We start from the raw sequence: 69486 nt of genomic DNA on the forward strand, positions 1-69486 counted from the left end.
AACCCTGGAAAGAGCCCTGGCGGGAGGGGAGTGTTTCTCAAGGCATGCTCTGTGGTGAGGGCAGTTTACTTGAAGGTATAAAGTGGCTTAGACGTTCCCCCAGGGTCTGGTTTCCTCACCTGTAAACAAGGGTGGTAGATTAGGCTCATGGAACTATTTTTAAAGCATCAACCCTGCACCAGGCTTTGTAGATAATCTCCAGGGTCTGTTCCAGCCCTGATACACTCACATTTATTTTTAGGATCTCCTTGTTGGCAGGCACTTAAAGTGGTGCCAACAGCACGGGCCGGGGGCAGAAGTTCTGGGCTCAGACTTGGGCGCGCCACGCACCAGCCCCTCGACTCCGAGGCTCGCTCGTCAGCTCGAAGAGGCAACACTACCAAAGTCCACGCCTCACAGGAGCATGGCGGAGGGTAAGATAACTCGTGTCTCGACTCCTTTTTTGAGAACCATGACATCCACACAATGGCTATTACGAGAAAATCACTCAGGAAAGCATACACAAGCAGGAGGCGGAAGAACATTTACTTATGTCCTCTGCAGCCAGTACAGTGCCAAACAGGTGCTCAAAAACACCTACTGCATAAATGATCGCTACGGTTTTCAGGTAAGGTGACTGTAGCAATCTGTCATCGCTGCCTGCCTGGGGGCCAGACCCTGCACTCACAGCCTGACATGCTGGGTCTCGCTGTCCCCCCCGCCCCGGGAGGGAGATACATTACCCTCAACTCACAGACAGGAAAACTGAGGTTCAGAAAGGCTGCCCCCCACAGCCACCCAGGCGGACATCCAGGGGCAGACCTAGCGTGTCTTATCTCCAATCCTAAACACCAACCTCTGTTTAAAATTAGCCAGGCAGATGGGCTATTGAGCCTCAGCCAGCACTGACAGCTGGAAAAATTACAGGGGTCTTCAGACTTTTACTTCCTCTGAGTGTTTGGCTGGAACAGGACGTTCCCTGGGCGAGAGGCCTGCCTTAGCTTCTCCATCTCCCCACAGTGCCCACACTCGGGTTCCAAACGCTGCTGGATGCGACTCCTGTAAGTTGAGCTGAGCTCATCCCTCACTTCCCCCCCGGGCCTCCCCTGGCAGCATTCTTCCCTGGAGCGGGATGGGAGGCCCAGCAAGAGTACAAGAATGGAATTCCTAGAACTGCTGTTCCCATTCCAGGGAAAGGGAGATCGTTTCACAACAGGGTCAGGGGGAGGCTTGAATGCCTACACTCACCAGATGCAGGCCAGCAGCCTGGGGACGAAATAATCCAGACGATTTTAAATTCAGCTCTCACCAGCTCTGTGTCAACCCGGAGGCGCGTGCACGGGAGGGCCAGGGTCCAGCACGGATCTCCCCACCACCACTACCACCAGGCAGCAACCGCAAGTGTCTGGGCAGCGTTTCTGGCTGAGCTGTTTAGCAAGCAGGCCTGACTTGTCGGGGAAAGTCTTGGTGAGAGAAGCAGAGATTTTTCTTCACCTCGGCCCCCACCACCTTTGCAAAGAGAGCCAAGATCCCTACGTGTCTCATGCCAGGAATCTTATGAAGCTCCTCGAATACCAACTAGGGGTGATCAGCAAATGGCCAAGGGCCTTTCTGGCTAGTCCCTCTTTTCAAAGGAATTCCCTTGAAGGAAATAAGGCCAGTGCATTCAAAACAAACAGGAGGAACAAGGCTTTGACAGACACTTGCAAAACAAAAAGGCTAAAATAATTATTCTAAGGGCTGGCCAACCTCCTTCCTCTTCTCTCATTCCCCCAAATACTTCAAAATGTACCTGTGCAGACCAGGGTGGGGGGGACTCCTGGAGTTCACTACCAATAGGGAGGGCCCTTCTGAAATGCCTCCTGTTATACAGAAATACATGCTGTCCTCGGAAAGGGTAGGGGCACTGTGTTTTGTGTAAACTGTGCCCCCCTAAATTCACATGTTGAAGTCCCAACCCCCAGTACACCTCAATGTATTCAATATTTGGAGATAAGGTCTTTAAAGAGGCCATTAAGTTAAAATGAAGCCACTGGGGCCCTGGCCAGGTGGCTGAGTTGGTTGGTGCGTCATCCCATACACCAAAAGGTTGTGGGTTCAATTCCAGGTCAGGGCATATACCTAGGTTGTGGGTTCGACCCTCAGTCAGGGTGTGTATAGGAGGCAACTGATTGATGTTTCCCTCTCACTTTGATATTCTTTCCTCTCACCCCCCCCACTTTCCTCTGTCTCTGAAATTAATGAACATATCCTCAGGTAATTTTGAACATATCCTTCAAAAAAAATTTTTTTAAATGAAGCCATTGATGGGGGGACCTTAATCCAATATGCTGGTGTCCTTGTAAGACAGAGAGATACGACGGAGGAACGGACCGTGGCCATGTGAAGAGGCAGTCCGAGACAGCTGTCTGCAAGCCAAGTGCAGAGGCCTCAGGAGGAACCAACCTTGCCTGCACTTCGATCTTGGACTTCAAGCCTCCAAAACCGTGAGAAAAGAAGTTTCTATTGTTTAAACCACCCAGGCCGTGGTATTTTGCTACAGCAGCCCTACGAAGTAATCTAGGGCCACTTTACCCTTTCATTCCAAAGCGCTGATGGTGGAAACCTGTTTTCCCACACATACCCTCTCTAAGGCAAGAGACCTAATTGTTGCCCTCCATGCTATATGCATCACCAGGAAACCAAAGCGAGTTCTCAACCTGTTCTGAACCTCCTGGTATTCTCCCTTCTGCCCACTTTTGGGTGCTGGGCTCAAAAACTCAACTCCAGCCTATTGTCAGTACTCCAGAAATATCAAGGATGTGCCAATGGCTAGGCAGAGCAAGAGTGGGCTCCTCCGGAGCGTTCCCAGAGCCCGCCCCCTTGAAGGGGAAGAGAAGGTAGGCCGGTTGGCGGCAAGCAAGGAGAGGCATGACAGAAAGTGAAATGTATTTACTGCCCAGGGGTCTGGCTCCATGGCCATCTGTGCGGTTTGCTTGGTGGAGCTGGACCGAAGCCCTTGGAAATGCGGCATGGGATCTATGTTATGACTCAGTGTTTCCCAGAAGGTGTCCTCTGCTCTCAAACCCGGAGTGGATGCACAGGCTGGTGGTTCTGGTGTGCTTCCGCACTTGGCCTTGGCTCTGCCAGCCGGTCAAGCTCCCTCAAAGGACCACTTTTGGAGCCTTGGCCCCAGTGGAAAATGGTCTGAAAATGTGCCACAACTCCTCCCGTCCCTGTTCACACAAGTGGCTTCCCTCTTTCAAAGGCCACTATCCCCCCAACCCCGCCCTTCCAACCCTGCCCTGTGTCTTGCTTTGACTAACAGAATACAATGTTTAAGTGATGTCATGTGACTCCTGAGCCTGGGCCGTAAGAGGCCTTGCAAACTGCCAACTAAAGAAGCTCAGGTTAAGACTCCTGAATAGAGTGAGACCAAGAGGACAGAGAGCTCCCAGCCTCCCTAGTGTCCCCAGCAATGGCCAGGTTCATGGGTGAGGCTGTCTTGGACCCTCTCTAGCCAAGGGCAAGCCAGCTGCCCAGTATAAGCGATCACAGGCCAGATCACCAAGGGCTGCCCAGGTAGCCCCAAGAATGGACAGAAACAACAGCCTGTTGGTGTTGCTGAAGTTCCTAGTTTTGTGAGGGCATGTTAGACGGCAACAACTGTCACAACCCCTGTCATCAACACAAACACCCCTGGGCAGCTGGTGAGCCCTGGCACTCAGGGCCTGGTCTCTGAGCCCTCCCAGTGAACTTTCCTGGGTACAGACATTGGATTGCAAGGCCCCTTTTGTTGCCCATGTTCTTGCTGCCCAAATGCCATGGGCAGATGTCATCTACTCCTGCCTGGTCGGTGATACTGGGTACACGCATGTATGTAAGGAGCATCAGTCCCTGGTCTGAGACCCTGGCCCCCAAACTGACTTGTTCAGTAGAAAAGAGCCACTTCTTTCTGCTCAGTAACAATAGAGAAAAGTAGTATCAGTAATACTATTATCTGCAATACTGGACTGAGTGGGAAAGTTCAGAGAAAGTAAGTTTCTGCCCGGGCCATCCCAAGATAAACAATGAGCCCCTGCAAATGTTATCACTAAGACAGCTCAGACCAGGGCCTGGTAGGAAAGAAAGTAGGTTACCCTGAAAATGCTTTCATTCCAGGATTCTTCTCAACCTCTCCCATTCTAGACACCAGACCTGGCCCTCAGCCGCGGAGATGCAAAGATGAGTAAGGCTGCTCTGAAAGAACTCTGAGCCAAGCGAGTGAACACACACACCAAACACACACACGTGAGCCGCTTGTTATGAATCATAACAGAGGAAGAACCCTGGCACGGATTAGGTAAGACCAGAACGTAACAGGTTTTCCATTTGTTCAAACATGACAGAGTCTGTGTGTACAAATGAGTAATTTTCACTAAAAACTTTCACCTTGGGACGCCATCCTGTTTTCAGCACTGCTGCCCCTTCCTAACTTCTCTTCTGGAAAGACATCAAATAAAGGCCCATACAAGAGAATGCCTCACTCCCAACAGACAAAGATGGGACCACCCTGCCTGCCTTTCCAACAAACTTGGTAGTAAGGACCTGTTTGCTCTTTCAAGAAAAAAAAAAAATCAAACCCCTCTTTCAATTAATAAAGGCCCCGCTGCCTTTGAGGATATTGAAAAACATTTGTAAGCCTTTGAATGCAATTAAATTCTAACCCTTCTGTCCGCATTGTTAGAATGTGAGTCCTACCAGGGTGATTTCTCTGAGTGGGCAATTCTCACTTGAGTTTCATACAAGTTCTACTGGTTCTACTGGTTCAGGGGTTAGGGGCTGTCTGTGTAATTGCTTCATGCTACGGATACAATGTTGATGCTTGTAGTTCATTTTCCTCAACTTCAGAAATCCAAGCCCCTGAGATCAAACGGCCTTCCAGTTCTGGATGTGGTGAATGCCCTAGAAGCAGGGAGGCTCGTGGGCGTCGCAGGGAGTTTGGAGTGCCCTACACCACGGTCCCCATCAGAGTCTCTATGAGGGACAGCGTGTGGAAGGTTCGGGTAGCGGAGTCAACTTTTTGGTGTCTCTGGGCCACACTGGAAGAAGAAGAGCTACCTAGTGCCATCCATTAACTATATTGTGACACAAAAATCACCAAAAAAACTCATGTTTTAAGTAAATTTACAATTTTGTGTTGGGCCGCATTCATAGCCATCCTGGGCTGCACGCGGCCCGCGGGCCACAGGTTGGACACCCCCGTGAAATGCTTTAAAAGGAAGCTTAGGTCAACGTGAAGAGAGGTCCATATTTCCCTCGCTGCTTTAATGTCCAAGTGCTTTCAACCTGTCCTTAATAGTGAGAAATACTCTCTGTGACCTACGTCTCGGGAGCTGGCTGCGCTCTGGCTTCAGCACCCAGTAACACCCCCCGCCCCCCCACCTTTTCCCGCATGGTCTGTTCCACAGCCAAACGCTTGGGAGCTGCTCCAAGGTAAGCTTCCTGGGCACAAACTGTGTGTGTCTAACAAAACAAGGTGTCACTAACACCTGCAGCTCTACCTGCTTACCTCTGATTAACCTTATCCAGGTACAGGGCTTTAGTATGCCTTAAGAGAACCCGAAGAACCCAAAGAACCCTTGTAGGCTCTGGGGTCAAACATGCAACACGGAACCAGGAACTTGGAGGCTGGTGGGGGTGGGATGGATCCAAGGAAAGTTTCTGACCCGTACAAACATTCTGCTGGTTTATGGAGCCACTGCAGATTTCCAAGGCTCCACGGGCTCAAATATTCATCAACGACACTCACTCCAGCAAATTCCTTTTGTGGTCCACAGACATTTAACTTCAGATCCGTGGCTCAGCCCATGTGTGCGCGCGCATGTGTCCGGTGGCGGTGGTGGCGCAGGCAAATGACCACAGCAAGTGAGCTGGAGTCATCGGGGTGGAGATGATTCAAATTGATTGCGATCCTTTTCCTCCAGGGGCGAGCATTGCAGTGCCATGTCCAGCAAGAGTGACCCCTGGACACCTACTTCTGCAGCTCCTGACACCTCCAGTGAACGAGTGCGGGCACCCATGCTGCCTCTATCCCCAGACCCCCATTTAAAGATGGACACCAAACCCAAACTCAAGAGAAGTATGCCTGAATAGAAGCATCACTTTTTTTTTTGCCAGATCCCAAGGTCTAAAAAGGTGAGGAAGTCACGTTCTACTAATTCAAAGTACAGTAGTGCCCCCTTATCCACGGGGGACACATTCCAAGACCCTAGTGGAGAATGAAACATGACAGTACCGAACCCTGCGTGACTAACAGGTGGAGAGCATATTCAGCGTGCATCTGCTGGACAAAGGGATGACTCACTCCCCAGGTGGGACAGAGAAGGATGTCATACGATTTCACCATGGTCAGAATAATGTGCAATTGAAAACTTATGAATTATTTATTTCTGGAACTTTCCACTAAATCTTTTTGGACCATGGATAACTGAAATGGAGGAAAGGGAAACCATGGGTAAGCAGGGACCTACCATGTTCAAGTGTGATATTTAAACCAATCACTGGGAGCTAGTTGGAAATGCAGAATCTCAGGCCCCACCCCAGAGCCTACAGAATCAGCATCTGCATTTAAAGGAGGTCCCCAGGTAGTTCACAGGCACACTGAAGACTGAGAAACAGCACTTTGGACCGGAGAAAATGGGCACCAGCATGACCTTTCCTCATTAGGTCAAGCTTTTCTGCCCTGGCAAGGGGGCAGGATCAGGTGTGTCTGGGAGGAAGATTTCACACCTTGGCTGACTGAGGCAGAGGCAAGCCAGGGCTCCCTGGTTATAGACCAGGAGCTGTGCCTGCCGCACTGGACACCCCTGACAAGAAAGACCTGGCTTCAGGCTCCTGGCGCTGCTAGCTTTCTCCCAGTTGGCCTCAGAAACTAAGTTGCACTCGGATGCAGAAGCCCCTCTCTCCCACCTAAAGGCCCTCAAAGAGGGTTTGCTGTGGTCTGACAGAAAACACCCACTTCCCAGTCCAGAGTGAGAAGTGGAGAGGTCGCTACATAAACGGTGCCGCTGGGTGTTGCTTCCAATCTGATCTGTCCCCATCCAGCAACAAAAAGGGCATCTGGAACCTTCGGGACTGCCCCAGTGCCCTCCCTGAAGAGGCCAGCAGATTCACTCCCTTGCTTGAAGAAACTCCCCCCAACTGTTGAGAAAGATCCACAAAGACACATCAGGACACAGAAAAAGCAGGGCAGCGTGGACGACATAAAGGTCGGCCAGGAAAGAGAATTGGAGTCAAAAGCGGCAGGAAGCCTCCCTGGCAACTTTTCCTTGGTAATTTTTAACAGGAGAGACAACAGTTGCCCCCTCTATGCTTGGTTGCTGCTTCTTGCCCCACTCGAGACATTAGACGACGGACACCAATGTTTAAGCTTTGGGGCCTCAGAGCCATATTCCGTAGGGGAAGGCAGCACGGCTGGACGAGGATCCCCTCGCAAGTCCAACGTTGTATGTTTTGGATCAAACAGCCCAAGACCTCGGATCTGGCTGTGCTCGCTGGTGGTGGGACAGCTGCCTGAGAAAACAAGTATGTGGCCCGGGACGTTGGCAAGAGATGAGGCTGCACTGCGCCCGCCCCGCCCGCGTCTGCCCGCACCCTCGTCTCAGCGCAGCGCCAGGATCCGTGGCCGTTTTTTGAGTAGTTTGAGCAGGAGCAGTAGAGGAGGGTGTAGGGGAGGGAAGAAGGGCAAAAAGGGGTGAGGTCAGGGCGAGGATGGGAGGGCCGTGGTGAGCCACGAGGAGGATTTCATTATGCAAACAGGCGGGCAGGTTTCATCAGCGCTCGTGCGCGGGGGATCCGGGGCTGGGAGGTAATGCCTGGCTCCCGAGGGCAGCCCAAGTCTGGCCCCAGCCCGTGCCAGCTCAGCTTCCTCTTCCTCATCCACTCCTAGGGAGGTCACACGGGGGGCCCCCTCCCTCCCGGACAGAGGAGCGTGTTTTTCTGCACGGCCCTTCCCGAAGCCCCAGGTCCCTGCTCGGAGTTTCCACACCGTCAAACGGCAATCTGCCACAGGTGCCGGCGACGCGCTGCCGGAGCAGGCGAGCACCCTCAGCCCAAAGCTTCCGTCAGAGGGTGCTTGCAGGAGGCAAAACTGGGGGTATCTCCGGAAGGAAAAAAGCGCTCCGCAAGAGTCATTTATCCCAACGGAGGACGCCCGTCCCATCCCAACAAAACCCCAGGCCAGTCCTCTCCTTGATCGGTGGGCACCTTGCCCCCACTGTATTCCGCCTCATGAGTGCCCCCAACACTCACAAGGGGCAGCACGCCTCGGCGAGTGGCAGTCCTGGAAGCGTGCCTTTCTGTTTGCGTGGGGGACACTCGGCTGTCGCTCCCAGAAGCAGGAAACTAATGGGACAGTTTGCAACCCCAGCTCTGGAGGACGCACCCAGAAGGCAGGCAACGGGACGTGGCCACTCGCTCGTTCCCTGTGGCCACCTCCGCTGCCTCCCTGATGCCCCTTTCCGGTTCTTCCCAGTCACCGCGACCCTGGGTCTGGTCGCCCCGTCCATGGGACGGTTCCCAATCCCGCCTGCTCTGCCCATTCCGTCCTCTCCACCGCCCGCACCCGGACCCCGCGAGCCCGTGCCTACCTCCCGGCGTAGTGCTGAAGAGCGTGCCGCCGGGGGTGGTGCTGTAGTCCCCGGGGGGCAGCTGCACACCGTCGCTGAGGACCACCCGATGAGTGGCGGGGATGGCCCGGCTTGGGGTCTGGCTGCAGCTGCTGCCCCCGGACATGGTCTCCCGCGCACTGTGCCAGCAGCCAGAGCGTGGCCCTCCTACGGCTCCAGCCTCGCCCCGCCTACTTCGGTCCAGCCCCGCCCAAGGCAGTCCCTTCCGCCTGGTTCACTCAAGTCCCCTGGGATTTGTAGTTCCAGCCCTCCCGCAGCCCCACCAGCTGCCCAGCTGCTCCCTGCACTTGGGTTCCTCCTTACCCCATGATGGGAGGCCCCCTACCGACCGTCGCCTGCCCGCGGGTGCTGCGTCGACCCCTTTTTTCCTTCCACTTTCGCTCCTGGGTCCCTCCCAACTTCGCCAGCAGGGATGGGGTGGGCGTGGGGGGTTCGGGAGGCTGGCCTAGGTTAGTGCATTCCTGGGTCAGGGTTGTGTCTCCCCGCTCTGCGGGGATCCTAGCCGACCCGGGTCACTCTGGGAGGCCTGCATGACATCAGGCAGCTCAGCCCGTCCTGTTCTGTTCGTTAGTTCCTCGCATTAGAAAGTGGGGATTCACTAGGCATTCACCCCTCCTTGGTTTACTGAGCATTCACCATGTGGCAGGCTTTGAAGAAATGGCTGAGATGCTCCCTCCAGGGCTTTGGAGAGGGTGTGGGAGAAGCGCGTGTAAACGAACTACCCAGCTGTGTGATAAGGCTAAACCTAGAGGGAGGTGGAGGTTGGGGTAGGGGGAGGGGTAAGAGTTGATCAAAGAAGCTTCTTTGTAGCCCTTTGAGTTGGGTCCAAGGCCCCGCAGGCTGCCTGACATGCCTGACATTTCGTAGGCAGTCCTTGAATGGATGGAGGCATGCATCTTCAAGGAGATCCCTAAGTGGAGAGAGAAAAATGCAAGGACAACGGAAAAGCCTGTTGGGTGAGAGAACAGTTGCTGTCATTGTGGCCACAACTTGCAAAGAGAGAGGAGAGAACAGTGTAAAAGGGTAATTGGGCCCAGATCGTGAAGGATCTTTCAAATTATGCTGAGGCGTCCAGCCTTTGTCCCACAAGGGCAGGAGATAACGGAGGCCTTCTCAGCTGGGGAATGACGTGATTTAATGTTGTTTAGAAAGATAACTGGTGGCTCTGGAGTTAGAATGGACCGCAGGAGGGTGAGGCCTGAGGGAGGTCACTCCTGAGTTCAACTCTAGGCCTACACTGTCTCGTAAGGTAGCCACTGGGCACGTGTGCTTGCGAAGCGCTTGACGTATTAGGGTAGTCCACACTCACAATGTAAAATGCACACTGCACTTCAAAGAACTAGTGTAAAAAATGGTGTAAAAGACCTCAGTATGTTTTTATATCGATGACATGTTGAAATAAATATTTGGAACATGTTGGGTTAAGTGAAATCCATTGTTTGAATTAATTTCACCTGTTTCTTTTTACTCTTTTTAGTGGGACTATAAGTATTTTTTTATATATACACATATACATAGGGCTTATAATATATTTCTATTGGATAGTGCTGCTCTAGAATGAGGCAATATGAAAGCAAGCCCAAGGTTCTCAGAACTTTTCTCCAAGAAAACTATGGACTCATCAAAGGTTAGCTCTGTCCAGGTACCTTATTGCTCATTCAGGACAATATTCACCTCCATTTTATTAAACAATGAACAAAAACCAAAACCCAAGGCCCAAGAGGAGCAGGGGTGTGTCCAGGAATGTCCAGCTGTGAAAAGCTGGTGCAGGACTAGAACCCAGTGCCACTGGCCGGCCAGGCCGGTCCTTTTCCTCACCACACTGGAAAGCAAAGCGGCCCATTCCCCTCTCCTGGGAGGAACTGTTCTGAAAGGGGGTTTGCTCTGGTGCCACCTTGGACGTGCATATCTGGTTAGTGCAGACTATAGGGAGAGGGCTGCTTTGAAAGCTGACAGTAGGAATGGCAGGGGTGATGGGTGTGGGTTCTAGCCGAAACGCTGCTGCTAAATAGCTGTTGCCCTCGGACAAGTCCCTTTCCGGCCTCAGTGTCACCATCCGCCAGATGAGGGATGAGAAGGGCAGATTCGAAGGTATCCGAGAACCCTCGGCAATGACATTTTATTTTATTTTTCTTTCAGAGTTGAACATTTTATTGGTTGCCTTGAAATGGGGACGCTTTATGTCTTTGACAAACTCATTCTGAATTCTGTTTCCTGCCCAGCCAGGTTGCCTGTAGTGGTTTCTACCTCTTTATAGAGCAGGGACTCATTCATATCAAGTCATGTAATCATGGACCAGTTCCTATCAGGCGGGGACACCACGAGAGCTGTCTTTTAGCAAGATGAGTGGCGGCACCAACGGCAGGTGTTGACTCAAGCTCACTGGGGACAGCACTTGCCTTGCAGAGGCCACCGACACCACGTTGGGGTGCTCAGTGGCCCAAACCCAGAATTGTTCATTTCTGTCTTCCCTTCAGGCTCTTTTTAAACCCATTAGCTTCTGACCGTTGTAACACTTCTCGCTGGAGGTCAAAAGAACAAAAGCAGAATGTTTTCTAGAAGAAAGATAAGGAGGGGGACGCAGAGGGAACAGTTTCCATCCTATCTTGCTCTACTGGAGCAAGACAGGCTGGGACAAGGGGCTGATTTTTATCATTTCAAGTGGAGTTTATCTGGGTAGCCACCAGGCATACAGGCCCAGTCCCGGCATCTAACGCTTTGTGAGGTAAAAATACATACATACATACATAAATATATATATATAAAACCAACAGAAACTGAGAGCAGCCGTGAGCAGGCACTGGTCCTCCCTGGTGTTCAGCTGAGCTGGAAGGGTCGGGTGCGGGGAAGGAGTGCCGGGAGAGGGTCCCCGGGAGCGGCTGCCCGGGAAGGCAGGAGCAGGAACCACAGGAGGCAGAAGTGCTTCCAGCTTCACTGAGTCAGACTACAGCGGAGGCTGACTTCCGAAACCCCTCCGGCTAGGGAGGGGCTGGGTGGCGAGGCAGCGGGAGAGAAGTGACCTTTTGTGTGTGTGTGTGTCTTAATCCTTCCTGACGTTATTGGGTGCTAACCCTGCAGCACCGGGAGTCCTTCACCGGAGCTAGCACTGCTGCTGTCGAGCGCCCCGGCCCTTGGAGGCTCCTGTACTTTCTTATACGACAAGGGCTCTTCTACGCCTCCTGCCCCAAATGTAGATTCAGCCTTTCTCTGCAGCTCTGGTTTCCATTCCAGATGGATTCGCAGTATCGCTTCACCCGCAGGCACGCAAGCCTGGTCTTTCTGGTAGGAAATGCTTTGCGAGGTTAATGGATATGATTGGAATGAAGACTGCCCTGAGCAGGCCTGGAGGGGCCTGCTGGGCGTGGTGGTCCTCGTCCATCCTGATCCTGGTTAATGTGTGTGTCTCCACGTGCTCTCCCTGTGGTATTCGGTCTACTTAGATAGCCCCGCTGGCAAACCCGAGGTGTGGGCTGAAGAATATCTCCTCTCTGTACCTTCAGGCGTCTCAACATTCAGCCCCTTGGTGCTCACCAGCAGCGACACCATGCTTCTCAGCTCTGCTTTGCCTACTCTGAACTCAAGGGGAAGGCTATTTTCTCACAGCAAGAGCTATTCCTTTTCAACCCTAATTTGTTATTCTCTAGTCAGTGGAGAATGTGCTTGTTTTCCTTACATGCCTTTTTTAAATGACTGAATCTTGGTCTGAGGCAGAAAGTATAGGAAGCTCTTATGGTACAAAAAAAAAGCACAGGAGGAAACAAAAAAAGCACAGGAGCCTCTAAAGGTCATGCAGCTGTGACAACAGGGTGTATGAGTGAGTGTGAAGGATTCCCAATGGCGGATTCAACGTTTTACTATGGCTCCTGGGCTCAAGGGTTTATAAAGCATTTTAATGACTCAGAGTTGGGTCTGCAGTCTTTCCCTGGACCTCCAGAGCAGGTTCTTAGGCCAAATTTCTTGTGAATCATCTTCTTCACATTGCAGGAATAACACAATGACGCTGGAGAGTAGAGGGAGAGCCCATGATACGTTCATCTGGAGTTGCCCTTCTGCGGACGGCCCTGGGTGTGTCTACCTGAGATGTCTTAGATGGTATTGTGTGCTGGCCAGGAGAGTGAAACAGCAAAGGGATCCTTCGGTGGCAACAAACAACAGTAGCACTGTAGTCACCAGGAACCAGCAGGAGGCCAGCTTCTTGGACCTAACCAGCCTTCATGGATGGTTAGTCAGTGTCACTCAAACTGGGACATTTGAGGAGGTTTCATAAAGGGACGATTTATAAAGGTATGAACTAGATAGGGGTAGGGAAACCTTGGTACTTGGGGAAGCAGCAAGGGAAAGCATAATTACTGGAGTGGGAGTGGGGAGGAGAGAGGGGGTGAGAGTGTGTGAACAGGAGAAGTGTGTGGAGAGGCACCATATGGAGCTGCCACCTTCAGTCCTGGCTGGCACAGGGTGGGAGCAGGAAGTGGGAACTCGTGCCTTGCTGGCCTCCTGCCCTCTGCTCTCCTGCCCTGTTCCCTGGTGGTCTGATCCAGCTGGAGGACAAAGCACAAGGCAGCCCTACAGACCAACTTCCCGGGGCACAGAGCAGGGCAGAAAAGGGTAGAGAGTGAATCGAAGTGGGCAACAGAAGATTCCAGCACAGTGGAGTATAGGAGAGATCAGGAGGGGTGTATGAGAGTGTCCAGAGCAAATTGTAGTCCTGAGCCAATCCACACATGCGCAGGTAGTGTTCTGAGGCATTCTTCTTGCTTTGGGGTTAGGGCTGGGACCCGTGTCCACAATCCCCTAACACATAATGGGAGTCATCAAGGTCCTCAGTCCCCAAATGTTCTTCCCCACCCCCAAACCTCAACACTCTACCACTCACAGGTTGATCCCATTTTAACTTCTTTCTTTGAACTAAAAGGCTCTGCTAACTTTACATTGTCTTTGGCATTCATGACCCAACAAGGAAGGAAGAAAGGAAACAAACACTTCCTGAGTCCCTGCTCTGTGCCTGCACCCTGTGTAAGAGGTTTGACTGACAGAATCACTTAAATTGCACCACAGCCTTCTAAGGCAAGTATTACTATCTGCATTTCACACACAAAGAAAATGAGGTGTGGGGGTGGGGGTTAGCCTGCCCATATTCAGAGCTCCAACTTAAATATTTTTATAACTTGCTTAGTCCAAAGGCCACGCACTTCATTACCCCAGTGATTCCCAAACTTCAGAGTACTTCAAGTTGGCCCAGGAGCTTGTGAACAAGGTGGGATCTTTAACTGAGAGCAGGTTGTAATGTGGGGAGAGGAGGAAAGTCATCCCAAAGAAGAGAAGAGGGTACAGTGGAGGCGAGGATGCTGTCTTAGGCTGCGTGGACTGCTATAACAAAGCCCTGCTGACTGGGGAGCTTATGCAACAGATACTAATGTCTCAGTTCTGAAGGGGGAAGGAGTCCAAGATCAAGGTGCTGGCAGATTTGTTTCCTGGTGAGGACCCTCTTCCTGGGTTGCAGAGGACCACCTTCTTGCTGTGCCCTCACATGGTAGAGAGAGGGCTCTGATTTCTTTTGCTTATAAGGACACCAATCCTATCATGGGAGCCCACCCTCATGACCTTATATAAACCTAATTATCTCCCAGAGGCCCCACTTCTAACTACCATCCTGGTGGGGTTAACATCACGTGGGAATTTGGGGTCAGACACCAACACTAGGTCCGAGCAGATAGGAACCTTGAAGACCCTTGCCTAGGGTGGATCCACTCCTCTTCTAGGTGGTGATGTCACCCTCCCCACATCCCAGGAAGGTCTCCGATGTAACTGCCTCCTTTTTCTCTGCCCTTGACTCCAGTTGAACCCCGACATTCAGTCTTCTAGCCTCAGTGAATCTCACAGAAAGCATGAATGCTCTTCCTAGTGACATATTTGAACTAAAAGCTGATGGTATAGTGTTAATTCCATGGGTTCTGTAGACAAAATGTCCTGGGTTCGAAACTTACTGATGATCTAGGTGGCCCTTACCAGGCACTCTGACTTTCAATTTGGTTACCTGTGAAATGGAGGAACACTATTTACCTATGTAAAACTTAAATGCAATGTTAGGGACCAGTGAGTATAAAGAACTGTCTGGAAGCTTGCCCCCTGATTCCCAGGCCTGGGCTTCTGCCTGGGACACTGTATCTCCTTTTCTGAGGCACAAAATGGGACACGTGTTAAGTGTAGCGGCGCGCAGGGGTCCTGACACTGCGCGTAGATGGCCTGCAATCCTAACCTGTGGGTCAGAGGGTTGGCTCTGACGCATGAGAAAACAAACAGGAAAAAGGAAAGCAAGACATGGGGGTGTGATGTGAAGGAAATGGCTAGGATTTACTCTTCTAAAGCCACCCCACAACACGGGAAGTGGTAGGGGAACCGAAGATTCTTCCGTTGGGGGAGAGTGATTTACCCGAAGCTGTTTTCCAGCCTGTTAGCTACTGGGCTGGAGCTCCCTCTAGCGATCCACTCGCTGACCCTGTAGGATTTGCTTTGCAAATTTTCCTTCTTTTTAATAAGATCAGTTCTTTTGTCAGTCTGTCCCTCAAAGTTTTACTGAGAGTATTTCTTGCCAGGGAATATTCTAAGCACTGGGGATATAGCGGTGTTGAACATTCCTGCATCCCTGACTGGTGTGGCGCAGTGGGTCAGGGCATCGTCCTGCAATCCTAAAGGTCTCCAGTTTGATTCCCGTCAGGGTGCATACCTGGGTTGCAGGCCACGTCCCTGGTTGGGGATCTGGGAGAGGCAACCGATCCGTGTTTCTCTGTCACTCTTTCTCTAAAACAAACAAACAAACAAACAAACAAACAAACAAACAAACAAATATTTTTAAAAATAGAAAATTCCTGTAATGTTCTTTCTTTAAACTGATTCAGTATCTCTTTAGTAACTTACATTTGCAACCCCTGAAGCATATAATTTGCTCCATTTCATGTATTGCAAAAAGTGAATTTTTAAAAACTAGCAGGCATAGAACCCAAATAAAATGAAACCAGAGCACCATGCAATATTGCTGTAAATTTGAAGAATACACCTTTTTTTGCTCAATTTTATGTGACTTGTTGTTGTATCTTAGTACTTCTTTCCTTTATTATAGAGTATACTTCTGAGTTTCATATGATGTTTAGGTTTGTCTATGAATGTATTTACCTCTTTCAGGGTTTCCTCTAGTTCTTTTTTAAAGATAATATGTGATGTATTTTATGTCAACTTCCTTAAGTCTCTTTCCCTCTCCCTCTCCCTCTCTCTCTCTCTTTCTCTCATTAACTTATTGATTTTAAAGAGTGGGAGGGAGAGAGAGAAAGAGAGAAGAAAACATCAGTTTTGTGTCCTGACTGGGGATAGAACCCACAACCTTGTGGTAATAGGACGCTGCTCTAATCAACTGAGCTACCCAGCCAGGGCAGGGTTCCTTTAGTTCTGCACTGTCCAATACAGTAGCCAATAGTCACATATGACTGTTTAAATTAATTAAAATTAAATAAGATTTAAAATTTAGTTCTTTAGTTGCACTACTAACATCTCCAGTGGTCAATACCCACATGTCACTGGTGGCTATCCTGGTGGGCAGTACAGACATATAATTGAATCAGAGAAGGTTCTAATGAACGACAATGTTGTGATAGGGAATCCAGCTCTGGGGATGTTGCATTATGTTAGCGTGAAGGTGTGATTCATTCACTCCTTTCTTCTGCCCTCTAACCTGCAGTTTAGAAAGTAGCCTCCAGCTGACACCACGAGGACAACAGAGGGTGTGTGAGCTGAAAGACCTAACTTCCGACTGTTTGCTGACTCCATTGGGAGAGGCGTCCACCTTCTTTGTTCCCCTTTGGCCCAGCTGATCATCCAAACGTGCATCAGACCAACAAAGGGAGCTGGTTCCCAGGCCGCTGAGAACTGTGGTTGCTTCTTCCTTGGGAGATTTTGATTGCCAAAGCTTTGCCTCTCTACCCCCTTTGCCCTGGGTTGGTGGGCTCTACTCTTGCCCTCTGCCCTTTCTAGTTCTAACTTTGGGCTAGAAGAGACTTGAGGGTATGGTCTGCTTATCAATAACTTATACACAGGGAAGTGTGTATAAATATATACTTCCTCCTATGGGAGAGTAAGTAGGCAATGAATGTGAGGGGGTCTGAAGTTGAAAGTCTTTACTTTTTTGAGCCATTACCATTTTCTTTGCTTCAGCAGGAAAAAAAAAAAAGCTGGCCTGAGCATACTGAACCACAGGCTCTTCCCATTTCTGCTGCTCGCTGCCTCTGTGACTTTGGGCAAGTCATTGCGCTCACCCCTAGGCCTCGTGTTATTCACATGTGGTGAGGGATGTGGGACTTGAGGATTTCCAAGGTCATCTGCTGTTCTAGATTCTACAACTTAGCCAAAGTCTTTAAAGCTTTTGTGACTCCAGTGGACAAAGAGGTTGTGATCAAAACAGAGTCTCTCCCCAAAGATAAATCTTCGGCTCAGATGGTTTCACTGGAGAATTCTTTCAAACACCTAAAGAAGAATAAACATTGATTTTATATAACCTCCTCCAGAAAACTGAGGAGGGAACACTTCCCAACTCATTTTATGAGGCCAGATTGTCTTGATACCCAAACCAGACAAAGACAGTACTAAAAAAAGAAAACTATAAACCAGCATCTCTCATGAACTTAGATGCACAATTTTCAATAAAATATTAGCAAATTGAATCCATCATCATTATAAAACAATTAATGTAATAAATAAATATGATATAATAAAACAATAAATATAATATAAAAAAATTACATACCATGACCAAGTAGAATTTATTCCAGATATGTCATCTGTTTAAATATTTAAAAGTGCACCATATCAAGTGGTCAATAAAGTTTAGATATTTTTAAAAAGTCCACCATATCAGCCCTGGCTGGCGTAGCTCAGTGGATTGAGTGTGGGCTTCGAACCAAAGTGTTGCAGGTTTGATTCCCAGCCAGGGTACATGCCTGGGTTGCAGGCCATAACCCCCCAGCAACTGCACATTGATGCTTCTCTCTCTCTTTCTCTCTCTCTCTCCCTCCCTCCCTTCCCTCTCTAAAAAATAAATAAATAAAATTAAAAAAAAAGTCCACCATATTAACAGGCTACCAGATAAAAACCACATAATCTCATCTATTGGTACAGAAAAACCATTTGATGAAATCCAACACCATTTATGATGAAAACATTCAGCAAGAACATTTTCGAGAAAAATTGAGAGGAACTAACTCAACTTAATAAAGAGTACCTACAAACCCCCACAGCTAACACTATGGTTGGTGCTGAAAGACTGATGTTTCCTCCCTAAGACTGGGGACAAGGCTAGGATGCTTTCTCTCACCACTCTTACTCAGCAAAGTCCTGAAAGTTCTAGCCACTGCAATAAGGAAAGAAAAATAAATTAAAAGCATACAGAATGGAAAGAACCTACAAAAAATTAATAAAAACCATGACTGCTATATGAGTTCTGTAAGGTCACAGGATACAAAATCAACATACTAAAATAATTACTTTTTTTTTTAAATTGGTTCACTCTTCCTGGCAAAAACTTTTATTTTTTTTAAAGATTATTTATTTATTTATTTATTTATTTTAGAGAGGGGAGGGAGGGAGAAAGAGAGAGAGAAACATCAATGTGCCATTGCTGGGGGCCATGGCCTGCAACCCAGGCATGTGCCCTGACTGGGAATCGAACCTGTGACACTTTGGTTCGAAACCCACGCTCAATCCACTGAGCTACACCAGCCAGGGCAATTAATTACATTTTTATATGCTAAGAACAAACAGGTAGGAACTGTAATTTAAAATGCTATACCATTCATAACTGTTACAATGAAAATGAAATACTTAAGTGAAAACTTAAAACATGCACAAGATTTGGCCCTGGCTGGTGTGACTCAGTGGACTGAGCACTGGCCTGCAAACCAAAGGGTTGCTAGTTCGATTCCTAGTCAGGGCACATGTCTGGGTTGCAGGCCAGGTCCCCAGTAGGGGGTGCACAAGAGGCAACCACACATTGATGTTTCTCTTCCCCTCTCCCACCTTTCCCCTCTCTCTAAAAATAAACAAGTCAAACATTTTTTTAAAAAGATACTTAGGTGTAAACTTAAAACACGCACAAGATTTGGCCCTGGCTGATGTGGCTCAGTGGATTGAGCACTTGCCTGCAAACCTAAAAGCTGTGAGTTTGACTCCCAGTCAGGGCACGTGTCTGGGTTGTGGTCCAGGTCCTCAGTTAGGGGTGTGTGAGAGGCAGCCAGTCGACGTATCTCTCATACATTGATGTTTCTCTCCTTCTCTTTCTCCCTCTCTTCCCCTCTCTAAAGTAAATGAATAAAATCTTTTAAAAAAACATGCAGAAGATTTGTATACTGAAAATAACAAAATACTGCTGAAACAAATTTAAAAAAGACCTAAATAAATGGGAGATATACTGTGGGCATGGGTTGGAAGATTCTACATAACTGAGATCTCAATTCTTCCTAAATTTATCTATAGGTTTAATATAACTTATATCAAAATCCCAGCAAGGTATTTTTGTAGACATAGGCAAGTTTATTCTAAGATTCAGATGGAAAAGCACAGGGTCTAGAATAATTACAACAATCTTGAAGGGAAAAAAAGAATAAACTGGGAAGAATTTCTCCATCTCATATTAACACCTCCTAAAACAGGAGACCAGGATGAAAGAAAAGAGGGGTCAAACCCTGGTCAGCCCTTTCCTGAGAGAGCAGAGAAGGAGCCTCAGGAGGCTTCTCTTCATCTGATAGCTGAAGCAGTGACAGTCATGGGGACACAGGAAGTCCTGTTTCCCAGAGAAAATCCCCCATCCTCTTTGAACTCCTTCATGAATGGCAGGGACTTTAGTGAGAGGAACCACGAGGTGCTTGGGAGGGAGAATCTGAAACGCTGCTGGTTTCTTGGGGTGTCTCACGGGAAAAGTCACATGTTCTAATTCATTCCACAGGTGCGCCCACAATTCAATGGCAGACTGATATCTTCGAGTTCCTGGTTAATGGTTGTGTGCCAGACCTGATCCTGAACATAACGTTTGCCCATTTGCCTTCTGGGAATTCTCATTGTCACAGGAGAAAGAAGAGATGTAGAGTCTGCTGCGAGTTTAGGTGAAGAGGCAGGACTGAAATGGGGGCTACCTAGAGCAAAGGTGAAATCAGGAGTTTCAGTGACGGTTAGTTTCTAGATATTCCGTTAGGCTCTTTTCCACATCTGTCTGGCCTTTTCTACAAATTTCCTATTTTTTTCGTTACAGGCTCTATTCTGTTACCTTTAGTAACTTTGAACTTGCTTGTTTTGTATTGCCTTTCAGATTGCTCCATCATTTCTAATTCTTGGGATGCCAATTCTCTGACTACCTGTGTCTATGCAGGTGGCTCATTTCTTCTTGTGCTTTCTAAGTTTTTATTATGTCCTTGTCTTCAGCTCAGACTGTTTCATTTTCTATGAGAGTGCTCTAGAAGGAAAGGCGTTTTGCCTTTGCTTCTGCTGGGGCCCCAGGGTTGAAGAGAGCCGAGACAAACTTTTATGTCAATTTCTTGGCCTGGAATTCTCATTATCAGAGGGCAGGTAGTAAAAATTTGGACCCACACAGCATAAACTTGGTTTGGTAGTCTCTTATAGGAGAATTCCCCTTCCCCCTCCCACTGCCACCCCCCTGCCCCACCGTCCCCCACCTCCCTGTCTCAAGCTCTGAGACACAACAGTCTTGCTTTCTGTTTCTCTGGACTGCTGGGAAGAGTTCTGCCAGTCACTTTTGGGCAGCTTTACACAAGGGTCTCAGTTCCAGCCTGAACCCAGGCCTGGTCCCCACCCCTCCCTGACTGCCACATCAGGCTCATGTGACAGCTCTCTCTGGCCGCCAGTTCCCCTTTTGATTCTGAAACATGTTGATTCCCCTTCCTTTTTGTTTTTTACCTTGGTTATATATATCCATATCTATCCATATCTATCAATCAATCTATCTATCTATCAATCATTTATCTATCTATCGTGTCTATCTATCTGTCTGGAGAGAAGGATGTGGTTTACCCACATTCATATGTCTGTAGGGTCAGGAGACCTGTTCCCATTAGCCCAGTCCTACATGATGTAGGGGCCTCCTGTCCTCTGAGGAATTTGTTTAACAAAATAACTTCCAGAATATCCACAATATGTCTTGGGCTAAACATAAAATCATCCCAGGCCCTGGCTGGTGTAGCTCAGTGGATTGAGCGTGGGCTTTGAACCAAAGGGCTGCCAGTTCAACTCCCGGTCAGGGCACATGCCTGGGTTGTGGGCCAGGTCCCTGGTGGGGGCCATGTGAGAGACAACCACACATGATGTTTCTCTTCCTCTCTTTTTCCTTCCCTTTCCCTCTCTCTAAAAATAAATAAAATAAAAAAGTTTAAAAAAGAATAAAATAAAATACTCAGCACACCAAAATTTTCTTTAAAAAATCATCCCAGGACTCTTAATAAGCCTGAATTTGTACTTATTTGAATAATTAAGAGTTTTTGGCTTTTGATTAACTAGAACATTGTATTATACCAATGTGCCAATTAATTCTGGTGAGAGTTTCATCACCTTATACTTGACATTTCTTGTTGCAAAGGGGTAGGGATATCTTTGGTTTGAAAAGTTTTCATTTGTGTTCTTCCTTTTCCAGGTAACATCTTTTTTCTCTGCAGGGGTATGACTTATATCTCTAATCATAAGCTTCATATATACACATATTTGCCCATCAGGAGACAGTTAAAAACTCAAAGCTCACGTCCTCCCAAAAGTCTTTCTGGATTAGTTCCTGTACTTACCTTACCCCTGCATTTATTCTACGTTAATCACATCAAATTCTTTTGCCTTCATTAACATAAGAGTTGGTGGGTATTCCTGTGCTTTAGACATGTACTCAATAATCTATAGTAACAAGGAACTTGGTGAGGGCATTATGGTGCCTTCTATTTTTATGTGTATCTCACTAGGCACAGGAAGGTGCTTTGTACCCAGGGAATATTTGGTTATTTTGCAGATTACCTGAATGTTCTTGTCCTATTCTTTTATTTCCCCCTTTTATTGTATTGACTGGGGTGACACTGGTTAACACAACTCTCCAGATTACAACACATCATCTGTACACTGTGTTGTGCGTTCACCACCCCAAGTCAAGCCTCCGTCCTTGTCCTACTTGTCTCAGGCCCTCCTGGTTCCCTCCAGCCATTTTGTCCCCAGAGGGCATCAGCAAAGCAGGATCCCAGTTTGAGAACTCAGCAGCTTCCTCTCTTCCCAGTACCAGGTGCTGAGCCCATTACCCAGAGCTAGGCAGGAAGAGCTCAGGCTCTTGAATAGCGATGACATCAAGATAGCCCTCCTTCCCCCAGCCAAGCTCTGCTTTGGAGCCAGGGAGGTGACCAGGCCCCCAGTCCTGCTGGCATTTCCTCCTCTGGTACTCAGTGGCTCATGAGGGGTGGAGGGCAATGGGGAGGGGCCAGGAGAAATGGGAACAGCTACTGGAATGAAAGGCAGGCACCAGTGACTCTTTGGTTTCCAGGCTGGAGGCATATCTAGAGAGGCAACATTTCATTTGCATATTGGGATTACATTGGAGGGATTTCCTTCCTGCAGCCTATGGCGAGGACGGAAGTGGCTAAAAAGACAACCCCCCTTCTGTGGGATATGAGGTTGCCCCCCATTCCATGGGTTCTATTATATTTCCCCAGTGATCCCAGATGATGTCTGAGTACTCTCACTGCTCCCTGCAAGGCTAGGAATTCCTTACGTCCACCACACCATCCTGGAATGCCTTCCTGGCTACTGGAACTGTCTTTGATCTTAAGTGGTATCATGACATTGGAATTACTTTCTAATCTGGGGGTAGATGTGAGTCCAGGTGTGTGAGTGGAAAGTAAGGTAAGTCAAACCAAGCAAAGAAGCACAACGAAGAAATGAACATAAATGATGCTTAATTGCTCAAGCAAGACTAGGGTGGACAGGGCGGCTGCCACGGTCCAGGACGGCACAGGGCTGAGTGGGTCAGCTCCGCACAGATCTTCCCCCTGCCTGTTTTCCACAGCTCTCACTGCCCCACCCCCCGCTGTCCTGCAAGGTCCCTGGTCCTTGTCTCCATAGTACTCACACCCCCCACAGGTGGGGCGGCTTAGCCAGAGGCGCCTAGAGAAGACTCCCTCCCCACCATGACTGAGCAGTTGCTGGTATTGAAGGTGGCTTCCCTTCCACCCTTCTGCTTCTCAGCTCTCTCACATCCTTCACACAGGGCTCCAGAAAGCAGGGGCTGAAGAGGAGGTGCAGCTCACACCTTGATATACCCCTTCCTTTCTCCTGTCAAGCCTCCTCCTGTGCCCTGGAGTAAGTAGCTGAGAGAATCGAGAGGAGGGACAGTCCCTGGAGAAGACCTCCCAGTGGGACAAAGGTTGGGCACAGTTGTCTGATGACTGGAAATTTGGGAACTGGTGGGGACAGGCAGTGGGGCTGTCAGGAGCGAAGTTTCTGTTTCTCGTCCTTTTTTTATTTAATGGACTTAGGACACTGGGAAAAGTAGGGGGAAGGGTGCAGACAGGAAGGGGGGATTGGAAGCAAGCCAGAAAACAACAACTGTCATTTGACTTGCTGCATTCCTAACGTTGAACTCATTCTAGTCTGCTCCCAATATGAAAGGAAAGGGGCAGGGCATCACGGACCGCCTCAAAGACCCCAGACAGACTGTTCAGACCTGGGCCTCTGGGGAGGCCTTGGGGGTCTTCGTTGCAGTGGCCCTAAGGAACCTGCAATGCACTAAGGAACCTACTCATTACACAGAACCCACAGACTCTTTAAGAGGTTCCTGAGTGACCTGCATTTTCCTGGCAGGGCTGGTCAACCCCAGACAGATCCCTTCCTGATCAACAATGAGTTTGGCATATATACAAACACAATGCAGTTGTAAAAGGTTTAGCATTCTGTAACAACCCTGGGTGAAGGAGCTGATTAGTCTCACGGGGTCAGGTCAGTCTTGGGATGCTCCAAGCCTTAGCAGGATGTTTGGGAGCGAGCCCTGCCTTTGCCTCACCTGCTGTGGCATGAAAGCAGCCATAAGTCTCAGTGTGTCTATGTTCCAATCAAACTTCATGAAGGAACACTTAAATTTGAGTTTCATATGGTTTTCATGTATCATGAAATACTAACCACCTTTCTTTTTAAAATTTATTTACTTTTTTAAATTAAGGGAGTTAATATATATACATATATATATATATTTAAGATTTTGTTTTATTTATTTTTTAGAGAGGGAAGGGAGTGAGAAAGAAAGAGAGAAAGAAACATCAATGTGTGGTTGCTGGGGGCCATGGCCAGCAACCCAGGCATGTGCCCTGACTGGGAATCGAACCTACGACACTTTGGTTTGCAGCCCGAGCTCAATCCACCGAGCTATGCCAGCCAGGGTTTAAATTTATTTTTTAATCCACACCCAAGGACATATTTTTTTTCATTGCTTTTAGAGAGAGAGGGAAAGAGGAACATCAGAGTGAGAGAGCAACATTGATTAATTGCCTCCTCTACACGTGCCCGGATGAGGGATTGAACTAGGGATAATATGCACCCAGACTGGGATGGAACTTGCAACTCAGGAATGTTCCATGACTGGGAATTGGACTCGCAGCCTTTCGGTTTACGGATGACGTCCCAACCCACTGAGCCACATGGGCCAGGGCTAACCACTCTCCTTTTGATTTTTTTTATTGTGGTAAGAACACATCATGAAGTTTATTCTCTTAACAAATTTTAAGTGTACAATACATTATTGTCAATTGCAGGTCTTTTACTTGGTTTTTAATGCTTTAAAAATGTAAAAGCTCTTAGTTCTCAGGTCACACAAATACGGAAGGGGGGCCAGAATTGGCCCCTGGGCTGTACTTTGCCAGCCTCTGGTCTAGAAAACTTGGTCAATGACAGCCAGTTTGTTAGATTCTGTTGCAGCACCAGCTACCAAGGAACAAGGGCAGTAAGAGCTGTGTTTGTGAACCTAGTGAAGGGCACCTAGAGAATAATTCCTAATTATTTCTGTTCTTTCTCTGTTGATAAACCCCAGTTTTTTCAGTTTCACGTGGAAAGAATAGATGAAGTTTCACTCTTGTTTTGTATAAGAAAGTGATGAAAGTATACCAACAATTCTGTCACACGCAGAGCAGCACCCAAACAACAGACACTGGAACCAATAGCCGTGAAGCTGTTCAAGGTCAAGGACAGAGCTGGGGCCCTTCACTTTGCAGAATGAAGTTCCTCCGTCTGTCACGGTGCTCACTGAGGCACGCAGACAGGTCCTGTGCTGAGGGTGGGCCCTGGATCTTGGTCTTCACACCTCTGCCAGGGCTTCAGGAAGCTACAGAGCTGGAGGAATCCTCTCGTATGCTTAATCCCATCACCTCTGCCCCACGCAGGCGCTAGTGATTTCCAACACCATGCCATGAGCCTTGGGTTCCTTTCTGGTGCGTGTGTTCCCTGCTTGGCCCGTCAATTCCTCTTCTTTTTTCTTCAAGAAGGCCACCTGTTGCTTTCAGAAAAGCAGATTTGGAATGGAAGTCTCCCTTTCTCTTTTCCACCATGGTCTGATAGCTCCTCATCTCCCACTGGTGCCAGAGGACTGGAGTCCCCAGAACAGACGCACTCAGCTGGTCAGTGCCTTGAGCAGATTTCGCATTGCTGGGTTCAGCTCCACATCGAGGATATTATTAGGAGTCTCTTCAGAAATGGTTGGCTGGTCGCCACCCAGCTGCTTGAACAACGATCATTTCCCTAAACGATGCGCCTGTGCAGAGAACCCTCACTGGTAGCAGGGTGGGACTGGGCCCAGGAGTGCCAGGGGCTTGAGCAATGAACCCCCTCAGGTGCTCTTCCTTCTGGAAGAACAGGTATTCTTGCAGGCAGGAGCCTCATGTCTCGGTTGAGTTTGTTTCCTTAAGGTTTTTCTTGGCAAACCCAGAACAACTCAATAGCTACCCTCCACTTAATTAAAAAAGAAAAAAACAATAACCTCTGAAGACCGTCTTTACCATCTTTACACTCAGCAACACTGAACAAATGATTCTCAGAAGCCACCTACTGCTTAAAGCCTCTGGATCTCGGCTCATGCTGTTCCTGGCTGTTCCCTCTGCCTAGAGTGCTCTCCTTCCTTCCAGCTGGCTAATGGCATCACTTCACAAAGAAAGCCCTCCCTTACCCCACCCTTCTCAGCAGAGCTAAATGTCCTTCCTCTCTGTTTCCTCTGCATATCTGATTTTGCATTTCTTCGATGCCTATCCCAAGCCCTTCATCAGCTACATTACAAGGTTATCACATCTGACTTTGAAGCTGGACGAAAATAGCAACAATGATTAAAGAAGAGCACTGGAAATACGGTTTTACATCCTTAGCCTTAATGACCAACTTCTCTAAAGGTGTACAGTGGGCACTAAAAGACTAGTTACGACTAGTTTGAGGTTGCTATGATTAGTATGACATTTAAAACTGCAGCTTCCAGACCAAGTTTGTTGTGATAACTTGTTAGCAAATACAAAAATAACTTTGGAATTATTGATAAATAAGTTATTTAAGAATATTTTCCAAGCTTCTCATTATTCCAAGATCTCAATGTTTGTGCTTGTCTTGTAATAAAGCATTCATATATATAGACCACTGAAAACAGTGCATAGCATGTCATAAGCAGTCAGTGTTAGCCACTTTCAAGTGGACATACAGAAATTTTAGTTTTTACATATATGCATACATGCATATGTGTACATAGAAAAAGGATCCATTTGGAACATTATTATTTTTTTTACTGAGATATGAACATTAACAAACATTTCGATGTTCTGGACTGTAAGTCCCCGAAGGGGCAGAAAGCACACGTTAACTGTCCTTTATTTTTCCTAAGCACAAAGCAAGGCACCAGGCATAGAGAAGGCATTGGAAACGCAGCTGAACGTTACCCTGAGCTGTCCTCCTTGTGTCAGCCGGCCTCATGAGTTTATACAGAAAGTAAACAGGGCACAATAAACAGACGACAGCTTTCGGAGTGAAAAAGTGTAAGACAAGCAGACTTGGGCTGTGGGGCCGAGGGAGAGGAGCTAAGGGGGCATGCTTTCTGTCAGCAGCCTAAAGCTGGCACGGACCCGGCCTTTTCTCCTGCGCGGAAGGGTCCTCCCCTCTCTCTGTTTCTCCGGGGGTCCTGCTCTCTGTCTGAGCAGCCTGGAGGGTGGGGCTGTCCCCCCGCACCACCTGCATCTTGGCATTCCTACAGAGAGTTGTTGGGGCTATAAATAAAGATCTTTTCCTTTTAGCTCAGTTGTAACGACATAGCAGCTGAGGCTTTTGTTCTGGTTTTTTTATGTTTCCTTCCACTTATTTTGATTAATACTTTTACATAGATGTTACCAATACTGTGTTTGGTATTCTGTATTCCTCAGCTTGCTTTTTTTTACATTTTGCCCCCTTTACCCATTTCTTCCACCCCCACTCCCACCGCTGGCAACCAGCAATCTATTCTCTGTGTCTGTAAGATTGGTTTAAAAAACTTTTTTTTTTTAAGATTCCATATATAAGAGGGATCATAGGTATTTGTCTTTCTCTGTGTGACTCATTTCACTTAGCATAATGCCTTTGAGGTTTAGTCATGTTGTCTCAAATGGAAAGATTGCCTTCATTTTTATGGCTGAATGATACTTCAATGTGTACATATACCATCATTTCCTCTCTCACTCATTTCTTCAGTGGACACTCAGGTTGTCTCCATACCTTGGCTATTACAAAGAGTGCTACAGTGAATATTAGGTGTACACAACTTTTCAAGTTAGTGGTCTTATTTCCACTTTATGTTGTGGACGTTTTCAAACACACAAAAAGGTAAAGAGAGTAGTATCAATATTTCCCCTCCCAAGTACCCATAATCCACCTGCCAGAATGGCCAATGCACGGCCAGTCTTGCTTCACTTATAATCTCTTGGATTGTCTCATATTTTTACTCCATTTCATAAGATTTTTTATTGTGGTAAAATATACATAACATGAAATTTGCCATTCTAACCACTTTTAGATGTACAACTCAGTGGCACTAATTATATTCACAGTGTTGTGCAATCATTAGCACTATCTATTTCTAAACATTTTTTCATCATCTGAAACAGAAATTTTGTACCCGTTAAGCAATAACTCTCCCTTCCCCCTGACCTCAGCCCTGGTAATGTGAATTTACATATTCTAGATATTTCATATAGCTGGAACCATACTGCATTTGTCATTACGCATGCTGCTTATTTTACTTAGCATCACATGCTCAAGTTTCATCCATATTTTCACATGTATCAGAACTTACTCTGCTGTAAATCTGAATAATATTCCATTGTACGAATATATCACATTTTGTTTATCCATTCATCTGCTGATGGTTGTTCACATCTTTTCATTATTGTAAATAATGCCTCAGTGAATATCTATGAAACAAATACCTGTTGGAACCCTGTTTTCAATTCTTTGGGGTACATACCCAGGAGTGGGAGTGCTGGGCCATGTGATAATCTTATGTTTAACTTTTTGAGGAATGGACAAACTGTTTACCACGGTGTCAGAAGGGGTCCCAATTTTTCCACATCTTCTCCAACACTTATTTTCTATTTTAAAAAAAGTATAGTCATCCTAGTAGGTGTGAAGTTGTAGCTCATTGTGGTTTTAATTTGCATTTCCCTGATGGTGACCATCTTTTCATGTTCTTACTGGGTATTTACATCTTTTTTGGAGAAATATCTACTCAAGTCCTTTGCCTATTTTTAAATTGGGTTGTTTATCTGTTGTTGAGTTGCAGGAGTTCTTTATATATTCTGGATGTTAAACCTCTATTAAACATATGATTTACAAATATTTTCTTCCTTACTGAGGATTGTCATTTCACTTTCTTGATAGTTTTCTTTGATGCACAAAAGTTTTTTTATTTCAATGAAGTCCAATTTATCTCTTTTTCCTTTGATGCCTGTGCTTTTTAAGTGTAATATTTAAAAAACGGTTGCCAAATCTAAGGTTGTGAAGACTTGCCTCTTTGTTTTCTTGTAAAAGTTTTGTAGTTTTATTTCTTAAACGTAGATCCTTATCTATTTTTAGTTCATTGTTATCTATGGAAAGAGGCTCAGAAGTATATTGTTATAAAACAGCTTATATAGTGAGGAGACAGTGACTGTTTATTCTTTGCAGTGATTGGTTATGATCAGTTATAATTCTATATTCAATTATGTAATTGAATATAATCAATTATAATTCCATAATTTTAAAGAAAATTACAGAATTTTCTTAAATGATAGCAAATTGGTTAGTGGTTACCTCATATAAATTTTAGGGAACAGTTTAAATTTCACTTACAGTTTTCAGAGGCATGAGCAAAAAGTGATACAGGTCAAGTTAGTCTTGCTTGTCTTGCAAAATAAACTAAATTAAAATTTGCTGTGTGACTAACCTAGTTTTGTCTGCTCAGGAAATTTTCACATCTGGTCTTCGTTTGCGTTTGATTTTAACAGGTGTAATGTAAAGGCCCAACATTGTGCTTTTCCACGTGAATATCCAGTTTATCTAGCACCAGTTGTTGAGACTATTCTCTTCCTATTGAATGATTGTCCCCCTTCTTGACTATCATTTGACCTTGTGAGGGGTTATTTCTGGGCTCTTGATTTTATTCTATTGGTCTATATACTAATCCTTATGTCAGATCACACTGTTTTTAATTTATTGATTTTAGAGAGAGAGAGGAAGGAGGAGGGAGAGAGAAAGAGAGAGAGAGAGAGAGAGAGAAATTGATTTGTTGTTCCACTTATTTATGCATTCGTTGATTGCTTCTTGTATGTGCCCTGATCCGAAATGGAACCTACGAATTTGGCATATCAGGATGACACTCTAATCAACTAAGCTGCCTGGGCAGGGTCACACAGTTTTGATTATTGCTTCTTTGTACTAAGTTTTGAAATCAAGAAGTATGAGTTCTCCAACTTTGTTTTCTTTTTTTTCAAGATTGTTTTGGCTGTTTGCTATGCCTTTAGATTTCATATAAATTTTAAGATAGGGCTTTCCATCTTTGCAAAAAAATGCCTACAGAAGCAACATATAAAATCAATGTAATATGTAACAATAATAGAATGAAGGAGAAAGAAACGTGGTCATCTTAACTGGTGCAGAAAAAGGTTGATGGTGACAAAATCTACTGGGATTTTGATACAGATTGCAATGAGTCTGTATATTGCTTGGGGTAGTATTGTCATCTTAACAATATTAAGTCTTCCAATCCAGAAACCTGGGATGTTTTTCCATTTATTTTCTCTCAGCAATTTGTAGTTTTCAGTGTACATGTCTTGGGCCTCCTTGGTTAAATTCATTCCTAAATATTTTATTCTTTTCCATGCTATTGCAAATGGAATTATTTTTTCAATTTCCTGTCTAGATTGTTCAGTGGTAGTGCATAGAAATACAACTGATTTCATATTTTGTATCCTACACCTTTGTTGAGTTTGCTTACTAGCACTAATAATTTTTTTGTGTGGATTCTTTAGTGTGTTAGAGATAGTTTTCTTTTTCCACTTTGGATACCTTTTATTTCTTCTCCCCACTCCCCCATTGTTCTGGCTTGGACTTCTAGTTATATGTTGAAAAGAAGTGGCAAAAGTGGGCATTCTTGTCTTGTTCCTGATCTTAGGGAGGAAAAACACCATTGAGTGTGATGTTTTTCATACAAAGCATTTATCATATTGAGGCAGTTCCCTTCTACTACTACTTTATGGAATGTTTTTACTATGAAAATGTGTTCACATTAGCCCACATCTAACCCTCTGCGTCAGTTGAGATGATTATGTTTTCTCAACTGACCTATTAATGTCACATATTACATTGACTTCATATGTTGCAGTCTTAGGATAAACCTCACTGGGTCTTGGTGTATAATCCTTTTAATATGCTGCTGAATTTGGTTTCCTGGTATTTTGTTGAGGATTTTTTGCAACTATGTTCACAAGGGACATTAGTGTATAGTTGTTTTTTTGTAGTGTTTTTATCTGTGGTGTCAGGATGAGTTAGAAAGTATTCCCTCCTCTTCAATTTTTTAGAAGAGTTTGAGAAGAATTGGGATCGATTCTTCTTTAATGTTTGGTAGAATTCACCAGTGAACCCATGCAGTTTTTTTTCCTTTGTTAGGAGGTTTTGATTACTCATTCAATTTTCTTACTTGTTACAGATCTATTTAAATTTTCTATTTCTTTTTGAGTCAGTTTTGGTAGAAATTTGTGTTTCTAAGAGTCTGCCCATTTAATTTAAATTATCCATTCTGTTGGTGTCAATATTATTCTTTTTCAATCATTTTTATTTCTGTAAATTTGGTCATAATGTTTTTTCTTTTATTTCTCATTTTAGTAATTTGAGTCTTCTGTGCTTTTCTTAGTCAAGGTGCCATGTACTTTTACTACATTACATTGGGAAGCATGTAAAATCTGGCTGTGCCTCTTTTGGTGATATTAAAATTGATCAGTGGGGTTTGGGTATGGTCAGCCTGCTCCATTCATTATAAAACCCTCTTTCAGCTTTCATCTAATGGTTTTCATAGCTTTTGATGATCTTGCCCACATCTATTATTTCATAGGGGGATGCTGAAGTTTTGAAGAACGTATTTCAATGAACTCATCACACATGCCAACGTAGAACGAAAGATGTATTTTCCATACCCAGCTTTCCGGTTCTGAAGATTGGTGTGTTAGAAAAGAAACACATCCAAGAGCCGACAACATGGAGACCAGCCACGTGGGTAAGATCTTAGATAAATTACTTGGCTCTTTAAGCTACAATCTGCACAAGTAGAGGATACTGGACAAGATGACCTGTCCAAGCACCTCGCAGCTCTGATTCTCCAGAGGTCTATTCTTTAAAATGGTTAAGATGGTAATTTTTAAAGCAGATTTTATTTATTTATTTTTAGAGAGGGGAAGGGAGGGAGAAAGAGGGAAGAGAGGATTAGAAACATCATTGTGTGGTTGCCTCTCGCACGCCCTCTACTGGGGACCTGGCCCACAACCCAGGCATGTGCCCAGACTGGGAATCAAACCGGCAACTCTTTGGTTTGAAGTCCAGCACTCAATCCACTGAACCACACTAGCCAGGGATGACAACATTAAAAAAAATAAATTTATTGGGGTAACTTGTTGATAATATCGTGTAAGTTTCTGATACAATTTTATATAATCTGTATATTCCATTGTATGCTCACCATCCGAAGTCTCCTTCCGACAATACGTATTTGACCCTCTTAACCTCTTCGTCCTCTCCTAACCCCCCTTCCCTCTTGTAACCACCACACTGTTATCAATGTCTATGAGTTTGTTTTCTAACAATACTTCTTTAAAATTCGTTTTCAGAGAGAGGGGAAGGGAGGAAGAAACAGAGGGAGAGAAATATTTCTGTGAGAGAGAAATATTGATCAGTTGACTCTCACACGTGCCACGATGGTCAGTGACCAAACCTGAAACCCAGCTGTGTGCCCTGAAATGGGAACTGAACCAGCGACCTTTCGCTTTGTAGTAAAATGCCCAAACAACTGAGCCACACTGGTAAGGGCTCTAACAACATTTTTTAATCCATTGTTCTTCCCGGTGTTCTACACCTCTTGGAAGCTGTATGAGAGAAAGACTGCCTTTAAATGCCTCCAGAGAGGGCTCATCATGGTCCAGTTAGGCTGGTGAACCAGGTGAGAATGTACCCTTTGAGGAGGTGGTAGTAGACAAGGGCCCTAGGGGCAAGTCGATTAGGGAAAGAGGGTGTTCCAGGAAGTTTGTGGTGGAACAGCTAGTCTTAGGAATAAGAAACCTTTTCAGCAGGAAGGTATCACTTTGGTCAACTTCAAAATGAGAGGTGAGAACCCAGTATAATGAGTATCAACCTGTAAGTTTGAATGTAACTAGGAATGAATAAATGAAGGTGAAGTACCCAGGACTGAGGCTGAGAATGGTGAGTAAATGCCAATGGGCCCCTTTTCTGAGGTGCCTGCATATTAACCAAAGTGGACCCGGCAGCTTAAAGAAACCACACCAATCTGGCAAATATCTACACTTTTGTGTATGATAGTCCTAGCATCTGGGAGGCTGCTTTTTTTTTTTTCTTTCCTATGCTTTTCCAAGTCCTAATCATTTGTTAACACTCAGCTTCAATTCCCATATCCGTGAAGTTTTTTCTGATTACCCTCATCTGGAAGTGATTTCTTCTTTCTCGGGACCCAGCTATCACGGGTGCGCACTTCCCTCCTTCTGCCCTTGTCATTTGGCAGTGATTTTCCTGTGTGTAAGTTTTGCCTTCGAAAGCGGAATCTGTTTGAAGGTAACAATCATGCCTGCTGCCTCTTGGTATCTCCCAGCCCCCGGCCTGGTGCCCCACACATGGTTGTGGGCAGTGAGTGCTGACTGGTGAATAAGTAATCGATTCAACAGGGCAGGCATTCTTTCTCGGCCATCCTCTTCCAAAAAAAGGACTTGCTTGAGACGTTTCCCTGGGACAAATGACAGTGAACATGGAGGACTGGCTAGCCAGTGACTTGTTCCCCCTGAGCAAAGGAGACTGCTGCTGGGTTTAGGCTGCTCTGTCTGTCTTGCTTTGAAAAGACTTTCCCACGACAGACTCAGGACCTGAAGTTCGGTGTCATTAGCACCACTACTGAGCGATGAGTGGTGAGAGATGCAGCCAAGCATGCCGACCTCTGACCTGGTTCCGCTTGCGCTTTTTGCAGCAAGGCCGTTTGGTGTTTCATTCCCAGCTCAACCCATGGAGCGTGCCCAAGTGGGGTACTAACTGGGCTTTGGTGCAGGGTATGGGCTTGCATCTCCGAGCGGGTAAGGGCTTGGGTTGGGTGCACATGTCTGTGCATATGAATGTGATGACTCTTTTAGTGGGAGAGGCATGCATCTGAGTCTCTGAGTTTCTGTCGGCTGTGTGGATGCAGCCCTGAGTCTGTGTGTCTGATTGTCTGATGGTGGGGAGTTCATATCCGCACATGTGTGTGCCATGTGGGTGTTACACTTGTGCCCATCTTTGTGTGTGACTGTATGTGACAGCGCTCCCATCTGAGTTTCTGCCTTGCTGGGTGTGTGCATCACTGTGTCTCACCTTTGCGTGTGTATGTGTGGCCTTTCAAAGCGTCTCTCCTGCTGGTTCCTTCTTGTCCCCAGACCCTAACTTTGACCACATGAAACAGATTTCAGTTGGCTCATTGGCCTCCTTCTCCCTCTTGCAATAAGGATGAAGGCATGGAGGAGGCCGATGCTGCCCCTCACCAGAGCTCTTTGCCTTCAAAATGCCATTTCTTTTTGGTACTCTGTGGTCCTGATTGGGCCGGGGAGCCACGGGAGCCCTGGGCCTTGAGTGTCCATGGCATCCTTTGGCATATTTCAATGGGATCTAGATACCAAAAAGAAATGGCATCTTTTTATTTTTCATATTAATTAATTAATGATTTAAAGAGAGAACAGTTTTAGAAACCCAGGGCTGCCTTCCACTCCCCCACCTCCCGGGACAGGGCTGACATTCCCAACACTGTTTACGTTCTCTGCCTCCCAGCCTCCCTGCTCTCCACCCTTTTCGGGACCTCCTTCCTTTGGGCTTACAGATAAACTGTGTCCCTAGGAACAAAGCCATCCTTCCGGCTCTGGGAGAGCCCAGCCAGGCCCTGGCGGGCCATAGCTCAGAAGTCTAGCTTCCTTCACCCATTCTTCTTCTACCCTCCCTCACTGCTGGATTAACCCTTTCACCTCCTCCAGGAAGCAGAGGAGGTCAATGTTAACTTCTTGCTTTTTGTCTCCAGCCCTCCCTGCGTCTCCCCCCTCACTACCCTGCACTGCCAAGCCCCTCTCCAGCCCAGAAGGAAGAATGAGCTGCCAGTTAAGGCCAGAGGAGAACACTGTCAGGCTGAAGACCCAAGGACAACTGGCTTCTCTTCCCAGCTTCCTCACCCCATTTTCTTTGTGACCCTGAACAGTCTCCTCACTAAATCTTAATAGCATGGTCTGTAAAAAGGACAGGATCGCCGCAGCCTCTTGCCGCTGCCAATATCTTGCGGAGCATCTGTGGAGCGACATTGTCACAGGAGCCCAGGGCTGCTGGGAACAAGCTTAGGCATGAGAGAGGGCAGGATGAGTGACCCGGGATTGGGAAGACAGAGGGTTAAATGCGATTATCTTACTAGTAGTGGGAAAGGGCCCGTCCGGCTAGGGGAGCGGAGTGAAAAGTACAGCAGGCTCTCCTCAAAGGCGTCGCCTTGGTGTGCCCTTCCTTGGTTCCTTTCCTGTCTCCAAAATCAGACAAAGTTGCCCACCACAGCACTGGCAGGAGTGCTTCGGGAGAACAAAGTGAAGCCCACTCCCTCTACGGGGTTGGGAGTCTCCTTCCTGGGGGCAGGGGCTGGGTCCTAGTCGCCTCTCTATCAGCATGTTTTACATGGAGACTGGAGCGGAGAAAAGTGCGCCTGGTGGTGACTGAATAGCTGGCACCCCACTATCAAGGTCCTCCTGTGGTGACAGGCTGAACAGCAGGCCTGAGGTTATCTCCTCCTCCTCCTGTTTCGCCTTTGTCATGAAAAGGGAAGACAGTCCTCTCCTAACTAGAAGCAAATGTGTTATCTCCTCTTGAGATTAACAAACAAACAAATAAACAAACAAACAAAACCAGGTGGCATTTTCCCCATCGTGACTTCTTCAAAAACAGGAAGCTTCCATTTCCCCTACCACAACCTCTCCACTGGCATCTGGGCCCTGACTGCCCCCTCCTTTCCTGATGCGCTTTTGTCTATCCAAAAGGGTTTGTGGGGCTTGACTTCCTCCTCTTGCCAGCCACAGAAGTTCCTTACTCAAGGTCTTGGTTTCCCTGTTGGAGGAGAAACTATCCTGTGTTTTGCACTCTTTCCTTCCAAGTGCCAGCCACCTTTCCTGAGCACCTGCTTTCCAGGGGGGAGGATGTGGGTTGATGGGAGAGAAGGGGCCGGAGCGTGTTCAGCATGAGGACCAGCCTCTTTCTGAGCCAGATAGGCTCCAGGCTTGCATGAACTCTCCCTCCCAGGGGATGGTGGGGCTTCAAGCTGCCTCCTTCCCCCAGTCAAAGAAAGGGCCTTACAAAGAAACCAGCCACAGCAGCACTCAGGGGTGACTCGGAAGGTGATGAGAGAAGCTTACCTGCAGGTTTGTGGGCACCCTCTCCAGCTCTCTCCCTGTCCCACTGGTTTGATCTCTCTCCCTGAGGCACCCTCTGAAGGGTGCCCCTTACTGAACCCCGAGAAAGTCTTGTCTGGTCTGCTGGTAGGATGGGTAGCATTTCCCAGCCCTTGGGGTGCAGCTTCTCCTATTGTTAAGGATTTTGATGACTATTCAAAGAAACTAGAACAATTCCATAGCAGGTTGTGAAGAAGGGAGACAGAGTATCTGGGGAGTGGAGTGTGGGGAGGACTTTCACTTAGTTTTTGCTCCCTTCCAAGAACTTTAAAGCTAGAGGGGAATGTTATAATTCTAGGCAATAATACCTCTAACACATGTCGTCTTAGATGAGGTGCCAGGCTGCAGTCACCTGAACTCCCCTGCATTTCTTTCCACCCTGTTACATGAACATGTAACATGAACATGAACATGTAACAGGGTGGAAATGCACACATACATGAAGTTAGTCGTGAGGAGCATAGCACCAACCACAAGCTACAACCCCTGTGCTCCCAGAACTTCTGCCCGCCAGGAGGCTGCTGCCTCTTCCGACTCTGCTGACCACGTCTTCTGAGTCACAGCCCATCATACAACCGTCCCTGATGCAACAAGAGAGCTTACATCTTTGGGGCTCCCAACAAATAAACCGCAGCCTGGAGGCCTCAACTCAGTAGATCCAGAGGCCCTCATTCACTGTCTGCTGCCCAGGGCACAGCACAAAGGTCGTCTGGGGGCCCAGGGCCAGGATGAAGCTCCCTCTGGGCAATGAGAGCTCCTGTCCAGAGTTGTATGACCTCTGCAGGCCAGGCCGCACTATATCCCCAGGGCCAGCCATTAGGACGACTTCCCAAAGCAGCAGGTTATTTGCCTCCGAACCCCGGCTGGCCATCAGAAAATGACTGATGAGTGTAAATCAGTATTTTGCCCAGGGCGGGTAGTTTGGTAATACCTTTTAAATTTGCAAAAGTAGATGCCTTATGATCTAGTGATTCTATTTGTAGGAATTTGTTCTACAAATATACTGCACATATGTGAAGTGACATGCAAACAAGTTATTCACTGCAACATCATTTATTAGTAAAGATTGGAAGAAAATTAGACGTCCATCAGTAGTTAACCAGTTTCATTCATAGGTTGTGGTATATCCATACAGCAGAATACTAAGAATGGGAAGCTTTTGTGTATTGGTATGAAGGAGTTACTGATACAGATTGCTAAATTAAAATAATCAAGGTGCAGCCCTCACTGGTGTGGCTGTGGATTGAGTGCTGGACTTCAAACCAAAGGGTCGGCAGTTCGATTCCCAGTCAGGGCACATGCCTGGGTTGGGGGCCAGGTCCCCAGTGGGGGACACATGAGAGGCAACCACACATTGATGTTTCTCTCCCTCTCTCTCCCTCCCTTCCCCTCTCTCTAAAAATAAGCAAATAAAATCTTATAAAATAAAATAATTAAGGTGCAGAAAATTGGGTACATTTTACTACTATTAGTGTAGAAAAAAAGGACAAAAGCATATGTATTTGTATTGACTTATTTTTACATAAAATATTACTGGAACGATACACAAGAGAGAAATGGCAGTGACCTGCTCAGGACAGACAAACCGGGATGAAGGCATTTTGTGTAGTTTGATGGTTGAAAAGGTGACTGCGTGACCTACTCGAGAGATTAAATTTAAAAAGAAGCCAAAGCGGCAAGAGGAAGAGCCTTTCACCCTGCCATCAGCGTGAGCCGGGGGAAGGCCAGACGGAGAACTCCGGGAGGAGGGTCCACGGCCACCGCCCCCGCCCCCCCCAGGCAGAGGAGGAAGTGCGCCAGGTGCCTCCATGGCTCTGCTGGCTCAGAAGAGCCTCGGCTCCCAGAGGCCTGGAATTCCTCTCCTCACAGCCTCCTATGGTTACCGGCATAACCATTCCCCAAACCCAGGAACACTCGCGTGGTGAAGGAATTTTTTTTTAATGTAAACATTTTTATGCACTTCTTCAGAATAACAAGGTCAACCTGTAAAACACTGACATCCTTTAAAGTTGCTTGACTTCCTGGCTCCGCTTTCCCTCCCCCCACCAATCCTGATGTCCTCCTGGGGGGCGGGGAATTGCTGAATGGCATGGATTTGTTTTAGAGGTTACTCTTTAAGAATCTTATGACACCCCTTTGAGACAACTGGCAACACTCTGGGGTGTTGCAAAAACAACTTGAGAGTGACTGCCTTGGTGATCAGCAGGAGGCCTGAGCCAAGATTCAGTCCAAGGGGGGCCTCCAGTCCTCAGACCTGGCGCAGGGGTTGGGGCTGAGCCTCTTCACCTCCAGCCTCTAGTCATTGCCTCGGCGCCCAAGGTCAGCTTGGGGTACTGCCTGGGCGCAGAAGTCATTGTCTTGGGAGCCAGCGACAAACCCCGCTCATGGGTGAGCTGCCGGGTCCCTGGGAGATGAAACTGGTTCTTTTTCCTCAGGGATAATTTTAGGTCCTCACTTCCCCTCCAGGCTTTCAAACTCCCAACCCCTGGCTCAGCCTCCCAGAGGGATTACTTAGGCCAGAGACTATACAGCGCTCTTTTGAAATATAGAGCTGTTCAGAAGAGACACGCTAAGGCATGGCCCTGGAGGCATTTTCCATGATAATTTTTCCCCTTTTTGTCTCATTGTTTCAGGGGAGGAAGCAAGACAGCTCAAGTCAGCTTCTGATAGGACTTAATAAAGGTATTATATCTTCCTGGCCCTGACCTTGAACCCAGGGGCTTATTTTCCAGCCTCACCTCCCCCCACCCAGTTTCAGAGGAACTGGCTTAGAGACTGGAATAGCTTTGCTGGGAGAGTCAGCTGTAAATCTGGGTCAGGGGAAGTCAGCTCTGGGCCTCTTCAGGTCAAGGGGACCTCTAATGAGACTGCATGAGAGACTTCCAGAGCACTGAGATACCAGGCCTTTCATTCCGTACACTCGCACATGCCACATGTGAACCACATGTGAATTCCTCGGCTCAATGTCTTTTAATTTTTCAAAGTTCATGAATAAAATCTTCAAGAAAGTCGAGTGGACGCGTTCCCACTGGGACGGTGGTGATGGAATGTTTGTGGAGAGTTGGGGGCCATGTAGGCAAGCCTCACCCTCAACTCCATTCATTGGTTTTTAACATATCTTTACAGTGGAAGATTTTTTTAAAATTTAAGGTTTTACTTATTTATTTTTTTTGAAAAAGTTTATTTATTTATTTCCAGAGAGAGGGAAAGGGAGGGAGAAAGAGAGGGAGAGAAACATCAGTGTGCGATGGCGGCCTCTCGCGTGGGCCCTGACGGGGGAACCTGTAACCCACGCGTGTGTCCCGACAAGGAATCCAACCCAGACCTTTCCCTTTTGCGGTGGGAGCCCAAACAAGGAGCCACACCGGTCAGGGCACGACAGAAGGTTTTTCAGAGAAAGGGCCCATCTAGAAAGTGTCAAGATGGAAATGTGTGCGGAAGAGCGATGTGAACTGGGGGAGATGGAGGATTCGAAACTCTCAGCATCCCAGGCTACAGGAGGCCGGATCAAAATTCAGACGAGCCGGCTGGAGAAAACGACGAATTCCCCGCGTAGCTGGGATCGGGGTGGGGGTGGGGGTGGGGGAGGGAAGCCGGAACAGAATAACAGAGGGGCAGGGAGGGTAAGTGAAGTAGAGGGGAAGGGGACAAATTTCACTGAAATGACCTCTGGGGAGAAGAGGGGACACTGACCGCCCTCTCTCACTTAACTTACCGTATCTTAGGGGAGGGCTCCCACGCAGCTGAGGGGCTCCTGTGCATGCAAAGGGTTACCCTTTCCTCTGACACAGCAAGTGAGGAGGCCAGGAAACCAGTGCCGACCAATGCCGTGCTGAGTGCGTGGAACTGGTCCTGGCAGGAGTGAGCACATCCTGGCAGAGAAGTCAGGGCCTCCCTACTCCAGATTTGGCTAAAGGAGAAGTCGGGCATCCATCTCGCTTCCCTCCCTACCCTTCAATTCCCCTCCCGACGCCGAGGGTTGATACTATGGGCCGCTGCCCCTTTAAGGGCCGCCACTCCCCGCACCCCCCACCCCGCCCCAGTGGTGGCACCAAGTGGGAGGGGGGGTAGGGAGGGACTGGGTAGGCTAAGTTTTCTCTCCCAGTCAACTAGGGAAGATGGCCCAGGCCGGGGAGATCGCTCCCACGCCCCGCTGTCCCCTCCCCTGAGTCGCAGGAGCTGGGAGCTCCTTTCCCTCTTTCCCTCCCGCTCGGTGCACGACGTGGGAATGGCTCCGCGGCCAGACGGGAACAGCTCCCTGCCCTCGTGGCCATATGTCGCCACCCTGGCACCCAGTACTGCCAACACGAGTGGGCTCTCAGGGGTGCCGTGGGCAGTGGCACTGGCAGGGGCGCTGTTGACTCTGGCTGTGCTGGCCACCGTGGGAGGCAACCTGTTGGTTATCGTGGCCATCGCCCGGACACCGCGACTCCAGACCATGACCAACGTGTTCATAACTTCTCTGGCCTCGGCGGACCTGGTGGTAGGACTCCTGGTGGTGCCGCCGGGGGCCACCTTGGGGCTGACTGGCCACTGGCCCCTGGGCGCCACTTGTTGCGAGCTGTGGACTTCGGTGGACGTGCTGTGCGTTACCGCCAGCATCGAAACCTTGTGCGCCCTGGCTGTAGACCGATACCTGGCGGTGACCAACCCACTGCGCTACCGCGCGCTGGTCACGAAACGCCGAGCCCGGGCAGCCGTTGTCTTCGTGTGGGTCGTGTCCGCCGCCGTGTCATTTGCGCCCATCATGAGCAAATGGTGGCGCGCAGGGGCCGACGCCGAGGCGCAGCGCTGCCACTCCAACCCGCGCTGCTGCTCCTTCGCCTCCAACATGCCCTACGCGCTGCTTTCCTCCTCCGTCTCCTTCTATCTTCCGCTGCTTGTGATGCTCTTCGTCTACGCGCGAGTTTTCGTCGTGGCTACGCGCCAGCTGCGCTTGCTGCGTCGGGAGCTGGGCCGCTTCCCGCCAGAGGAGTCTCCGCCGGCTGCGTCTCGATCTCCGTCCCCAGCCCCCGCGGGGCCCTGCTCTTCGCCCGCAGCGGCGTCCTCCGGGGATCGCAGGCCGGCGCGCCTCCTGTCTCTCCGGGAACACCGGGCCCTGCGCACCTTGGGTCTTATCATGGGTACCTTCACTCTTTGCTGGTTGCCCTTCTTTGTGTCCAACGTGGTGCGCGCCCTCGGGGGCCCCTCTCTGGTTCCCAATCGGGCTTTCCTCGCCCTTAACTGGCTAGGCTATGCCAACTCCGCCTTCAACCCTTTCATCTACTGCCGCAGCCCCGACTTTCGCCGCGCCTTCCGCCGCCTGCTGTGCGGCTGCCGGCCAGAGGAGCACCCCGCCGCTGTCTCCGCTTCTCGCACCCCTGCGGCCCTGACCAGCTCCGCGGAGTCCAGGCAGTTCCCACCGCTCGACAGGTAGGTAACCGCGGCAAAGGGGCGGACAGCTCGGGATCAGGATGCATTCGGTGTCTCCTCTGGTCAATCTTCTGAGTACGGGGTTTGGTGGGAGAAGGTGGAGCTGGGGAGGGACTCCGCATTTAAAGCAGGAGGTACATGGATTAGGGCACAGAAATGGAAGAAACCACGGTCCATTCTTTTCCCGAATCCGACCCGTTCGGCCCTAGGACTGAAACGGAGGAGGGCGAGCGGGTTGTTCTCCACCGCAGCGTCCCGTGTGCGCGCCCGGAGAGTGCTGCTGCGCCCGCGGCCTCTGGCCCACCTGGTCAGTCAAGTTTCGTGTTTCTACCTTAGTTCTGTGGTCACCCGGACCCCTGGCCACCCTTTGGGCTGACTTTGGGCTCGCAGAGACCACTGGAGCCCCTCCCAAGTCCTTGGCCTCAGTTTTGGTTTCTTTGAAAGGTCTGATAGCTCTGAAGGTGAGAATCCACTTAGGGTATGAAGAACAGAGGGGAGCGAGGACCCAGGGGGTGTGGGTGGGCCCCGGATGTTTTTGTACAGTTATGTGTTTTCCAGGGTCTCTGACCCCCCTCCCCCCTAGTTCCCCTGTCCCCACCCTGTGTGTCCCCACCCCGTGTGTCCCCACCCCAAGATCTGCTGTCTTCATTTTTTCCAGGGCTTCCTGGGGGATTTCTTAGGCTTTGAAGGACAAGCAACCACAGCTCCGTTGATCCAGAACCCTTGGAAAGCTCTGGCCTCTCTCTGTTTAGAATGAGCCCCGCGGAGCTTCCCAGCTGGAAAACTCTGCCCTCCAGAGCCTGATGACTGGGCCACCTGAAGGGGAGGTGGGAATCGAGGGGGAGGGGAACCCTTACCAAGCAGGGTTGTACCATCCCCTCCCTTTCTTTCTGGGAGAGGTTTCCTAAACCCCCTCCCTGAACTTCACCGATACCTCAGCAGCTGGAGAGTCCAGCTGCCTGCGCTCGGCTGCGCTCTCGGAGCAGCGGGGCTAGCTTTGGCCGGCACCTTGCTCACTGGTGTGCATGTGCTTAGGGCAGGGAGAGCACCCCTCATTCTGTTCCTTCCCGCGAACCCCCAGACCTGATGGACCAGTCAGTGTTCTCTAGGCTCGGCAGCCCAGGCCGAGAGCAGGAAGCTAAAACAAGTCAAGGTTTGGGAGTTGTGTCCCTGGCTTCCTCACCACAGTTCTCCAAGCACCAGCCTCACTTTAGACACGGAACGGCTCTGATCTACCTCACGACAGTGTCGGAAGGGCTTCTTCGGGGCCTGGGGGACTCCGAGGTTCACAGGAAGGCGAGCCATTTGAATGGATCCCTTCTTTGCTTTTAAAAATCAACTTAATAAATATTACTGAATGCAGTTCATCCACGCCCTGTTTTTTCTCCATTTGTTTTCTTTTCATAATCCACTCACTCCCTTTTTAGAGCTGGCTTTTAACAGAGGCAATACATTAGGACTAATCCTTGTCCCTTTCTTCCTAATCCTCATGACACGAAAATGAAATATTGGCTTGGATAAAGGGGACCAAGCTTGAACCTTTGGCACTCCTGCCTCCCCATCTTGTCCCAGACTCCTGGAATCCAGTTCAAGTGAGTAGCAAAGCCACGCTACCCACAGGACTTGAGCAAAGTGTCCTTAGCTTTGGGTTTGCTGGGCTCGGGGTCAGGGCACACGGAGCGTGTGTCAGCTCCGGTGCTATAAGTCGGTGGTGGCTTCATAGGAGCCCATTGCCAGCAGGGGCCAGCTTTGTCCTGCACTGTACACGTGCATTTCTGGAGGCACAGAGCATTGTGTTGGGCAAATTCTTTGGGTTATAAATATACTCTGACGTCTCCCATTCCTGTCATAACCTCTACCTTCCCACTCCCTTTCCTGGGCTGCAGAAATCTATCTTATCCTCTGAAAGTAAAAAAAACTGGAGTTACAAGTTAGAACGAGCTTGATCTTTTTTTTCTTATTCCAATTTTTATGAACCTTATCGGGCAGTTTTCTATGGAAAGAAAATTTCTGTGGAAATCACAGGATCGTTTTTTGTGAGTTCTTCTTTAAACTCCATGAGCTAAGGCCATTGTCTGGGCTGATTTACAGGGTAGCTTGTAAATCATAAAGAGTTTAATGTGATGTGCGACAGCAGCACACAATGCATTGGCCTGGTTCAGGGGCTCCAGGCCTATAAACCGCGATCTGCCCTCAGGATAAGCCTGGTGGATGTCCACATAAGGGTGTTCCCTGTGAAGTGGGCCTGACCTGGGCTGCTCTCTTTTCTCCGGGGGCCCAGGTTTTATTTCTTAGGATGTTTGCATACCAAAGTTGACTTCTCATTTTGGACCCAGAGCAGTGTGAGATCTCTGCCGTTTGAGGTTAGAAGGTTTCTGGGCACGGGCTCAACTTTTGAACCCTTAGAGGAGAAGGAAGGCTTGCTTTCATCTGAGAATAAGAGAGCCTCCTCTCCCCGTCTCTGAATATTTTCCCAGCATCACTGAGGGAAGTTGCCCAGTCAGTCCTAGGCACGGGGGAAAGATGATTTGGGGCAGGGGGTGGAGTGGAGCTGGATTCTGGTTTGTGGAAATGTCCTTGAACATTATCCAGGAACTCACACTGCTTGAGTCTTGTTTGACATGTACCCGTGTGCCAGCTGTCAGACTCCTTTGGAGTGTTTAGACTTGCACTGGGGCTGTGGGCTCCATCTGCGAATTGTCACCGGTGTATCTGACAGATGGAGAAGCAGCTGCTCTGGTCATATCTCCAGCAACTTGTGGCCAGGCGTCAGGCTGAGGGAGGTTTACACCCTAGGATGGGGAGCAGACTGCTTGTGTTAGCGTGAGGCCTGAGCACTTGAACTGTGGAAGACAAACAACCATCCTCTGAACCCAGACCTGTGAAGACTTACAGACCAGTGAGAATGAAAGAGCCCGTGGAACCCCTGGCCCTGCCAGAGTCTGTTAGCGAGAGCTGGCGTGGGGCAGAAATGACAGGGAGAAGGGGGCTGAGTTGGAGGAGAGGGAATGAGGAGTGATTGCATTTTCCCGAGGAATTGCTAAGGAGCAGGCAGAATGAGGGCAAGGGGGAGGCTGACAACACATTTTCTTCGGAGTCTCTGCATGGTAGATTCTTCCGGGGAATGGTGGTAAGTGCAGGCTGTGGTCCTCGGCTATAACTGCACACCAGCTCCATTCCGCACACTTGATAGAGTAGAAGCAGCTTCTCCCTCTTGTCCGGAGGGCACAGGGGAAGGCCACAGAAATAGTGTTCCTTTACCTTCCCATCCTGAAAACCAAGATCCAGGCTCCTCTCGGGCCTCCTGGTAGACTACATTTGTGTTTGTGGGTCTGCCCAGAGGGGAAGTGGGTGCCCGGTGTGGAGAGTACTGCTAATGCTCTCCCCCACCCCATGCAAAAAATCCTAAATATCATCGGCCTTAGGCTAATTAGCGAGTGGTTGAAGCACAATGCATAGCTCAGTTTGATTAGCAGATACTCCAGAAGGCCATCTAATCTGTCACTAGCTCATCCTATTATGAGATTAAAGAAAATCAGAATGCTTTCTCCATCTATAAAGTAAGTGGGGACTAAGACTTTCTCCCCTCTTGCTTTCAGAAGGGGAATGAGCATTTCTGGGATGACTGGCTCTCCTAAAGTACTGCAAAGTCCTAGGCAGAACTTAGCACCTTTAGCATCTGCTCTAACCAAAGCATAAGTGATGCTAGGCGCCCCCTGATGGAGATGTGAAGTACAACAAGTGTGGACTTGGCAAGGTTGATCTGGGGAAAACATAAATCGGAGTGTTCCACCCCACCCCTCCCCCCTCGCCCCACCTAAGCCAATTGGGAGAGACCACTGAAATGATTTGGTGCAATCCTTTGACAAAATGGATGAAGAAACTGACTTCTGGAGAGGCGAATAGTGAGAAGCCAAGATTACTTTAGTAAGTGAAATGCAACACTGGTTGGTAGTAGAAAGAGCACAGAATTCACAGCTGAAAAACAAGTAAGAAAGGGAGGAGGGAAGAAACGATCATTCATTGAGCACAAATAAATACGACTGCTTTATTTGGTGTCACTAGAAATGTTGTGTTGCCGTGACACAAATGAAAAACAGAGCCTCATAAAAATCAAATAGGGTCTGTCAGACTCCGGAGTTTGTTTTCTTTTCTCTCCACACGCTGCTAATTATCCGTCACGTGACACGGAGCAAGTTCCATGCATCTCCGACACGTTGCCTGCCAGTGAATCAAATGGAGATTTTATTGTTGCTCCACTCAGCTCGCGCAGACTGCTTTGGAGGACCAAAGGAGGGACTGTATGTAAAAACAGTTTGGAATGGTTTCTCCAGTGCAAGTGGTGTCATTAGAGTATGGAGCTGGGACTAGTTTCAGGTCGCCTGGTTTTGATTCTTGTATGGCCCTGCTTCTGTCGACAGCCTGGATCCCGGACCCACTTGCCTTCGGTCTCTGTAGGTTCCTCCGCACCTCTCGCTAATTCTGCTGGCTCCATACCCACCTCATTGTACACATCTTCCCCTCTGGCTCTCTTTTCACGGTCAGACCCTGGTCTAGCCTGTGCCTGACATTTGGTTCCGGTCCGGTTCACCCTATCATTGCCCAATGCAGCATTTATAATGAGCTAAATTTTAAGGATGGACAGAAGGTTTAGGACAGAGAGCACTTCCAGATGTCAGTGCTTTATGAGACATAGTCAGGTTTGTGAGAAGGGGGTTCTAAGGAACTGGGAAAAAAGATAGTGTACTAGTCTGCTAGGGATGCCACAACAAATGACCCCAAACATTAATGTGTTCTCTCGCAGTTCTAGAAGCTAGAAGTCCACAGTCACGGTGTTGGCTGGATCATGCTGTCTGAAGGCTCTAGGGGGTGAATCTCTTTGCCTCTTGTTGTTTGTGGTGTTTGGGGCCATCCTTGGTTGCTTGGCTTGTAGCTGCATTACTCCAATTCTGCCCCCATTTTTCACATGGCCTTTTTCATCTATGTGTCTGTGTCCAATTTTATCTCTTCTTAGAGGAGCATCGGCCCTGGCTGGGTGGCTCAGCTGGTTGGAACATCGTCCTGTACACCAAAAAAGGTTGCAGTTTTGATCACTGGTCAGGGCACACACCTAGGTTGCGGGTTCAGTCCCCAGTGTGGGCACATGCAGAAAGCAACTGATTGATGTTTCTCTATTAAATCTGTGTTTCTCTCTCAAAAATCAATGAAAACATATCTTTGGGTGAAGATCAAAAAAAAAAAAAAGCCCAAACAAACCAACCACCAGTTATTGGACCAGGGCCCAACTTAACTCAGTAAGACTTATTTTTTTTTAAACATTAGTGGTTTGTGGCTTCTTCTTTTTTTCCCAAACATTTTATTTATTTATTTTTAGAGAGAGGGGAAGGATGGGAGAAAGAGAGGGAGAGAAACATCCATGTGTGGTTGCCTCTCACACGCCCACTACTGGAGACCTGGCCTGCAACCCAGGCATGTGTCCTGACTGGGAATCAAACCAGTGACCCTTTGGTCCGAAGGCTGGTGCTCAATCCACTGAGCCACACCAGCCAGGGCAATAAGACTTAATTTTAACATGATTACATCTACAAAAACCCTAATTCCAAATACGATCACATTCACAAGTTCTGGAGGTTAGGACTGCAACATATCCTGGGGGACACAATTCAACCCACAACAGGGGGTCGTATGATGGGGAAGAAGGAACACTGTTATGCCTAGCCTTTTCATGCTCATCTTATTCCTGCTGTTTCCCACAGTTCCAAGGCTCTGTTTCACCCTATACTCACTCAGCAGTGTGGTGGAGTGCTTCCATTCCTGGATTTCCATTTCTTGGCCTTTCCCCCCATCTCTCCAGGCCCCAGACTGGAGAGGCCACTGAGAAGTCAAGCCTGTGTTTGTTGTCTCCTGTGGGCTGAAGTTGCTACTCGTTCTTCTCTCCGTCCTTTAGTGTTAGATCCCTTAAGTTTTAGCTGGGCACATGGCCTCACCGTAGCCCTATTGCAGCCTTACCTGCAGCTGGGTGTGACTACGTACTAAGTTCTGGCCAGCTGCAGTGGGTAGCTTCCAGGTCTGCCATGAAAGAGGAAAGGCAGATCCCCCACATCTACCTCTCCCCTTCCTGGTGCCTGGAATGCAGGTGTGATGGTAAGAACTCATGCAGTCACCTTGAGCCATAAGACGGCAACCATGTGTTGCAGATGGGAGAAAAACCAGGTAGGGGGAGGAACCTGGGTGTCCAACGGTGTGGAGCCAGCATTTTGGCCCTGACTGCTTATTTTTAAGGCTCTTAAGAGAGAAATAAACTTTTATCTTAATTAAGCCACAGTTATGTTAACCTTTTTAAAAACAGCAGCAGAATCAAACAAATACATCAGTGAGGAGATGATCAAAGAGAGTATGAATGGGCATCTGCCTACATTCTGTGATCGGCGGAGGTTGGGTTGCAGAGCTGCCTTGCTGTGGTACCTCTTAGGGCATCTCTGATCTCTGGGAACTGGCGTCTCTGTAGTCTGGGTTTGTGTTGTACCTGAGACCACCAGGTCCATCTCCTTGACATTGATTCATACGGAGGTAATGATCAGTAAGTGTACTGATTTTCCAAGGCTTCCATGAAAAATGACCACGACCTTGGTGGCTTCAAACAACAGACATTTATCCTTTCATAATTCTGGAGGCCAGAAGTCTGAGATGAGGTGTCAGACTTCTGCAGGCTGGCTCCTTCTGCAGGCTCTGGGAGGGGATCTGGGCCATGCTTCTGTCCTGCCTTCTGGCAGCTCCAGCGATTCTTGACATTTCTTGACTTCCATACACCTCTCATCTCTGTCTTCCTTATATTTTCCCCCTGTGTCTCTGTGTGTCTTCTTTTCTTATAAGGACATGCATCATTGAATTTGGGACCTGTCCTAATCCAGAATGATTTCATTTCAATTGTATCTGCAAGTACTCTCATTCCAAATAAGGTCACATTCTGAGGGTCCAGGTGGACATATCTTTTAGGGGCCACTATCCAACCCACTACAGTGAGAGACATTTATGAACCCTTTAACTAAAAGTTCTGGTCTTATAAGATTATTATCCACACCAGGCACCCCTCTGGGGAGGGCTATTCTCTTGGACAATGTAGTAGGCAGAATTCTGAAATGACCCCCATAAACCATGTCTTTAGATAATCCCCTCCCCTGGAAAGTGGGTGGAACCTGTAATCTCACAAACAGGATACAGCAACGGTGAGGGGATGCTACTTGTTTGATATGTTATATGAAAGGGGTGAAGGGATTTCTAAGATGCCATTAAGGTCCCTATCAGTTGACTTACATTAATAAAAAAGGAAGATAATCCTGAGTGGGTCTGATCTAATGAGGCTAGCCCTTTAGAAGAAAGTCAGAGATCAGAGATGAAAGAAGTCAGAGGGACACGCCTGCTGGCCTTCAGGAAGCTAGCCACCATGAGTTCTGCAACCGCAAGGAGTAGATTCTGTCAACAACCATGTGAGTGGGAAGAGAACCCTGAACCTCAGATGGGACTGTGGCCTTGGCTGGCATCTTCACTGCAGCCTGGTGAGACCCTGAGCAGAAGACCCAGCTAACCCATGTGCAGACTCATGACGCATGAAAATTGTGAGATAATAAATGTGTGTTGTTCTAAGCTGCTAAGGTTGTGGTAACGTGTTACACAACATTAGAAAATGAATATAGACTCACCGCACAATTCTACCTAAGGCTATTCTTTCTAATAGTCCTTCTGTGGTGTCTGAAAAGGTTCCCCATCAGAAACGAAAATACAATGGGACCAAGAGCTCAGGAAGATCCCGTGATCTGCCCTGACCTACTATTCTTGCCAAAGGCTTCCTGGGGACTTCCAATTGGGTGTCCCAGGGATGGGGTCACTCCATCTCCATCCTTTACCTCGGAGACAGTGACCAGTCATCCCATGATACCTTGACCTCAGCCCGCACAGATTTTAAGAAAAGTAGGAGCTAAAGGTTCAGAGCCCATTTACTACAGTTTGCATTTCTAAATTGCTAGTGAGGTGCCGCACTTTATAATGCAAAGGCACACAGACATAGTCCTCAAAATTTGTTTAGCGAGAAACAAGATGAAATATTACTGCTTCCACTGCTGGTATTCCCAGAAGGGGGCAGAAATGGGTCACTTCTTCCCAGAGAAGAGAGAAGTGGGAATAGGAGAGCTTTGCACCAGCTCAGCACCACCCACAGTGTTTCGAGTTTCCCTTCCAGTCTCTGGATCGTGTGAGTGAGCCCTTCCTCTAACACCTCCCCTTGGGCCCAAGCCTGAGTCTAATAGGCATTGGAACACTCTCCCACAACATCAGGGAGAGGGGCTGGGAGGAGGAGGGATGCATAGGCAGCTGCTTCTCCAGTGGAGAAATTCCTACCGTTTCTGGGGAAAGAGAAACACACAGGCTGATGGGGAACTTCACTACTCCAGCCACTGCGGGCCTCAGGCTAGCTTTGTGGTGGCTTCCCCTCATTGACTGAGAGAAGGACTAAACAGCAAACTCATTCATACCTCTAACCCACTCTCATGTCCCTCCTCTTGGTAGGGTTGCTGGTTCACTGAAATTGATCTGGGTGGTCTGGAATTGGGCTTCTGACCTGGCTTTCTTTGCAAGTTGTAATGAAAGAATGTCTGTTTCTTGAAAAAACAAAACTGAGGTATGCAAGTGGTGGTGCAAAAATAAGTGGTAACTATTATTGATACATTGGATACTGTTTAAAGTAAGCAGATATTTTTCAGAACCACCCCTGCCGGGCTAGCATCTCTCTCCAGACCTGGTCTGATGGCTGGTGTTTCCACGGAGGACGTCTGGCAAGTCTCCCCAGTAGCCCCTGCCATAGCTTGAGGTCTCCATCACTTCTTAACTGAATTAACTATAACAGTCTCCTCTTGGCCTTCCTGCCTAGTTCTGACTTCTCTCTAATTCAGGGGTGTCAAACTCATTTTCCCCGGGGGCCACATCAACCTCGCGGTTGCCTTCAAAGGGCTGAATGTAACTTTAGGACTGTATAGATGTAACTATTCCTTAACAGTGAAGTGAGAGCTCCATGCTGCCACTGGGTAGAAACCAGGTGCTGGGCCGGATAAAACAAGGTGGAGGACCGGATTCGGCCTGCAGGCCTTGTGTTTGCCACCTGTGCTCTAATTCATCCTCCACAGGCCCTCAGGGGGATTTCTCTAAAATATAAATCTGACAATGTCATTCTCCTTTTAAAACTGACTCAGTGGCTCGCTAAAGCGTTTGGGGTAAGATTCAGACTCCTTGGCATAGAGGCCAGGCAGAAGACGGGCAGTGCCTGCCTCCCTAACCTGTTCCCGCCCCCCCCCCTCCTCCCCTGTCCACTTTTGATTGATCCCAGCCAGGCTTACTCCACTGGAGAACTCGTTTTACTCTTTGTGGTCTCGGCACCTGCACGCAGACCACGCCCTCTGTCAGGCATCCACACACAGGTCCACACTCTGCTACCCGCCCATCCCTTCCTCCATCCCAGCAGTGAGTGTTTATCAAGAGCACAGACTCCAGATGTGTTGCCAGGTAAAAATGGCAAGGTTTGTCCAGGGCATGGATGTGGTGTACAAGAGACAAAGGGAGAAGTCGGGGATGAGACCAAGATTTCTGGCCCGGGCACCTGGCAGAGTGGACTTGCCACTTAGTAAAATGGGGGGAAAGCGAGGGGGACGGGAAACTATGAGTTAGGTTTTGGACATAGTAAATTTGAAAAGTCTATTAATTATGTCTTAGAATATCAAGTAGGCACTTAGACTTCCAAGTAGGTTAGAAGAGAAGTTGGAGATGGATTCGCAAATTTGGCAGAAGGGCATTGAAGCTCGTGGAGGTGGTTGAGCCACCTGCGTGGTGACCACGGACAGAGAATGCAGACTGTGTCAGATCAACAAGATGTACACCTTAAACTCACACAATGTTGTGTGGCAATGATACCTCAATAAAGCTGGAAAAAATAAAACAAGATAACTTGAGGTATTTAAAAAAAGAACTCAGAGGACTGAGCCCTGGAGCATTGTCACAGTGAGAAGTCGGTAACAGAGGGAACCAGGAATGCCACCGGGAAGTGGTAGCAGCGAGGTGAAAGGAGAATCAAAAGCAAGCAGCAGCCTGAGTGCTGTGGGAGGGAGGTGCTTTCAGGGGGAAGTGGTGGGCTTTGACACGTGCTGCTGAAACATCCAGTAGGAGGAGACCTGAGGATGCACCTTCGTACTGACAGAACAAAGGTCTACCATGTGTTACCTTAACAGGAGCAACTTGATGGTGTGGAGGCGATGAAATGCCCACCAGAGTGGGTTCCACACAGCTTGGGAGGTGAAGAAGTGGAGGCAGGGAGTGTAAGACATTCTTTCAGTGGCTATTGCTCTGAAGGGGACCAGAGAAACGTGGTGTGGTCAATGATCCTGTTGTTATTTTGGTCAATCTGGGCGCCCCGTTTCCCAGAATCCTTGTTGGATTCCAGGTCAGAGATTCTCTAAAAGAGGATCTTGCTCAAGATTGGAGAGGCAGAAGTGAACAGACTCCCTACTACTACCTGAAGGACTCGGGGTGAGACACGGAGGCAGAGGCGATAGGCAGGTTCCGACTTGTCTTCGACAGCCCTCCGTCCAGCTCGGCTTCAGACTGTCGGCCCTGCCACCCCTCGGAGCACCGGGGCCACCACCAGCCACGCGGCTGCAGACCCACAGGCGTGGCAGCTGCCCTGAAGCTGTATCTTCCCTGTAGACCTCTCACGCACTTCCCCTCCTCAGTGCCACTCCTGCAGCGGGGTGTATCTGGCTTCTTGAATGTTCCTACAAGCCCTGATTTGTCCACACCCAAATGTTTCAGGAGGCCCGATTAATGATTTTTCTCTGATTCTTCAGCTCCCTTCTCTGGACCCTCACTTCTCCAGGTCCTCCTCCAATAGCGTGAGGCCCAGTTCCTGTAATACCCACAGCACCCCCAGCAGATCTGCTTCCTGGGCTGAACACGGGCTGACACGTGGGGTGATAGCTGCAGAGGGAATGTGAGGCCAAAGGAGTGTTTTTTGTTTTTAAGATGGGAGTTTGGCCGCCTGTTTGTGTGCTTGAGGGAATGCTCCAGGGAAGAGGAGGAACTGATGAGAGAGAAGAGAAAGGACAACTTCAGGAGTGTGGTAGCCGGGACCCAGGGCACAAAGGGGAAGGTTGGGTTGAGATAGGGGCACAGGAGAGGTGGGCTCAAACATTGCACCAAGAGGAGAGACAGAGTAGGTGGGTGCCTGTGTAGGTAGATTGGTAGTTACAAAGGGGCCATGTGGAAGCCTCTTTCAATTCCTTGTCTTGTCTCCATGAAAGAAGTACCAGAAGTAGATGAGCCCACTGGGTGGAGAAAGAGAAAGATGTGATATGATTGTGAATATTTGTCCTTTTTGGGGGGCTGCCTTGCCTGTGGATCTCTTTCTAGCCTTTGGAGAATTCTGTTTTCTGAATCTTGATGGGAGACAGAGCCCACCCATCACAATCGGAGCTGAAATAGTTAGACCCTCAGTCCTGCCAGCCCTTAGTGAGAGCGTGCAGAGTGGCCTGCAGGTCACATGAGTAGGTTCAGCCAATCAGACACAGACTTCCTCTACTGTGTGCTTGGCAGGTGAAGTTAGAAGGGACCACAGTGTGACACAGCAGCTGTGACACCAAAGCCCTATCTTTCAGACATGCAGTGGCATTGGGGCCAGCAGAGGAACGTAAGGGTGGAGCCGGTCACAGCGTCGTCTGTTGTTCAGAAGTGGCACCCTCACCAGGAGCTCAAACTGATACTGGCAGGAATTAAAGGCTTGATTCAGCTAATGTTCTTTCCAGCTTCTCTCTCCAAGCAGGTGGCATAATTTGGGGGGATTGCCTCCATATCAGAGGTAGTGACTTCTAGAAGCTTTATTTAGGATCATTTCCTTATAACTGCATGACTAGAGAGCAATGAAAGGCTCTTTTTCAGATGGACTCCAGTAGGCCGCACTTGAACCACGTTCCTCTTCTCAGAGCTAACACTGTGGCTCAGGATTCAGGAATCAAAGTTCCATTCCTGACTGTGCAATTTGGGAGGGACAGACACCACCCTCGGCTCTAGTCAGTGGGGTTACACTCACTCGAGGATCCCATGCTCTGCCATGGTGAGGTCAGAGGTGTGCCAGTGCGTCACTGCAGCCAAAGGAAAGGAGGAGGAAGACTTGGGGCTTCTGGAGAGGAAGTGTCCTTGCTCTCCCAGGGAGTAAAGAGAAGAGAGGCTCTGTCTTCCTCTGGACAATAAGGATGTGATGTCTGGAAAGGCTGCAGCCATTTTTAAAAAAGCATAAACACTGTTTTTGAATGGGAAATTCATGCGGTTTACCATTCCAGAGGCATGAAGTAGTCTACAGTGAAAAGCAAGTCAGCCTTCTCCCCTGTCCGTGTCCAACCCCCACCCCATTCCACTTTCCAGAGGAAATCACAGCCATGAGCTTCTGTGTGTCTTTCCAGAGAGTCTCTGTGCAAATACAAGCACTCACACGCAAGTGTGTCTTTTATTCCTCCCCAAATGTTGCCCTCTGGGCTCTCTACTCTCTGCCTCCCTTGTTTTTACTTACTGATGTTCTTGGAGATTTTCCACAGTTATACACATGGGTCTGTTTGTAACAGCAGCATGGAATTCCATTTTGGGGATAGTCCATTGTTAATGGAAACATCCTTCCAGTGATTGACATTTAGTTGATTTGCACACACTTGCAATGCAAATTCCTCCAATACATATCATTTTGCACATATGCTACACTTGCTTTTGCTCCATGCCCAGAGTCAGCCGGAGACCAAAGCTGAAGCATCTAGAAGAGCAGAGCCAAGGGGACCACAGAGAATGAAGCTGGAACCCAGATGATGCTGTGACAGTGAACTGGACAGGGAATGAAGTCACATGTCCCTGGGCCTGCCCAGCGATAGAGCCAATAAATTCTCCCTCTAGCTCCGGGCAGTTTGAGTCAGGCATTTTAAATTATTTGTAGCATAAAAAGTTCTCATTGGCACACATGTTAGAATTCTCACGTGTGAAATGCAAAGAAAGCGTGATAAAAATGATACGTAAATTTGATGTCAACTATCTTAAAATATGAGCATTATTTTTAAAAATTGGAAGGGGGTCACCAAAATGTTAACTGTGGTTATGGGTCAGTTGTAGGAAATCTGTGTTCTTCCCTACAGTTTTTCGAAGTTTTAAAGTTTTCTACGACAATGGAGATTACTTTCACAATCGTCTGTCTCAAGGCTGGTTCCCGGACAGCACGGCCTGGGGAGGGGATTCCAGGCTCGTGATCTGCAGAGGGAGTCAGGCCCCTGCGGGAGGAGCCTCTCAGGCAGTGAGGGGGCAGACCCGTGAAGGGGACGAGGCCGTGCAAGGCTGGGGGCCCGGGGCCCAAGTCCAGTTTCGACCTGATATGTGGGTGGACCCTGGAACACAAATTGAGTCCCAGAGTTACCCCAAGACAAAGGGCTGGCCTTCTGAACACCTGTCTTGGTGGGGCTGTGATCTGCCAGGCAATTTTTAGGTGAGTTGCCTCCTGTCAGCCAAAGGCAATACTCCAGAGAAAACAGATCTGGAAGATGAGGCCGAACCCACCAGCAGGGCTGGGAAAGGGTATCTGGGTGAGACTCCAACAACCTTTTGTTTTTATTTTTACATTTGAAGTTATTTTTATTTTATTTTTACATTTTGGTAAAAGATTTTACTTATTTACTCTTAGAGAGAAGAGAAGGGAGGGAGGAAGAGAGGGAGAGAAACATCAATGTGTGGTTGCCTCTCACACGCCCCCAACTGGGGACATGGCCTGCAGTCCAGGCATGTGCTCTGACTGGGAATCAAACCAGTGACCTTTCAGTTCGCAGGCTGGCACTCAATCCATTGAACCACACTAGCCAGGGTTATGAAGTTATTTTTAAAAAATAAAAGAAGAAGAAAGCAAAATGCAAGACTGATTCTCCAGGGGCTGACTCTTTCCACCCTTGACCTTTGCCTTTTAACCTGCTGCTTAACCACCATGGAAACAGTTAACAGTGTACAAGTCTCAACTCTAGATAACTAAGAGAAATAGGCTGGCTTCCTTTCATTGTAAGTTATACTGTTCCTAAACCTAGGACTCTTTATTAAAATAACTGTGGAGCCCTGGCTGGTGTGGCTCAGTGGATTGAGTGCTGGCCTGGGAAACAAAGGGATCTGGGTTCGATGCCCAGTCAGGGTATGTGCCTGGGTTGCAGGCCAGGTCCCCAATAGGGGGCCTGTGAGAGGCAACCTCACACTGATGTTTCTCTCCCTCTCTTTCTCCCTCCCTTCCCCCCTCTCTAAAAATAAATAAAATCTTAAAAAAAAACAACTATGGAAAAAACCTGTTAAAATCAGGAGCCCATAGCAAAATGAAAGTAGAAGCTTTTTAAATGTATTCCTCCTGGGTGGGGTGGAGGAGAGTGGTAGGTGGAATAGTTGAACAATCAATCAATCAGTCAATCAATCAATCCCTTGATTCCCTAGATCTGAGATTTTCATTTTTGCTGGAGGGGCCCTCACCTGGCTCATTCCCTGCCTGCCTTGCCCTATCTTTTTTCTTTACTTTTTAAAAATATATTTTACTTTTAAAAAGATTTTATGTATTTATTTTTAGAGAGAGGGGAGGGGAGAGAGGAGAAAGGGAGAGAAACATCAATATGTAGTTGCCCCTCGTGCGCCCCTTACTGGGGATCTGGCCCGCAACCCAAGCCAGATGTACCCTGACTAGAAATCGAACCAGCGACCCTTTGCCTCGCAATCCGGCACTTAGTCCACTGAGCCACACCAGCCAGGACCGCCCTACCTTCTAAACTGACTTGCTATTTTGGATTGGGTGACTTGCAGCCAGAGAAGAGAAGGCAATGATTTAGGGAGGAGTGCTGGGAATTCCGGGTCCTCTCTACTCCCTTGCCCAGGCATCCACCTTTCAAGGGATTCTCCTCAGGTGCCATAGAGCATTCCCATAGTCCTTGAGGATCGCAACCAGGGAGACAGGGAGTTGGGTTCTGTTGCTCTGGTGACCAGTAGTCTGGGGCCTCTGCATCGGAGCTGCCACGGTTCTGGGAAGAGGCAGGCCTGTGTGGCTCCGGCTTAGAGGAAGGCTTTGGCCAGAAGCAGGAGAGAACACAGGAGTGGAGCCATAGTCTTGGTTCTACCTTCATCCCAGTGATGTCCACCCTTTCAGTATTCTTGGATGTGCCTCTAGCCCAGAAGGTGGAAGGCCTCTTGTTAAAGGCCTTCAAACAAGACGATAGCCCTAACAAGATATTCTTGGCCTATAAAGGTAGATGCCTAAGACTTAGTACATCATAATTGCCTTTAGGGGGCAGTATTCCATCGCCGCAGAGGAATCGGGAGATAGGTCCGTTCTTGTTAACCAAATTGCCCAGTGGGGAAAAGAGCAGAGAATGTCCTGGCCATTCTGCCTTTCTCTGGGGGCTTCCAGATACTTGATATAAGCTCTAGTATATCCACTTCGCCAGCACTGGGTGGGGCCTGCATGGGCTCGACACTTTCTTCCGCCTCTTCCTCCACTCCCGCTCCGTTCCTCAGCCAAGAACGGTTCCCAAAATGGACACTTAAGATGCACAGCCAGCCCTTGCCACTGTGAAAGTCAACGTTACCTTTGTTTAATCTCGGGTATCTGTAATTCCCAGGTTGTGTATATCATTTTTACCCTTTAAAATGGCATAGGTTTCCGTTGTCTTTAAAAAGACAAAAATTATACACATCGACTAACAGTGCATTATTTTTATAAAAGAGAGGAAAAAAAGGAAAGTTGTCTTTTCCTAGGCAACTTTCCAAAGCCCTGAGAAAGCCAGGACAGATGGAGCGTTTGCGGGCAGTCTGCCGAGCGCCCAGGCCCGGCCTCCAGAGCGCCCTCTGCGGTTCTTCTCACAGTCTGCATGACCAGCGAGGGCCAGCCCTGGACTGCTCCCGTGGTGCACAAGGCCCGCCTGCAGATTGCGCAGGATCCCTCCCTCAACTATGAGTACATGCCGGTGAAGGGCATGAAAGCGTTCATCCAGGCCTGCTTGGAACTCCTCTTTGGAAGGCACAGCCGGGTCATCATGGAGAACAGGGTGAGAAGAAGGGCCTGTTCTTTGCTCACCCAGACACATGGAGTGGAGGTCAGAGATTGCACAGTCTTAAACCTGAAAGGGACTGCGGAGGGCCCCCTGGCGCTGATAAGGGAGACACCTGAGGCTCACAGAGTCCAAAGTTTGTCCCTGAAGGGCAGAGCCAGCATCAGAACCCAGAACCCATGCTCCTGGAGCCAGCCCACACTGCTGATATGCAAGCTCTGGCTGGAAAAGAAGGCCCTGAATCTAAGGTGGCACTAGTATCACCACTACTCTTTTTTTTAATATATATATAAAATATACATATATATATATTTTTTTTAGTGAGAAGGGAGGGAAAAAGAGAGGGAGAGAAAGACCAGTGTGTGGTTGCCTCTCACGCACACCCCACTGGGGACCTGGCCCACAACCCAGGCATGTGCCCTGACTGGGAATTGAATCAGCGACCCTGTGGTTCACAGGCTGGCACTCAGTCCACTGAGCCACACTAGCTGGGGCACCATTAATCTTTTAACCTGTTATTTCTGTTTACTTTTTGCTGGCAGGTAGGGGGTATACATACAGTTGGTGACAGTGGCGCTTTCCAACTTGGGGCCCAGTTCCTCAAAACTTGGCGTCAGGATTCTCAAATAGTTTACATCATTTCTTCTCAAAGAGGTGAGTGCTATGCAAGATGAGGGTGACAGAAGATCCCTGTCCCCTGTTCCTAATTCCCACCCCATTCACAATCTTCACTGTTGTCCTTCTCACTCTCTGTCATGACAAATGGGGGATAAGCGGGGGTACGCTTGTCCTTTCCTGCCACAGCCCCACTTTCACCCAGTGACCCTCAGGCCCACTCCCTGTTGTGTCTGCCTCCATCTCTCCATTGCCCACGGACCAGCTGGTGGGGGGCTGTGTTCCCACAGAACAGCACGGACTCATCTTCCAGGACCTGGGCTTTACAGTTTATGAACACTGCTTCTGGAACTCCAAGGAGCTGTGCATGGACCCCGACATGTTCCTCAACGTGGTGAAGGTAGAGGGGGCCCCCTCAGGACCTTCCCCCCAGACCTGATTTACAGTTTTATTTTCCTTTCCTCCCCACCCCTCTGATAATCCAAGGCCTTTTCTAGGCTTGGATTTGTCTAGCCCTGTGGTAGGAACCAATGTGGAGGGTAACTTCTCCTCCACACACCTTGGTGCCACTACCACTCGGGACGGGCAGTGCCTGACGAGACAGTCTCTACCTGCAGCAGGCCCCGCATGGCTGTGTCTTTGTGATCGGGAACATGGGCAACTGCAAGCTGACGCAGTGTCAGTGGGAGAAGTTGATGGCCACCATGAAGGTGAGCCCGATGTCTTGCCCGACTTTTCTTTCCATCTACCATCACCTTCCTCGGGCTCATCCTTCTCATTCTCCTTTCTCCTACAGAAGAAGCAGATATTCCCATTTTTTGACATTCCCAGTCAAGGTTTATTCACCGGTGACGTGGAAGAAGATACTAGATTCTTACAATACTTTGTGTCTGGAGGCTTGGAGTTCTTCTGCAGCCAGTCGCTGTCCAAGAATTTTGGCATTTATGGTATGGTATGGGTGGAGGGAGAAGGGAGGTCTGGTGCTGAGGTGGTGCCACGCCCATGGTGAGAGTGCTGTTTGACATCCCTTACCCCGTGGAGAGAGCTGAGACCGAGAGAGAGAGAGCAGCGTGGAGACCCAAGAGGAGAGGTGGACTTCGGGTTCTTGGTATCATCTTAGCTCAGTTAGTCAAACTGGTGCCCATTACGCTGTTTCTCCCCTTAGGCCCCTTTTCCCATCAATAAGATGAGGGGTTAAGATTAGTTCTCTTTCTAGTCCCTCCCACCTCTGAGACTCTTACGGCTACCCTTTCTGGAAGAAGAGCCTTGGGTGACTTCTGGGGTCCTGGGCACCAACTTGGCTGGGCTGAGCTGATGGCCCTGTAGGGTACCCTGCTCTTCTTCGAGGCTGGAGGCAGAGTGACAGGGAAAGCCCTGGTAGGGGTGGAAGACACTGAGAACGAGGCTGTCTCTCCCAATGCTGCAGATGAAGGAGTGGGGCTCCTAGTCGTGGTGGCGCTCAACAACCAGCTCCTGCTGTGCGTCCTCTCCCAGCTGGTGAAATTAGCTCTGGCCCTGTGGCTAAACCCTCCTACTTGCGGTGCCCGCATTATCACCTCCATCCTCTGTAACTCTGCTCTGCAGGAAGCCTGGTAAGGGTGAAGGGTGGGGGCAGGGAGGGATGGGCAGAGCCTCTGGATACCTACAGACGTCCTGATCGTCAGGATTCTGCTGGGTGCTTCTCTCCTGCCTCTGTTGCCCCTTCACTCCATTCATTCATCAACATTACTGAGGACCCACTGTGTTCCTATGACAGTGACTATGCTAATGCTTGCCCTACTACAGGGAAGTAGGTAATAGGACATTCTTTGGGGACACAGGCTGATAAATTATTTGAACTCTTCCAGATTGCAGGAGATTAGGAAGCCTCAAGGGCTTGCTGCTCTGGCAAAGTCTGCTAGGAGTCTGATTAGCTTGCTTGAATTAATACAGGCTGAAGCTTTTCTCCTATTCATAACCGGTTCATAACTGGCTCCACTAGTGTGCCCTGCAGCGCTCTGGCTGGGGGCTTCTGCAGGGAAGAGGAGTGGAAAGGCAATGAGGAGGTTGGGAGCAGGGGCAGACCTCACACTCTAATTCTTTGCTGCCCTACCTTTGGCAGGAAGCAGAGTCTGAAAGAGATTGTAGAGGACATCATGCTGATTAAGGAAAAGGTTAAGGAGAAGCTCCGGCTCCTAGGAACCCCTGGCTCCTGGGATCACATCACCAACCAGAGTGGGACCCATTGCTACCTTGGACTCAACTGTAAGTATCTAGGAGGGGATAGCTCTCCCCTTTCTGACCTTGGGCTTGTATTTGAATATTAAACGTCGCTGACTAGGTGACCAATCCCTAGCTTCACACCAGATTTTGATTCTTCCTTGAGGAAAGTGAAGCTGCTTTGAAGACCCCTCTGGCTATGCACCCCCCCCCAAATGCTTACTCTCCCATATCCCCCATAATCTGCCTTGGCTAGAGGGGACTTAGAGGTGGCCACCCCAGGATCTGAGACCCTATGATTATCACCAGTGCCACAGGTGGAATACATGGTCAAGAAGAAACATGTCTACATCCCCAAGAACAGTCGGATTAACTTCACCTGCATCAACGCTTGCAACATAGATTACATCACTGAGAGCATCAATGAGGCCATCCTCTTCACTAAGGACTCGAAACTATCTTCAGAAAGAAAATGACTCCTAGTTAGAATAAAAGCTTTAGCCTCTGCAAAAATCCTGTGCCGATCATTCACTGCAACTGTTCATTTCTCTGCAAAGCACTCTGTCTCTCCATCTACTTATAAAGTGTTGGTCTGGCCTCAGCAAAGAGGGAGGGGGGAAAAGGCTTAGAGAAGAAGGGAATATCTACCTTAACATACCATCTCATATTTATTGAACGCTTACTGCATTAAAGCCCTGACCTGGTGTCTTAGTTCGTTCGGGCTGCTGTAACAAAATACTATAGACTGGGTGGTTTGTAAACAACAAATTTATTTGCCACATTTCTGAAGGATGGGCAGTCCAAGAGCAAGGCACCAACAGATGCAGAGTCTGGTGAAGGCCCACCACGTGGTTCATAACCAGCATCTTCTAGCTGTAACCTCACATGGCAGAAGGGGTGAGCGATCTTTCTGGGGCTTCTTTTATAAGAGCATTGAGCATTCATGAGGGTTCTTCCTTCATGACCTGACCATGCCCAAATACCATCACACTGGTGATTCGGTTTCAGCGTATAAACTGGAGGGAAGCACATTTAGACCATTGTGCCTGGGCATCAAGTGGAATGTAAAAAAATCATGTATAGTCCAGCCCTTTTTCTCTAGCAGCTTAATTGGGAGACAGCCTTAGTCACATGAAACAGCTAAGTGACGTTTCAAGGCTGACTGTAATAAAACATGGCAACAGGTGATATAGAAGTGAAGATTCCGATCCCGAACCTTGATGTCATTGCCGTGGAGTAAAGGTGAATTGTCCTGAAGAGCCCTTCCCAAATTACAGACTCACAAGAAAATGTAACGTTGCTGTTGTTTTAAGACACTAAGTTTGGGAATGATTTTTTTACACAAGTTTAGATAGCTGGAACAATTCTTTTGTCTTTTGTGTTTCTTTTAATCTGTAGTTTCTTTCTCCCTCTTTTTATTCCTGCAATTATTTAAAATTGGAGAACTGGATTTTTCATCCTGTGAGTTTTCTCACAGAATAAATATTGCTAATTTCATCCCCATGGTGTCATTACTATGTTCCTCATCCTCTCCATATTTTTGAAAAATAAAAATCTAAATTAGCTCTGGCTGGTGTGGCTCACTGGATTAAGTGCCTGCTTGTGAGCCAGAGGGTGGCAGGTTTGATTCCCAGTCACTGCACACGCCTGGGTTGCAGGCCAGGCCCCCAGTAGGGGGCACTCGAGAGGCAACCACACATGGATATTGTTCTCCCTTTCTTCACCCCCTTTCCCCTCTGTCTAAAAACAAATTAATAAAATCTTTAAAGAAAATATAAAAAAAAATGTCTGGCCTTTGCCCTGGCCTGCATGGCGGTATCCCACAAACCAAAGGATAGCCTGTTCAATTCCTGGTCAGGACACATGCCTGGGTTTCGGTCTCTGTGCGTTGGGGTGCGATGTTTCTGTCCCTCGCTTTTTCCCTCCCTTGCACTCTATCTAAAATTTAAAAAAAATACAGTGAATAGTAAGTCAGAGACTATCACATTACCAAAAGTATGTCTGACTGCTACCTTGCTTGAGCACATTTAAACATTTTTTTAAATGTCTGAACTTGGAGCTGTAGGGGCCAATTTAGTTTGTGAGATCTTTGCACACAACCCTAGTGCTCTTTGATAGCTTCTTTACTTTCTGGCAGGAGAAAATGTTCCAAGAAAATTTTGAATATTTTCCGCCCCAGACCTACAATCAGTCATTTCTCAGGGGAGCTCTAGTCACTTTTTGCAGACATAAGTATTTATACGCCACAATCTGGGCTGTTAAGGTGCTCCTTGCGACTCAATTGACCATTATTTCCAGCTCTTTTCAGTAAGATAACATGTGTTGAGCGCCTGTCCTCCTTTGCAGACCAGCCTGGGACACTGGCGACATGGGGGCTTAGGCTGAGTAAGTTGTCAGCAAATGCACCCGACTCTTCCAAGGAGTCGCACTGTCATCACTATTACAGCCATCGGCGGTGGAGTGCTTGCTCGGAGCTGTACTGTTCTAAGAGCTTTACCTCCACCGTCTCATTCAATTCTCATAACAGGACAAAGAAGTAGGTTATTAATATTATTATCTTCACTTTACAATCTTGGGAGCATCAGTAAACTGACCCACCAAGTTCACAGCCACGGTAAAGAGTGCAGAAGTCGACATGCTTGGTGCTATGCTCCTGCTACGGTGCTGCCTTCCTCCACCCAGACTGCTCTTCTCATAACAGGACAAAGAAGTAGGTTATTAATATTATTATCTTCACTTTACAATCTTGGGACCATCAGACCCACCAAGTTCACAGCCACGGTAAAGAGTGCAGAAGTCGACATGCTTGGTGCTATGCTCCTGCTACGGTGCTGCCTTCCTCCACCCAGACTGCTCCCATCATCCCATCATTCTCTCCCCCAGGGGCTCGTGAACCAGACCTTAGAGAGGTAACACACGCCCGCCCGGAGCAGGCCCAGAGGAGTCTCCAGGGTCCCGGCGCGCAGCGACCCAACTACGCCGCCAGCGCCTTGCAGAGAACGCGGAGCTGCGGAACCGTGTCCCCGCGGAGCAGATACTGTTCTTCGCGGGGAGGAACACGTGCCCACTGTGGGGCTGGAATCACAAGGAGATGAAGGGACTGGCAGGACGAAGGAACTGGTCGACAGCTTTTTCTGATGACTGGGGAAGTCCTGTGAGAGGACGTGCAGCGCCACCAGCTGCGCAAAAGTACTTGCTGGCCAGCTGGGCTGCAGATAGCCCGGGTCCCGGCCGGCCGGGGTTCCAGGCGGCTTCTGCCAAAGACACAGCGTCTCCGTTTCTGCTGTGACAGCCAGGTTTCTCCTTGTCGTTGCTGACGGCTGGTCGACGCGGACTCCGCGGGCTCAGGCTTCTTTAAGTGTCTCCGGCGGAGGGCGCCTGCGGAGGAGCAAGAATTCCCAGACGCTGTAACTGATGGCCCGCCCCCGCGGCGACCTGCCCCCTGGGATCTCGGGTGGTCCAGCGCGTCCGCCTCTGAAGGTGGCTGGCAACCCCGAGGTTCTCCTCGTGGGGCCACGCGGGGATTCCAGAGGGTTGCGGAGGGTCCCAGAGGATCCCGGGGACGTGGGTCCCAGCGTCTACTGGCGGGGGCGGGCGCCCGAGCCTAGCACTGTGTGGGCGCGTGCCTCGCGGTGCGTTTCTTGGGCTGCCTTCTCTTTTCCATCGGTTGTGGGTCCCACAAGACCTGGTAGTAAATTAAAAGAAAACGGGGGGGTGGGGAGGTTAGGTAGGCCTGCCCTGGTCGTTAGGTGGCTGCCCAGGTAAGCCAGGGCGCTTCTGCCTGCTCTCTGCTCTCCGCGGGCAGAGATGGCTTCAGGGTCGGTCTCAAATCCGAGTGTGTGTGGGACGGTGGAGGGGGAGCCCAGGGTCAAGAGGACATCCCAGCTTCGTCTGAGGAAAGTCTAGAAAGGTGTCCCCTCGAACCGAGGGGACCGCGGAGACCCGGGGCAAGAACCACGGTCTCGCTTCCGACCACGGGTGCTGGGGTTGTGGGGCCAACGCCAAGCTTGCTCCCTAGGGGGGAGCCCGGAGGAGAGAAAGGCGATACCTAGGCACCTACGGGGGCGGGGCGGGGCGGGGCGGGGGGAGCGGCAGGTAGAGGTTGGTTGGAGTGGGTGGAGCGGGACTTGGAGCTGCTCTTGAGCGCTCCCAGTGGGCCTTTGCCTCTCCTGGCAGGTTTCATCCTTTCCTGGCTCTGGGGCTTTCCTGAGTAGCCAAATCTCGCGTTCTTGCCCACATTTCTCTCATGCACTTGCAGCAGACACCCTCACCCTACCCTGTGATTTAAGATTTAAGTGTCATTTTCTGCTTGCTCACCACACTCCAGCCACACTGGTCTTCTTCCAGTTCCTCGAATACAAAAAGGCCGTCTTGTCTCAGGGCCTTTGCACGTGCTGTCTCTTCTGCCAATAACACTTTCCCTGTTTTGGGTGTGTGTGTGTGTGTGTGTGTGTGTGTGTGTGTGTGTGTAAGGTTGGCTTTGTCTCATTGTGTGAGCCTCAGCTCTTAGCATAAATATGTCCCCTCAGAGAGGCTTTTATCTAGCCCTCTTACTAAGTGAGTTCTCCCCTCTCACACAAACATTTATCCCCTGTCTTTCTGGTTTCCTTCATACCTCCTGTCACACTTTGTACTTATTCTATATTATTCTCTTATTTTGACAATTTAATGTAAAATAGGGCAGGGGACATATTGCCGTTTCAAGCCTGTGACTCTCACTTAATAGGTTCTCAAATTTTTGTGATAGTACTTTTATTAATTAATTGACTCCTTGCTCCGTACAGCATTAGAGCCAGAAAATGCCTCTCAGGATGGGGCAGTCTACTCAGCTTTGCAGGAATCTGCTGTTCATCTCAGCGTAAGGCTGGCACCTAAGCACAGTCTTCATCCACGGAATCCTCCCTCAGAGGCCTAAGAGGCAGCGGCCTCTGCAGGGCGCTGTTCCTGGGCCCTCACACAGGGCCTGGCCCCCGGGGGCTCAGTAACTGTGGGATGCTGAGTGGAGGTGAGCCTCCCGATCACAGCCTCGACTCCTCCTCGTCTCCCGATGAGGCTAACTCAGCATATCCCTGCATTCTTCCAACATGGACATCGATCTCACACCACAAAGCCGAAGCTGTCATGGGGACCTGGGGAAGTGAAATTATCCGACATGCCCTCTCAGTAAAATCCCCACTAGGCCTCCCTGCTGTCCCCCCAAAGTCCCCAGCTGGCTACCAGCTCCCTCATTTTCCTTCCCTTCCTCTTACCTGTTTGCAACCTCTCCAACTTCTTAATGACCTTGAGCAATTCAGTCCAGAGCCCAGGCTTGTACCCTGCACTCAGCACAGTCCAGCCTTAGAAGGCAGTGTAGAGAGCACCTCTCGGCATGGGAGCACACCCTCTGGGGGCGTTGCCCCCCCTCCACACACCTGAGCAGCTTATTCAGTATTTCCCCAAAGGAAATGGATTTCCTTGGATGGCGTGGGGAGGAGGGAAGGTGTATTCTGTACTTAAGGGAAGTGAGCTTTTCTCCAATTTATCACAATTTTTAAAAATAAGGATAATTTTATGGTTAGGAGAATGCACTTTGGGGTGAGGCAGAACTGAGTTTGAATCTGTGCTCTGCATTTATCTGACTTTGGGAAAATTGCTTATTATCCCAAAGGCTCTGTTTTTTCCTCTGTAAAATGGGGATTGAAATACCTAGTTTTATGGGTTGTGGTAAAATCATGTCTGCAAAGAGCATAATGAGTGTTATTATTAGAAGTCTTCTGGAAAGTCCTGTGGTCACTCAAGTCCCCAGGAGAGAACTCAAGGAGTCGCCCAAGGCCAGAGTGGGTTATGAAAGGCTCCACAAAGATTCATGGTGTCAGTGAAAAGAAAAATGTATGGCAATAAAGAAGAACTTGAAATATGAGAAGGGACACGGTCAGAACTGGGGAGAGAAGGTGTTGAAAGTGTTACTGGGGTTCAGATGGAAAGGGTTTTAAGAGCCTGGTTGCACAAGAATGTGAGTTACTTTCTGTGCAGCCTCCTCATGTCTCTGGCTTCCCAAGAATGTCTGCAGATTTATCACCCTCCCCTCACAATTCCACTGCAGTCTTTCTTCCTAGCGCGTGGCTCCAGTTCTCCTTCTGTGATGTCCTTGCCGCCGTGTTGTCTTCGCTCACTCGGTCTGCAACTGCGGTCACCCACGGGCAGGGAGACTGTTGAACATCCTGTGGTTCACAGGCCTTGATTGTCCAAGAAAGGACCTGGGTACGTCCATGAGAGCCCCAGACGCTATTCACCAAGGGCGCCTGCTGTGGTCTCGGCTTTTTCTGGGTCAGGGGCCCCTTGAGAATCTGAAGAGAGGCAGAGAAAATCTCCCTAGGAAAATCTGTGTTCCCACACGCATGTGAAATCTGCACACACTTCCGGGACTCAGTGAAGCCCATCCAGTCCCCCCTACGTGTCCTCGAGAGTCAGGCGGCTCAGACGACAGTGCTGCAGTCCCCTCCCAGTCAGTGCCTCTCAGCCGCAGCAGTGGGAAAACAACCAAACCTCAGCTGCTGTCCTTTTTTCGGCCTTCTCTTTGTCAGGAGGTGCCAAAACTGGGAAATAAAAACTGCCTTAAGGAGGGGTAGAGACAGAAACTAAACAAACCAGTGTTTATGGGCAGCCTGTGGGGAAATGAGAAGTGGCTGAGCTAGTGGGCTATGTTCTGTGAGGTCCACAGGGGTTCACGGCATCAGGGGAGCCAAGGGATGGCAGTCAAGAAGAACTTGAGGCAGGAGAAGGGACGTGGTCAGCACTGGGGGGAGAGTGGTGTTGAAAATGCGACTGGACTTCAGATGAAAAGACTTATGGGAGACTGGCCACACAAGAATGCAAATTACTTAACAGTCCTGAAGTGGACACTAAAAATGTAAGTTCTGTGCTATGTGTGTTTTACCACAATTTTAAACGCTGACCGAGCAGCGGGTCTTCTACAAGAACTTTGAAGGGTTTGTCCTACAGACCCGGAGCAGACCAGACCCCTCCCTGTCAGGGTGTGCCAAGGTGCAACGGCAGAGTCTGGGTTCAGGACCTGTTTTTATCCGTGGTAAGCTGGGTTTGGGGGGATCGCTGATGCTGTCGTGGGGGTAGCCTCAAGCTGTGGGAAACTGGTGGTTGCATGGAGGGGTGGGGCTGGAGCGGAGTGGGCGGGGACCCGGCGGGGGAGGGCATAAAGCGGGTGTCGGTAGGACGTCCTGCCCTCCCTCTGCCTTTTCTGAGTCTCGGGCACGGTGGGACTGAGAGCCTGTAAGGCTGACCCATACATAGACTTTCTTGGGGCTTTCTTGGGGCTCCTGATTTTGAGGCAGCAGGTGGTGCTGTTTAGCAAACTTGGGAGCCGGGAAGAAGAAAGCTGAGCTTGAGTGGAGCAGCGGGGCACCTCTGCCCTGGTAACTCCCTCCCTTTGCCTGGGTCAGAGCAGAGGAGGAGGGAGGGCTGGGATCTGCTCTTGTGTGCATTTCCCACGTGCGTCGGCATCCCAAGTGTCTTTGGAATGTGGCTCAGGTGAAGTCCTGGGTGGTGGCCACAAGTACTTGTCTGGGAGGGGTAAAGAAATTCAAAGGCATTCTTTCACACCCCAGCATCAGCCAGGCTGACTCTCCGTCCACCCAGCTGTGTGTGTGTGTGTGTGTGTGTGTACGCAGGCGTGTGGAGGGTGTGGGGGTTGCAATGGTTTTGCCTGCTCCTGCTGCTCCTAAGAGCCCCTTTTCCTTGGAAAGCTCAAACTGCCCTGGCGAGCACCACAGCCAACAGACCAAACACTTGGAAAAACATCTCCTTTCAGGTACTTTTCAATTGCAGGCTTGTATCCGGTGAGTTCAGGTTCCAGGAAGCAGACATGAGGACCAGCTGGTGAGCTGTGGTGCTCGCCAGGTGCGTGCGGGCACTGAAATAGGTCAGAGGTCTCCTTCTGGCCTGTGAATCTGGATTTGATTGTTCCACTGGGCTTTGTCCCCAACAATGATAGAATTCTGGAGAATGAAAGCACAGCACTGGTTTAACAGCTTCGGCAAGTTTTAGAAAGCCCAGCACACTGAGGCCCCACGTGCCTGTGGGACTTTGCAGCATGCTGGTCTCACTCCTAGCACAGTTCCCAGCCCCTGCCCTTGTTTTTCCTCTGCCTCACCTTTCTCGTGGTACTCCAGTTCATGTTGTTTAACTTCATTTATGTGGTTTTGTAAACAACATTAAGTTCTTTTTGAAACAGGGCAGGGTAGAAATAAATAGAAAGAAAAACATGACTCTGAAAGGTTAGATATGTTGATATTGGTTGAACCTTGTCCTAACGTAAGAAAATGACCACCTCCTTTGTGACCATCTAGAATCTTCCAAGACTGATGGTAGAAAGAGGATACTTTTACTGGAAAAAAGTGACAGAACCACATAGCCTTGACTTTTGACCCCTGGCATTCCTGATGCCTCAGCAAGCTTTAGGACGCCGGGGGGTGGGGGCTGAGGAGGCTGTGTCCCTTTAACCGCTGGACCATCGTGGACTCATGACCTTTCACCTAGTAATCCCCTCAGAGCTTCTAAATCCCTAAACTCATAAGGTTGGAATATTTGAAGTAACTTCTAAAAAGACCATGAGATAAACAAAATATAAGCAGAAACTAGGTCATCCAAGTGATAGCCTATGATTTTTAATTTTATTTTCCATTTGGGGAGCCGCTCTTCCCTAGTCTTCTAGCCTGCCTTGAGACAGTGCTACCGTCTTAGGATTCGCCCGCATACCCCTTCCAAGTCCAGCGCTAGGAGAGCAGGGCCTGGACAGAAATAGAAACTATCGCCCTGGCTGGAGTAGCTCAGTGGATTGAGCACAGGCTGCAAACCAAAGCATCGCAGGTTCGATTCTCAGTCAGGGCACATGCCTGGGTTGCAGGCCACAGCCCCCAGCAACTGCACATTGATGTTTCTCTCTCTCTCTCTCTCTCTCCCTCCCTTCCCTCTAAAAATAAATAAATAAAATATATAAAAAAAAGAAATAGGAACTATCCCTGTCCACCGACGTTCCCAAGGCCCCTCTCCCAGTCTATTTCCTGCCTGAGGACCTGCTTCTTTTCCAGGTGATTGAAACTTGCAATGACTCCCTTGTTCATAACAGAATCACAGAGCACTCCGGGGCCTCAACTTTTGTACAAAACCGGATCAGGGCAGTGGTCATTTTCTCGCATCACTTATAAACCTAAGCAACTCTCAAGCTGCACACGCTCCTGTTCCCCTTCCTCAACAGCGTGCTCC

At 48.6% G+C, this 69486-nt stretch overlaps 3 protein-coding genes across 4 annotated transcripts in view; 2 read left to right on the top strand and 1 right to left on the bottom strand.

The window, feature by feature from the left end:
* Window positions 1–8802, bottom strand: part of EIF4EBP1 (eukaryotic translation initiation factor 4E binding protein 1) — a 19080-nt gene extending 10278 nt beyond the window's left edge. The window contains exon 1 of the mRNA XM_045821481.1: window positions 8589–8802. Within this exon, the coding sequence (XP_045677437.1) occupies window positions 8589–8733 (145 nt within the window). The 5' untranslated portion in view covers window positions 8734–8802. The remainder of the gene's footprint in view (window positions 1–8588) is intronic.
* Window positions 8803–40084: 31282 nt separating this feature from the next.
* Window positions 40085–58047, top strand: ADRB3 (adrenoceptor beta 3). Of its 2 annotated transcripts, none has more exons than XM_045821468.1 (3): window positions 40085–41284; window positions 41494–41591; window positions 57957–58047. In XM_045821468.1, the coding sequence occupies exons 1-3, from the start codon at window positions 40101–40103 to the stop codon at window positions 57980–57982; spliced, it is 1308 nt and encodes a 435-aa protein (XP_045677424.1). In that variant the 5' UTR covers window positions 40085–40100; the 3' UTR covers window positions 57983–58047. The 2 variants fall into 2 exon arrangements, with proteins under 2 accessions (XP_045677424.1, XP_045677423.1); XM_045821467.1 differs by lacking the exon at window positions 57957–58047 and adding an exon at window positions 41943–42637.
* A 30-nt stretch (window positions 58048–58077) lies between these two features.
* On the top strand, window positions 58078–60704 carry GOT1L1 (glutamic-oxaloacetic transaminase 1 like 1). Its single transcript, XM_045821801.1, has 7 exons — window positions 58078–58090; window positions 58320–58429; window positions 58647–58739; window positions 58826–58981; window positions 59356–59621; window positions 60131–60273; window positions 60538–60704. Exons 1-7 carry the CDS (start codon window positions 58078–58080, stop codon window positions 60702–60704), a joined length of 948 nt encoding a protein of 315 aa, XP_045677757.1.
* Window positions 60705–69486: the final 8782 nt, after the last annotated feature.

Source organism: Phyllostomus hastatus, unplaced genomic scaffold (assembly GCF_019186645.2).
Source record: "Phyllostomus hastatus isolate PE091 unplaced genomic scaffold, TTU_PhHast_1.1 phas_scaffold_46, whole genome shotgun sequence".
NCBI classification, from domain to species: Eukaryota; Metazoa; Chordata; class Mammalia; order Chiroptera; family Phyllostomidae; genus Phyllostomus; species Phyllostomus hastatus.

What these genes read in the sequence shown, in the direction of transcription:
- ADRB3 (XM_045821467.1), top strand. Translation starts at nt 40,101, where the DNA reads ATGGCTCCGCGGCCAGACGGGAACAGCTCCCTGCCCTCGTGGCCATAT. An exon ending in CAGTTCCCACCGCTCGACAG is followed by an intron (nt 41,285 to 41,493) that starts GTAGGTAACCGC and finishes GTTCGGCCCTAG; the next exon opens with GACTGAAACGGAGGAGGGCG. An exon ending in CGCGGCCTCTGGCCCACCTG is followed by an intron (nt 41,592 to 41,942) that starts GTCAGTCAAGTT and finishes CATTTTTTCCAG; the next exon opens with GGCTTCCTGGGGGATTTCTT.
- GOT1L1 (XM_045821801.1), top strand. An exon ending in AGTTGATGGCCACCATGAAG is followed by an intron (nt 58,740 to 58,825) that starts GTGAGCCCGATG and finishes TTTCTCCTACAG; the next exon opens with AAGAAGCAGATATTCCCATT. An exon ending in TTGCTACCTTGGACTCAACT is followed by an intron (nt 60,274 to 60,537) that starts GTAAGTATCTAG and finishes GATTATCACCAG; the next exon opens with TGCCACAGGTGGAATACATG.